The 72,089-nt window shown below is 39.7% G+C and overlaps 2 long non-coding RNA genes and 1 other non-coding gene across 3 annotated transcripts; 2 read left to right on the top strand and 1 right to left on the bottom strand.

The window, feature by feature from the left end:
• The first annotated feature begins 31,202 nt into the window (after positions 1-31,202).
• Positions 31,203-31,270, top strand: LOC120409992. The gene has a single exon (XR_005601889.1). It is a non-coding gene; the product is annotated as a U5 spliceosomal RNA (small nuclear RNA).
• Positions 31,271-42,993: 11,723 nt separating this feature from the next.
• LOC109144890 lies at positions 42,994-49,291 on the top strand. The gene is made up of 2 exons (XR_002045934.1): positions 42,994-43,074; positions 49,250-49,291. It is a non-coding gene; the product is annotated as an uncharacterized LOC109144890 (long non-coding RNA).
• A 6,186-nt stretch (positions 49,292-55,477) lies between these two features.
• Positions 55,478-70,992, bottom strand: LOC109144887. The gene is made up of 3 exons (XR_002045930.3): positions 70,869-70,992; positions 70,000-70,124; positions 55,478-55,542 (listed from the first exon to the last, which is right to left on the bottom strand). It is a non-coding gene; the product is annotated as an uncharacterized LOC109144887 (long non-coding RNA).
• Positions 70,993-72,089: the final 1,097 nt, after the last annotated feature.

Below are 72,089 nucleotides of genomic sequence, written 5' to 3'. Positions count from 1 at the left end.
TATATACTCTCTTCAATATCATGCATTACATGGATTTGATTAATAACAAATGCTACAATTTATGTCAGCAATGAGCTACAGCACAGGTAACAGTGCCTCTTGCTGAACACCTACTTAATACCATAGACAAGTCATCTAGTTCCAAGAGAAACCTAGTCCAGGATCTCCAACAGAATTTGGATAAGACCCTGCATTGATGTTACCACAATAACCACTTCAATTTGATGACCGCTAGCAGGTCTCAGAATCGTAATTACATTTAATACATTCAAAGGAAGAATGTTAAACACAAGATTACTAGGTTTTTGACGAGTGTGCATGCACACAGCCAAGAAACTGTCAGCAGTCCTCTTTGCATTCTTCAAGAGACATACTTGCTCTGAGAGTGCACCCCTCAATTAGGTCTGGGGGATACTAGAGTGTGAGACTTTATTTCTTTCCTTTGTGTCAAATCACCATCAAATGACCTCAAAACTTGCACATTTTCTTTGTTCTGAATTTCTTTGGGACAGTTGCTTGTGTTGACAGAACTGCTGCCTCCTAAATAGAGATGGTAAGGGAATGGTGGGATCAGTAGGACAGGGACCCCTCAGTGTGTCCCATGATAGAGTCACAAAATGGGGTCCTGCTGATCCCAAAACAGCAGCTTTCTCAGTTGAGCTGAGAGAAAAGTATACAGGTAACTTTATTAGCATATTTAAAGGCTCTTTAAAAGAAAGCATTTCAATAACAAGTACAGTTTGTTTTAGAGACAAGCTAAAGTTATCTTCATCAATCAAATCAACATATGCAGTATGCAGTCAATACTTGTACAAAGTGCTACCTGCCTGCAAACAAACAAATCATACTGCTACCCTGCCACACAGGAATGCACTTAAATCTAATGAATGAAGAAACCAAGGAAAAGATAGGAAGTAAGAGAAGGACTTCTGTAAGAGAGAAGTGAAAATTATGTTAGCCAAGGATTCTGTCACATCAGTACAAAAGCATACATTTGAAAGTAGTTATATATTAGTTGTACAATGTTGGAGAAACAACCATTAGAATTAAAACTTCAAGACTTTAGACAGCTATTTTCTAAACCATGCAAGTCTAGTGCTCCAAACAGAGACACTGAGATAATGAGAATTGAGTTGTAGTGACCCTGTAGGGTCTGACATTTTGCTTCCTAAATTTTACAAAAATATTAGGATTTTAAGGTTCTAAAAATTTACCCCAGCTCCCTGGATAATGTAGCCCATAAGATTTTCCTGAATTAACTCCTCATTCAGATCCACTAGCTACAGATAAAACGAGGGATTTCTCTTGGAAAAAATAGTTCAGTTACTCTGACACCACCACACCACACACTCCCACTGAACTACCAGACATTATATCTGGTAAATTGTTCCAATCACCGGTTCAGCTTAAACTTTGAATCATTTTTCTAGTCTGAATATGTCTATCCGACAGCTATGGATCTTTTTGATTATTTGTCTGATACATTGATTGGCACTCTATTTTCAGAGTTTTCTCTCTTTCAGAGGTTCTTGCAGGCTACAAAGAAATCAAGCTGAGCCAGCTCATATTTCCCATATAGCAAATTGGTCCATTAAGATAGCAAATACACAGTTTTGTTCTGTTTACACAGGACACAGGCAACAAAGTCAGTCACTTGGCACTCAATATGCCTCAGCTTTCAAATCTATAATTACTGCATTTCTATCTTTCTTTTTGTATTACAGAATGTTCATGTTTAAAATTAAAAAATTTCCAAGGACCAACAGTGTCAAAGTTGACAATTTATCACACCTGACTGAAATTGACCCCCCCACCATAGTGTGCATTTTTGTCACACACCCATTATCATAGAAAGAATCTTAAAGATCTTCCTGTGTTTTTCTTGTGATCTAGTGATCTATGTCAGACACTCCACTTACTGGTTATTGAAATTTGTTCCATAGGATCACTTACTCTATCATGAGTAACTCTGTTACTGTTCATGTTACTCTGAACCTTCCGCCTTTTGGAAGTTTTCTGTTTTTGTAATCCAACCTTTTCCTCAGAAGAAAGCTTCTTCCTAATGCAATGGACGCTAAGCGTTTTTCTTGTTTCCTTCACTATGGGCATTATTTCTTTATATCAGACATCATCATGCAGCTATTCAACTTGAGAGTTTTCAGGGACAGAAGATCACAGTGAATTGCCTCACTACCAGGCCCCTTCAAACTCTTCACCTGTTATCATGTAGAGAAGTGTCATTTGTGCTAATGTTCAATTTCAGTAGTGAAAATTTTCCTGCCGACCTCAAAATGCCTTCCCAGAATGATGTCATGAGACTTGGCTTCAAGAAGACAGCACAGTTTGTTATTGTCCAGTCTCCTTTAAAAGCTGTTCTTTCCATTCCTTTTAGCATAGTAATCTTGGACTGAAGGGTCCTTCTTGGACCCAGCTTTAGCATCTTGCAAGTGGCCCTGAAAGACAAGGTAGTTTTTCTGTTGTGCAGTTCATTTGATCAGATGCATCTGCAAAGAAATCCTCTGCAGTTTCCACTTGAAACTTGTTGTACTTGGATATTTCTAAATGTATATAATTCCTCTTAGCCATCTCCTTCTTGGAGTCTGCAAGCATTCTACTTCCCTGCATTTCCACCATATTCAGTGTCACCCATTTCACCTCCAGTATTTAGGAACTCCTCCTTTTCTGTTTTGGCATCCTCTCTTCAAATTCTTTGTTCACCTTGATTCTGGCTGGCCACATACTATCTGGCCTTTCTTTGATTTCCTGATGTTTCCTGGTATCTCAGAGGTTTCATGGCCGAGTCAGCAACTTTTATTACATATGGGAGGAGCAACTTCTAGTCTCACCAGGCAGGGAAAGCACAGCACCAAGACCACCTATTTTCAGCATGGTAATAAATATTAACTGTGTGTAGGGCAAAATCTGCTCAAATATTTTCTAAACCTCTTTCTAAATACTCCTGTCTTCTGCCCTTGTCCCTCCAATCACAAAGCCAGTTGAGGCTTCACAAAGCAGTTGAAAATAGATCAAAGTTCACAGCTTAGCTCAACCTGCTATTTGCTTCCAGTGATTAAGAATTTAAAAGTTTAAACCCCAGGATTGATATTAAGCCTGTAGGATGCAGCAACATAGTCCTTAGAGAGAAACAGGTATGCTCTTTTCCATCCTATTTAGGATCTATGTAACCTTCAAAGATGCCAAACAACTCTTGTAATTTCACTTGAGGGGTGAGAGTATTTCACTAGAGGGTAGATTAATTATTTCCCATAAAAAGGACACTTAAACCCGCTATTTTTCCCTCAAGATGTATGTGCATATTCTCACATACATCATTATATGCCATAAACACTATGCATATATACATAGGCATAGCTATGGGAACCATGAATATATAAAAGAAAAGCACATAACTGCAGTATTTTTGCAGGTACAAGAACTTAGCTGCTCTTTGAAGGTCTGTCTCATAAGTCATAGTGTTTAAGGCAGATTTTTTTCCCCCCAGACTGAAAAATAGGTATAATTATCATAAAAGGCACCACTATTTCCAGTGTACCTCTGTGAATAAATATCAATTAATTCATGCATCATGGAATGATAATGAAATATTATAACTTCATCTGTGATAACAGTGTAACTTTTCATGCCCGTTCACTTGCAATCATCCTCTCTAGATTGCTAATTATATGCCTGAAGCTGTATTTAGTGGAAAAGATTGAACCATTTGTTCTTTTGTATATTTTGTCAGAATAAGAATAAGCTTGTATGAAATATCTTTGGACCTTTTTCACACAGAAAAAACCCCAGCACGCAAACCTACTGCATTGTTTACTTAGCATAACCATAAAATGCCTCAATTCTGTGTGCAAAAACACTCCTTGGAGAACATGGGTCCTCTAACCACACACCACACTCTTCTTGTAAGTCATTGGGCGACTGTGTTGTTATTATGCCAACACACTATGGCAGCACTACTAAAGAAACAGCAGCATGCACAGATCTTACAGTTTTTCCTGGATCAGCATCATTGGCTCTATGGTGTCCTCGCCTCACAGCATAGATTTGTAAGAATACTTTTTACTTAAAAAGAAATCACGGGAGCAAAATCCTCCTGCCCCTTTACTTGTGCACAGGATAGAGCTTCCTTGTGCTAGCTCTTTAACATTGAGTAAAACCTTGTACCTCGGTAATCTTATTTCTTCTTAGCTCCAGGCTAGTTTTGTCAATCCCCTCATTGTAGAAGTTAAAGCTTCCAGATTCAGTGTTCAGGCTTGATGTATCAAGGTTTGACTGCAGGGATGAGGCTCTGGATTTAGTGGTGGATCTGTCTCTATGGTGACTCATAGAAATTGTGGTTTTTGTGTTACCTGCAGTGATGGAAGAAAATTGAGGCTGGACACCGAAGGTCAGTCTGCCAGGGGAAATGGAAGGAGCACTGACAAAATGCTAGGTCCTAGTTACACAAAGGGCAGAAGAGATCAGGTGACTGTAATTCTCCCCACTGACCTTAAATGCTGTGAAATCACTCTATCATTAGTGATGATTTAGCTGAGACCAGTTGCAGGGATATGCACATTATTTGACTGTCTCTCTGTATTCTGAGGGATGGACTTGGTTGCAGAGGGAAGTATTTAAAGACTACTTTATGAGGTATCTACATTTTTGAGATATAAACAAAAATGTGAAATCTTTAACAGAACAGATATCTTTCAGGTATTTTCATTTAATAAATTAGTCTTGCAAACTCAGGTGTTTCTTAAATCTCCAAAAATATCTGCTGTTTTAATCTCAGTGGATATGTGTAAGGACGGCGAGGTTGCTGCACAAGTAACAATTTAAAGGAGGTTGAGTTTTCAAATCAGTCTTCTTACAGCAGAATTTCATGCTTTTATGTCTCATAACATAATTTTCTCTACACCTGAGGTGCTCTCAGCATGTATAAATGCATATTCAATATCTCCTGTTGATCGATATAAAATGACCTCTGCAATATGACAATGGTGCATGTATAATTCCTAAACAAAGCGCAGGGGGCTGGATGACTTATGTGCAGAGTTTACAAGATTTGGTCTTCACTTCTCAGAAATGCATTTTGAAGCCAATCGTATCAGGAACAAATGAAAAGAGTTGTCATCTGTCATGAATCTGGAAGCCTGTAGGGAAGAAATCTGTGATCTTTGCCCAGTTTCTAATGATTTCACATCACAACTGGCACTAAGCAGAGCATCTGGTGATGTTGCTGCCCCTCACCCTATGGATGGAGAAGCACAGTAGGGATCTACACTGTAGATAGCTGCCCCTTCATGCTGCGCTCACAGCGACAGGGTGAGAGTGTGTAAAAAGTTTACAGTCTCCCTTTCCTGATGCCTTAGCATTGCAGACAGTATCATTCTGCAGCCTAATGTTCTACACGAGCCCTCCTAGCTTTGCAAAAAGGGGTAACAATATTAAACATAATCACCAAGGTATGTGCAAAGGGAAACTGTGCAACCATGTAGTTTGCAGCTCTAAAGGAGAAGGAAAGAAAACCCAATCTTTTCACAAGAGCAGACCTCTTTCAAAGACCTTTTTTTACTTTTACCTGCTGATTTTTAGCAAAATAATTTTATTCTGGGCAGCCTGTTCCTGGAATTGGCCTCATAATTGCTAACTTTATCTTCTGCTGCCAGTGTCTATTTAATCAGCTCCTTGTTGCATTCACAGCCCACACACTGACGCAAAATCTCCTCCTGTTCTGATTCTTCACCTATTAGAGCCTTGGCCCAAATACCTCTCTAATGCTGAATGAGCAAACACCAAGTCAATTTGAAAGTCAACCAGGCATAACTCGCTGCAGAGAGTATTTCTCTGCACATTCCCCCTTTGCATTTCAAATATAATATAGCCTAACAATATGGCCTGAAAGATGGTGGAATTCAATAGGTACATTTAGGTACCCTTAAAAGCAAATACTTTTCTTGTGTATTAAAATACCCTGTTTAACTTCTTGCATTGATTTATTGACAATGTAAATGAGACTATAAATTTAGTGACTCAGAAAAAGGAACCAGAACCCAGTGTCACCCTCAGAACCCACCTTCTCCCTAGGGGTGCTGGCCATCAGCATTTTGGTGCTGCAAGCCACCAACACCATTGAAAATTGAACTGTTCTACTCAAGTGTAAATTTGCAACGTTAGGGTTTCTAAAATTGGAGTTAGGTACTTGTTGGGGTCCCTTCCCCCTGCCATGGAGCCCTGGGAGAGGGGCCCTGGGGGGGAGGCACGGGGTTTCCCTGCCCCTGCTCAGATTCATTCCCCATTGGTTGGTTTGGGTTCCCTGATAACACCAAGGACCCTCGGGTCCCGTGACTGAGGAGTCCCTGAGCAGAGCCCCGGCCATGTGGCTGGAGAAATAAACATCTCTGAAACATCTACCACGAATCTGTCCATATATACTTCTCTTTCCACGGGACTCCTGGTTTGAAATATACTTGTTGCAGTAATCCCCGCTGCGACAGGTACTGCCATATCCACTTATGCCAGCTCTGGAACAACTACATCGGCACCACAAACCCAGCTTTAGGTGCTCAGAGACTTTGAGAAAGTAAAGCATCTCGGTGCCTTGGGCTCATCTAGGCTTGGAAAATAGATGAAGAGCAGCACTCCACAACTGTGTTGTGACCATTTTGTACTCAGGTGCCTGAATTCCTTCTAAGGTCCAGCTAAGTCCTTGTTTAGACATGGCCTTGAAGCTTAATTTTAGGTCTCCAGGAATTTGGCATAATGCCAGTATTTTGAAGCAGAGGAGGAATTTCTGTACCTAATCCAGGAGATAAGGCTGTGATATGTCATCCAGGAATTTACAGAGACATGCCCAGAGCTGGTGCTGGGCATCCAAGGCGGCTCCCTGAGAAGACACATATCTTCCATGTACTGCAGGCTTGAGCACAGGGCCAGACACCTTTCTCAGACTCAGAAGCTGTGTCAGAGGTAGCAGAACAGGAGTTAGATTTTGTGGCTGCCAAAAAGCCAGATGAGTAGGAATCATTTTGGTACGCATCTGTGAGAAACTGAAGCAATGCAGAGAGAAATCAGGCTGTTGTGTTTACCACGTGTGTACTTCAACTGTGCATGAACAAGCTGCCTTCTATTGTCTTGCTGCAAAATATATTATTTCCCCAGGAAAAGGGTAAATACTATATTTCCAGGTGGGGAAGCAATAGTGTGCTGGATTGGAAGGGACAGCTGGCATGTGTCCGTTGTGGCACTTTTCCTCTGCACAGTTGTCAGGATGCAGCACAATGCTGGCTGCTGGAGTAAAACAGAATTTTAATGAACAGGCTGCAGGGAGAGAAATAAAACAGATTTGTCTCTATCCAAGTAATCAGCCACCAAACATGCACATAAAATTAATATATGGCAGAATAATGAGTGTCTGTTGTCTGTTCGAATTTTTCTTTTCACTGATAGTCTCGTATAAAATCTAACCTATGCATCTATGTGAATGCAAATTTACCTTGAAACCAAAATCCCAGTCTGTTAGTAACTATCTTGTTGTTGCTGTTAGTACTCTCTGTTGCTGTTTCACACCTTACATTTTTTTTTGTTACTTAAAAAAAGCTCATTTTATGTAAACAATCAATTTATGTGGCATTTTTGCCTCAAATCCAGGCTGCATTTTCAGAGAGTTTATTACTTTGTGGTTTCTACTGCTTACATGAAAAATCAGCTCACAGCGTTTGCTTGGAGAACATGACAGAGCCCAAGATTTCTTTTCTTTTCTACATAGTCCAGCTGTGCCAAGGAACAACCCTGTAAGTGGGACCTCAGGGAATCTGCACAGGATGGCACATTGGTGGGAGGTGGGGTCTTCAGGCCCAGCATTGGGGCACAACCTTGCTGCCAAACAGATAATTTCCACTTTTAAATCCTATGATAGTAAATAGAATTATGACATTTTAAAATAAATCAAGCATTAGGTACATTATTTTTTATTATTACCATTTTTTGCAATATGCAAAAGGGAGGGTCAGAGTGAGGAGCAGGGTGCTGTGCTGTCAGCTCTGTTTTATACCTGCTACAATGGTAGGGCTGTAGGGACCGGAGACCAACGTCTTTGGTAGAGCTTATAGAGACACTGATGAGAGAACGAGGTTGGATAGAGAAACCCAAACAGTAACTTTTAATGCTTCCTTCTGCTCTTTTGATGTTACAAATTCAAAATGCCCAATGCCACAGACAAAATGGGAACAAAGCTGAGTCAGAGTAGGAGCACAGGGGTGAAACCCAGACCCACTGAAATACTGGAAAATGTTTCATGGACTAAGAGCAACCATTATTTCGTTGCATATGTGTCTCTTTCCCTAGACTAAAGCACTGCTATTCAACAAACATGGGAAGCAGCTGAGAAGCCAAAATAAAGGATGGTGAAGGGGAAAATGTACTGCATTCTTCAGAGTTGATGCTGGGATTTCTTAGTTACTTTTCCTGGCTTCAACAAATTTTATTACACTGCTAAGGGGCAGGACAGGTCTCAGACTTCTGTTCCTGCCTTTCAAAACTGCAACTGCAGCCATACAAAAAAACCCCAAAAAACAAAAAACAAAACACCAGTTATTTACCCTTCTTCTCAGGTTCCTGCCTCTAGCTTGGGCCTTTTCCTAGGAACACCTATCTCAGCCCTTTGGGTCTCATGACTTTCATTTCCTGCAGTCTGTATGTACTTTCTTAGGAACACTCAAAGGCAACGAGAAAGTATTGACATTTTGATAAGGAAAGTGCAGAGATATAACATGCCCCACAGAGCAATGTGCTGTCAGCCAACTGTCTGGCAAAGGGGCCAAGCAGCCTCCTACAACAGTGAGTCATTTTTCTTTCCACCACTTCTTGCTCATTGCAGTGAGAAAAGGGGAAATGAAGGGCCTGATCCAGAGCTTATTGATGGAACACAGAATCTCCCTCCTGGATTTGGCTTCATCATGGGTTTTGGCAGCAGTTCAGTCTTTAACATTTTCCACTCTTGAAGACATGCTAGCTGCTATTAGCCCTGCTGACAGGTTCTTCCCGTTCTTTTTTAACCTGCAATTCCTTTTCAGTTGGAGTTGTCTGTAGGGTAACTAAGTTAGCATTTTGCTCTGGGGTAACATTTTCATTTCCAGTGTAAAATCTCATAATGAAAGTAGCTTACAGCCACTTTCTCCTTCCTTATGCTTCTGACTCTTGTGGAGGCTTCATAACTACTCCATGAAGTGCAGTGCACCAGGACTCTATCCCATGACCTCTTGTACTCTTTTGTCGTATTCCAGTGTCATCTTAACTCTTCTTTGTTTTATTTAGTGTGTGAGGGATTGGTAGACAGGAGCACTTCAAAGCCTCAGTCAGGAATGAACACCCCTGCCCCAGCAGATAGTCTCTGCTCTGACAGACATGCCTCACAAAACAGCAGCAGCTGCATTTTGTGATGCAGCAGGACATGTTGCACCAGCTGCTGTTGGCACAGGGGAGATTGAGGCGTTTTAACATGCCTCTATTTCTTCTTGTCAACCCTATGTGGGAACCAGAGTCCCATCTGGGGCAAGTTCTAACAGGAGATGATAACAAACTACAGAATGAAAAAGAAGAAGTGTTCTTTTCAGGTTATGTAGGCTAAGAAAGAGACCTGGTCAAATGCCCAATAGGAATTTCACTTCCAATGTTAACAGTCTTTATACCAGGATCTAAATGTACTCCTTCTTCTTTTTGTTGAGCAATGATTTGCATATTATAAGATGCCAGTTCTGCCTTGGGATAGGACATTGCTGGAAGCCAAGGGGTCATTCCTATTCTTTGTGCAGCACAAGGAAGGAGGTGAGCAGTTGCAGGTTTGATGAATAAGAGGTCATGATTTGTTTTCAAGAGGTGGCATTTATTCTGGGATGTGCAAAGAAAACATCTTGCATCATCCATGTCCCTCAGGACTTCCTATGTATTGGCCTAAACTTAGCAGCTAAGCATGTTTTGCCCAGTGTTTGGAGAATGCAAAAGTTGCCCACACACCAGGACTCCCAAGAGAACAAGAAGAAAGCAAATGAGGAGAAAAGAACAGGGAAAAGAAAAGCCTATTGCTTTGTACCTCTATGAAAGGCACTGAATTCTAGTATTTCCTCTCTGTTGTTCATGTCTTGCTGTGCTGTCTCTAATGTAGTTTATAAACTCTTCAGTGCAGACACCTCCTCGTTTTGTTTGCAATCATAAGATGTTCTTTGAATAAATTGCTAACAACTACAACTATAATAATATTGGGCAACACTGGTGTTTAACACAGCTAAAGCAGACAATGGGGAGTTCCCTAACCCAGAGCAAAGAGGTTAGAAGGAGCTTACAAGTGCAGCACAATTAAAAGGTGCTAATATTGTTAATTATTATTAACACTTGTATTTCTGCAGCAGAAGGAGATACAAGCAGATTCAGATCCCAGTGCTGCACAGTGTTGTTCAAAAGCATAATAAGATCATTCCTGCCCTGTAAAAGAATACATTCAAAGATTTTCTCTGGCAGAGCATTCACAGATGAGGGAATATTACAAGTCTGAAGAGCAGCTTGCAGGACTCCTAGGCAATGCAGACAGAGGAATAATAATGTTCCTATTACACAGATGGGGAACATGGATATTTGCATCAGCTTACAAAAAAAGACCTGAAGCAGCACAGTGAATCCAAATCTCATGATGTTTAGTTCTGCACCTTAACTACAAGGTTGTCCTTAAGTTACTGATTATCAGTGTTGAGCATTTCTAAAGATTTCTTCAGTGTTCAATCTTTTAGCCAGTCAAAACCAAGCAATCTAAATTTAATTCTCTTGAACTGATACTGGATTCAATTTCCTAAAAGTTTGAGATATGAAGCATAATGCTATGTATGTAGGGAGAATAAAAGAACAACCTTAAAGATAAAGTTAATAAGACACAGATAGAAAATTATAGTAAAATTTTGAACTGCCATCTTAGTAAAGGATAATGTTACACTGCACTGAAATCTGGATCAGAAAAATTTTATTACATCAAATATTATATGACTGCAGGGCATACCTGACTCTTCAGGTGACATTAGTTATTAGTTTTTGGGAACTCTTTTCCAGAACTATTTTGTTTAACATACACATTTTTATTTCAAATATGTTTACAACTCTTCAAATGCACATTTTTTTTTCAATTTAATTTTTATTTTTCTAGATGCTAACATTTACTCTTGATATTATTTGATAATATTATCTAGAAAAAAAATGAAGTGCAATATTTTAACAGTATAAGATACACACATGTGAGAGACTTCATGTTTTGTACAAGCCTGGAGGAAAATAATTAGCTCCACAATAATTTCCCCCATTTTAAACTCCTGTTGGGACAGCATTAAAATGAAAATCTAAAGAGGCCATATCTTTTTCTACACTTTGATATTGCTAAACCCACCAAAATTGTAATATGGCCCTTGCACGCCAGACCTCCTCTTCTGTCTGATCTCTGAGGATATAAATTTATTTCTTGGATGATTTCTTATTGCTGACTCTGCCTGTACCAGCTCAGGCTTTAATGGCAGAAGATTCCTGGTTTAATCTCTGGTGGGTTAATCAAGATGGTGGCCAACATATTAATACCTGTTGTTAACATGAAAAATTTTATCAAAATACTGTTTTCTTTATACTGTAAAGCAAGCACTGCAGAGGTATTAAAGGCTAGTATTAATATATATTTTGGAACCAGTAGTACTACCCACAAGACCTTCCAGAATAGGTATTTTTAATTATTTGATCATCACTTATTTACCTACAACAGCAGGACTCAATGCTCTTAGGTCTTTTCCAACCTAAATAATTCCACAATTCTATGTGCCTCAACATCCTCCATAGTTGTCTTTTTCCTGCTTTTTGTGGTTAGGCCAATGGCAATGGAGAATCTGGTTATCTTTGTGGTCTCCAGACTTCCTTGTGTCTTCCTAGGACCAGCAGCTGACTGTGCCTTTAAAGGTGCAGAGTCTCTGATCTCTAGGACATGTGAAGAAACAGCCCCTGCCTAATAGCAGGGTTCAGTGCAAAGAGGTTCAGCCATGCAATCAGGAGTGCCTTCTGGGATCTCTCAGCTGTGTCATCTGGGTCTTGATTCTCTTAATGTTGACCTAATTTTTGAATTCACAGGAAGCACCTTCAGGAGGGATGTTCTGTGCTCACCTGCACATTTGGTATGCACCTTCAGTCTACTGTGGATTTGTGTTTGAACACAGTGGGAAAGGTATGCTCCTGCATAATGTATTTGCAGCTTCTTGGTGACAAATCTTCTTAAGTGTCCTACAGACCATACATGCCCCCAGAAATAATGCAATTCCATACTGTCAACAAGACAAAATATAAAGGGTGTTCCAGTCTTTTTCCAAAGTTGGGCTACAATTTTAAAAAATTCTCCTTTCTGGGGAAGAGCCTTTTCCTACTTCCCACTTTCTCTCCAAATTCAGACCCCAAAGCAGTTTTATTTTACTAGCTCTTGTACATTTATCCATCTCATGGTGGACACTCTGCTCCCAGTACTGTTGCTTGACACTGTAGTCATCCTACACTTGGTAGGGGTGAATTTCTTTTTACAGCACTAGGTCTTTGCAACCTAGTGAATTCTGGAGTGAAAACACTCTTTTTGTGGTATTCTCATTGGCATTCACTCACTTTCCAGAAAGGTCTGTGTACAGCACAAAAGCAGACCATGGGTTTCATGCAACTAATGCATTTGTCTGGTATGCAGAGACTTACTCTATGTGGGAGGTAGTCCCTTTAAGGTTGTCTTATTGGAAAGAAACAGGACCTCTTACATCACAGTACAATTCCTCTTAGACAGGTAAGATAGGTCAGATGAATCACTACTTAAAAGTGCCTATTTCTGACCACAGAATATAAATTGAGTCCTGGGTGACTTGCCTAGCTTCTGGTATCTGCATCGTAGGTGCATTTAAATGAGATGAAACCCTCTCCTTGAGCCTATTGACTCTCCTGATCACTTGTTCAGCTCTTACTGCACATTAGATATGGTGACACCTACTAGCATGCTTTGAATGCAGCATGCAGTGCTTTTCTCATGAGGATTTCCAGTGATTCATCATCATCCTGTACATTGTTCTGACCCCCAAGTTAAACTGATGAATATATTTTTCTTTAAAAAACACACCAAATAACTCTTTTTGTAAAGTAGAAATTCTTCCACATCTAAGAAATCCACCAGTAAGTTGTTTAGTGTTCTGATTACTGGACATCTTCATTTGGGACCAGTCTTGCTTCTGAAGTTGGGGACCCTTTGTAGAAGAAATGCGAGTATGCTCTGGCCAGATTGATAATAAGTGGCAAGACATAAGTTCTGTCTGCAGTAATGTTCCACAAGAGCAAGCTGCTGTTGCAGATGCAAGAGCATGTCTCTGTTCTTCCCTAGATGAGCTTTGTGACCCCCCTTTGGGTGCTGCCTGCCAAGTCAAATTTCAGCTTGAACAGTTGAAGCTTGGCAGAGAGTAAGCAACAGAAAGTGGGATCTCTTCAGGGCAGTGGCTAGATAACATTAATAATAGACATTGCTACCAGCTCTTTCCTAGTTGATTCTGACAATACTTTATTTGTGGTCATTCCTGTGCTTAGTTTAAAATGAGAGATTCCTCATAATCCTTGGTGATTTTCTTGGATCAGTTAGATTGATGTGGTTACACTGAAATACCTTCTTTATAGGGAATAATTTCCTTCCTTAACTTGCAGAGTCATGGTCTGCAATGGAGAGACATAGGCTGGCTCCATTCTTGTAATCATAAAGGTGAAATTCCCAAGTTCTGCCTCTCCTGTTAAGGCCCTGAGGCAAATCATCCTGAAGCAGTGCAGCAGGACCTAAATGGTGCAGAAAGCTTGGGACATATCTTCAAAGTACCCAGGTCCTTTTCTCCTTACAGACCTGGGATTGCTAGGTTTTTTCTTGGAGGATGGAAAAAAACCAGTTTAGTTTCGAGTTCTTCTTCTTACTTTCAGCAATACAATACCTACAGCCTGCAAAAGTCTTTGAAAAATCCTTTGCTAATCCTGACTTTTTTTTTCAGTTTGTAACTATCTGACTGATTTATAACAGTTTCAAAGGGAATTGAGCACCCCATCTATTATCAATCAAACCTTGTCTCTTGCTAAACTGAAGAAAGACTATTCCAGCTCTATGGCTGTTACTCACCAGGCACTGTATACCAGCAAAGATATTAGAGGTCTTGAACTTTGCAGAGAGCATTCTCATAGCACTCACTGAGTTATGTACTGTTCCCACAAACTCCCCATGCATCATGATGAGAGTATGCTACACTCATGCAGGACAGCATTATTTTCAATTAAATTTTAGGCAGGCAGGGATAGGATAATATATTTTTATCCAGTCTATTACTTGTAACATCAGGTGCATCAAGGAGATGGAAGAAGCTTCAGAAACCCAGGACTCCCAAACTAGCCAGTTTTCTCAAGTGACTGAGCGTGGAATTCAGTTCATCAGACTTTAATCTAAAAACCACTTAAATTAATTCCTAGAATTCAGATAGCTGAAATCAGGTGAGATGAATTCCTTCCTAATTCTCTCTTGGGACTCCTAAGTTCCTAACTTATGGAAGTAAAGAATGGCAGTGCTAGAGCAAATGAGCAGTTTAGTAATCCCATGTTTCCATCTCTGATAGTTACTAATATCATACCAATGTGAAATGTTTGAAAAAATGAATCATCATATCTTGGTTATTTATCCAGGTCGATTTTTTTCCCCAGTTTAGTTTTTTCTTTAGTTGTGCTCAACAAATCTATAAAGGACAACTTTCTTTCTGGGAACAAGGCAAGTGATGAACATGGCTTAAAAACCAGGATGGCTATACCTCCAATAGATTGTACTCAACTTTGTCCTCACAGCAGTTGGTGTGCTACAGGCACCACAATTCAGCTGAATTGATATCACAGCTGCAGCAGAGTCCTGCACCTCCTGGAAGTGAGCCAAAGTCAGAGACCTTACTGACATAAAGGATTTACACTGGAAAAAAAGTGATTAAGTAATTTTGATACTTGTAAATTCAGAGGTTTTTTCCATATAAAGTTTTAATTCATCAGAAAAGTGATAATTTAACTTTGAATTTCACTTTGGAATAAATAATTCTTTATTGAAATGCTAGATTTTTTTTTTTGAGAAGTAAAATTTCTAACTTCAAGCACCCCAGATCCTGATATTTTATCCTAAAATGTTGCAGGATGGAAACACTAATTGCTCATGATTAACTTCTCACCATTTTATTCATATGCTTGACCCTATGCAAACTCAAGTTCTGCAGCACTGTGTAAGGAGGGAGTCTCACAGGCCAGTTTCTGAGAAATGGCTGCAGAGAGGCTGGGCTCTGACCTAGCTTTCTTCCCATTGTCTGTACATAGCACATGGAATGTGGATAGCAAAGCTTACACTAAACTTGTACATTACATTCAAATGCAACATGGAATCTTATTTTTGCTATAGGAAAAAATCCTGTTCACTCATTCCAGTGGTGAAATCTGCTGCCTTCAATGTGATTTGTCACCTGGAAAAAACACTGGAGAAAGACAGCACTGGCTCTAGAGCAAACTGTTGCCCTTCTTACCCCTAAAAGATGCACTTTTGAATGCAATCAAAGTAGGTTTCAATGACATTTGACTCTGTGTTTGTGTATGGCAAAACAAACCTATAAAACTCTACTTACCCCCTCTACTTCCCTCTTGATTTACAAAGGTGGAAACTTTCAGGATGTCTTAACTATAGACAATAAAACACTTTTCAAAAACACATTAAGAGTGTCAAAAACCACCTTTGAGATGAGTAACATCTTTTAAAGTAATGGGCTAAATCAAACCAAAACCTTTGCTGACATTTTGATTGCGTTTGTGTTAGTTGGTATAATGAAAAATTAACTTTACACATAAAAAATTTATTGTGGCCTCTTTTATTGCCTAGGAAGAAAAGTTTAGTGTAGCCAACTGAACAATGCTTCTTCATGGGTTGTCACTTTATACACTTTATTATTGTAACTTATGGGGATATTTGTAAGCAAAGGAGTGTTATTTATTCTGCAGTACTCCCATTTGCTCACTCATTATGGTCATCATGGCTCTAAGTAATAAACTTCATAATATCACACATTAATGGGGTTATTTAAACTATAACCACTATAAGTTAATGTGCAAATGCCTTGCAGTTTTCCCATGTTTACTCACAATTTTTCAATAATGTTCAAGACGTGCTCTGAGTCTGGGAAGAATCACACACTTTAGTGCAATAATGTATGGCAAAATGTATAGTTATTTAATAAATCTAGAAGAATTGACATTAATGTCTGTGTATCATTGGGTGTGCCCATTCATTAAAATGATTACTTGATACTTATTTGTGGGAGATAAAAGATATTTAGTGTCATTTAATGCAAATTGCAAATACTTGCCCACAACAGAACAAACTTTGAAGAGAGAATATTGTTCAAGTCTCCCTTATTTTTCTAAGAGTTAGCAAAAATGAGAAGCAGCTAAACTGCAGTTACCCAAAGGCAAGAACTCTGGTGATTAACTTTGTTATTGCTTGTTATGTATTTTGTTTTGCATGCTGCCCAGATCTATAGATCCATAATTGTCCTGCATGCTTTCTGCTTGAAGGCTCTTTTGAAAGAAAAGCTTAAGAATTTAAGAATTACTAATAATTTTTGTAAGAAACTGTTATTTTCTGGCTGCCTTAAATGTACACTGAATAATTTTTTCTTTATTCTCAAAACCAGAATGTACATGTGTGATCAATAATGTAGCAAGTATCTGAATATTGAAAACACAGATTTTTCTCTTACCTAGTAGAAGTAATCAAACTTCCCACAATGCCATGCTTTTGTGCTGAAATTCATAAACTTCAACCTGACTTTTCAGATGATAATTATTTTGCTTTATGAGTTTCAGATACCATCACTGTTCTTTAAATCAATTTTTAGCCATCTAACAGAGTACAAAACAGCATGTATCAAAAAGTTGATCTGATGAAATTACATCACTTTCAAAAGCAGATGTTCCCATTATTAAGAAGAAGCCATTGATTTTTCAGAGTACTTCCTGATCCTCCTGATAATGACAGCTAGAGATGAGGAAACCTCTTGGTAAAAGTCAGTGATGTAAATTTGAAACACCATTTTACATGACAGATGATAGCTATTAATTTGTGAAGAGATGTGTGTGCTGTAGGGCATATGCTTATAAGTGAAAAGTCCAGCACCATCACAGCTCAAGCTTAAGTAAAGAAATAACTGGTTTGAGGGGATACCTAGTGCAGCTTGAAGGTCAGTTCCTCTCAAGTTTACATGGCTTGCTTGCTATGGCCCAGTTTGAGATTTGGATTCTACCTCCTCCTGCCACCACCTTTCCTTATAACAGATAATAGGACAGGATCTTCTGTTTTGAAATGACCCTGAAAAGTTCAGACCAAAGCCCTTTTAAATTCCATTATCTGAAATGCAGAAATCCTCTATGAAATGCTGCCAAGCATTGCCATGGCAACATGATGTCACCTGATGACAGAACAAGCATTGTAGCATTTAGCTGAGACCATGTTGCTTCCTCCATGAGCAAAAAGGTGATTTTGAAAGCAGGGACTCATCTGAGCAAAGGAACATCTGCAATCTAAACATTTCCACTCATCTTCAGGGAGAGAAACCACTTTCATTCCTCATCTCTGAACAGGGGGCAGGGTATAAATCACAGTCAGGAGACTTGATAACTTGCATTATCAAGAAGGGGAATGAATGGAGGATAAACTTTTATCAGTCAGTATGTGGCTTAGAGGCAAGTGAGCAAGGGAGCTGGGAGCCTGACTCTGCAGTCTGGCTGGTCCTCAGGAGAAGCAGATAGGGCACTCAGCTGCTGCTCAGGGACTCAGCTTGGGCTCCACGAGCATGGCTCACTTGTCACATTGCACACATTGATAATATTTCACTGTATTTAGCTATTTGCATGCAGTTCTGACATGCATTAAATTATGTGCTTTTCCTTTGAGTCCCTGGCAGATTTTAGACTGAGCTTTAAACTTGTGAGGGTGGATCCTGATTACGTGGGTGCACTACTTCACTACTATGGGCCTCAGCCAAGAAAAACCTCCCAGTCAATATGCTTTTCCTCCAAGCTTTTAATAGCCTCCAGAGCAAGGCAAGTACAGAAATTACCCATGAAATCTGCTACAGCATGAGAAAAATAAGATATTTTGGCATGGATTAGAGGTGAAGAAAGCAGGAAAGGGGCTGCTGGAAATCTTGGCCATTAGAAGTCCCACATATGAGCAATTGCAGCATCCTCTGGAGAAGTGTAATGCACATACATTTTCCTTTTTTTCTCAATGTGTTTTTGGCTTCTTTACTGTTTCCAATTCTGGAATCCATGAGGGTCCTCAGAGGTGCGAGGCAGAGCCAAAACTGCTTTACAATGCTCTGAGGATTTTTTGTAAATGTGTGTGTCAAAGTTCTCGCTAATTTTAATCAGAGTTCACAGTCTTTGTGGCATCAGTGAAACTAACACCTCATAATGACACCCAGGCAAAACTGCAAGGCAAATGTAATTTCAATATTTACAGCAAATTTCAAGCACATTTCAAAGCTGTGAGCCAGTCCTCCTTTGTTGGGTTTTATTTGGATTTACACCGAGAACACTTAGAAAAGTTATAACTGGGATATTAATCTCTCCCATTTTCTTCCAAAGAGGTCATATCGCTCCCCATCAGTTGTAGTATAAATAAGAATATATTTGAGTGGAGAGGATCTCTAAAAATCACATTTAGGAACTCTTGAAATCATACAAGATTCTAAAGCATTCTTTCTTGTGCTAATATTCTTTAAGTTTTGCTTTTCTAGAGAGAACTAAAAATATGAAATTTAAATACATTTTTTCTGGCCTTTCAGAATCCTTGCTATTGTGACTTTCCCATTGCTCTTCCCTTGTTGATTTAAACCCAACTAAATTTAATTGTACATTTTCTCCTCATACTGGGTGAAAACCAGTCTCTGAGTTCTCTGGGCCCAGCACCTCACCATGTCTTTCCACACCGTATCATTCACTTTGTAAACCTACTCAGCTTTATTTTAGACTCTGCTACAGTGATTTGACAACCTTTCCAGAACCCAATTTTTCTAATAATTAACAATTGTGTCCTAGACTCCAGTTTGTGTATATTCACACTTTTCTGCTAAGTCCCATTGAGTTTTCTCATCAAAGCAGATGGAAGTCAAAACCTGCTCTATTCCTACTTTTCATCATCTGTCTTGCCTGAATATAACTATTTTTCAATACATAATTTTGCTTCTGTACATGTTAACAAGGCAATACCCTTACCTCTCTAAGAAGTGTAGATGATTCTATCCTATACTTCAGTGGCAATTTTTTGCAGTAAAACTGAGCTCTTTTCCAGGGTAGACTATAATTCCCTACCACAATCTTCTGGGATGAAGTCAGTGAAGAATAACCTGGGTTAACTCAGTTTTACACGTTGGAGGGCACTAATTTTCTTTGAAATCAATTATGATTATGCCTTACTTCTTAAGGATTTATCTGAGATCAGTTGCTGTTCAGCATCTCTCAAGTGCAGGTTTTGTATAAAGGTGCAGAACCTTGGATTCAGGCACCCACTGCTAAGGACTCTTATTTGGAAACACTTGAAATGGGGATTTAGCCCAGAAGGAGTACCTCAGATGGTATATATACTTCTATGTTCAGTGACAGTGACAAATGTGAGGGCATTGGGCAGCCAAAATCAAGGGGTTTACCCTGTCTAGGGTGGTAGCCTGTCATGCTAATGGTCTGTTGCAGGTCCTGTTTCACTGGGCAGGAGTTAACTGTTTAGCTGCAATCATATTTCACAAGATTGTTGAGTTAACATTACATGAATTATACACGGTTTATAAAATGATTATTTAATCAGTGGAAAATTAAGTTCATAGATGTTTTCAAGATCTGAACTAGGACATTCATCAGCAGAACTGCTAAATTTTTAATCAAGTCTGCTGTGCTTGATGTAGCTATCATTCTAAATTGCCCTCTCTCTGCTGGTCCTCTTACTGCAATATATATCTTAGCATTATCCTTTCTCATTGTTAATTGATTTTTTTCAGCTCAGATTTAAGGAATGCCATTCAGCATTTTCATCAAAGGACAGTCTTACTTACTTTTAACAGATGAAATTCTTTAAATATTAGGAAGAGTGAACTGCAAACTTCTTTGGTTCCTTCTTACAGGCAACTTTTAAAAGGAAACATGGTAGAGGTATAAAGAGTAAGGAGTTTTGCTTGTCTTGAAGATGAGGAACAATTTGCAATTCCCTGGTCTGGATTTGTTTTGGAATTTGATTCCTTCAGTCATTTCTGGAAAAGTTCTAGATGAGAAGCAATGAGCAATACAGTTTCTCCAGGTATTTAAGCATCTCCCATCCCAACAATTCAGTTGCAAACAAAATGTTTCCTGTTCTGTAAACAGGAACTCTCTTTCATTATAAGCATGAGAAAAATATGTTCAAAGAGAAAAAAAGCTCCAGAGAGTTTACTCTGTGTATAGCCTTAAAGTCTAGATACCACCCCAGGAAAGAGAGAGGGAGTAATGTCTTCTCAGCTGTAGTTTCTCACATGCCACTGAGCAAACTTTTTAGGAGGGTCAATACCTGAAGATGGGAAGCTTTTTCAGGTAGAGACACCTTCACTTCATCCTCTCACTGTACCTTAACCCAGTCTGTTTCTAAGGGAATTGGGATGCATGTAGAAAGCCAAGAAATCTCATCTTTACTCACCTGAACAAACATTTAGCTAAATCTTCTTGTAAGCATTAGGTATCTGCACAAGCATATTATGAAGCTCACCGTGCATTTTTAAGCATCCTAAATTTGCTCGTTGTCAGAATAGGCTTCATTCTTGATTGGGACTTCCACCTATTAATTACTACTTCTGAATAGCATGACTTGTCATACTAGTCCTGTAGTCTAAAGCCCAGGGTCGTTTCTTAGGACAGCCAGGACTTGAATCTGTCAGTCAATTCAATGCAAGTAAGAGATTTTTACATATGGGTATAAAATTATGGAGAATTATAAGACAGAAGTGGGTTGTGAGCTGTAAAACCTGCCTGCAGAGGCACATGGCAGAACAAAGGAGCACATGGCAGCACAGAGGCTTGTCCCCACCAGACCCTGGGGGCAGGAGGTGTCACACAGCAGACTCCTACAGAGAGGAGCCTGCTGGGACCTGACAGAAGAGTGAACAGCAAGTGATCACCCATAGAAGGAAGTGTGTGTTGCTGATGTGGCAACATGGGATAGGTCACACCACATAAGGAAATGCTGTGCCTTAGAAAAGTGTATAAAACCAACTCACTCCTTTGAATAAATGATTCAGATTCCCTGCTGGTCTGGGTCTGAGATTCAATCACTGACAAATGGTGCCCCGTGTGAGGAATTTATTATACGCCTATCTGTGCGTCCATCGGTGAGCCCCATGGGACTTGAAGTGCTGCTGCAAGAAGCAGGAACACTGGCCAGTGATAATCCCTACAAGTTGTAGGTGAGCCATGGGGGACATAGGGGATGCAGTATCCCAGAAACAGAAAGTCCCAGAGACGTTAAAACGGATTTTAAAGAAACGTGGCAAGAAAGTTGAGTCTACAGATTTGAACAGACTCTTGTTCTGGGCAAAGAACTGTGATTCAATTTTAGATAGGGCCAATATTTTTGATCCTCAGACATGGGACACTTTAAAAGACGCATTGTGGAACTGAGCTACACATGGCAATGCAGCGCTGGCGGAGGTTTTGTGTCTGTGGAGGACTGCGTGTAAGGCGCTCACAGCACGTGACACCCAGAGACCAGACCAAGAGAGACGCTTGTGCCACCACAGCAGCCGTGCCAAGCCCTTCTGCGCTGCCAGCGAGCGACCAGTAAGTCTGTCGGGGCTGTGGGAGGAGAACCAGAGGATGGCTTCTCCTCCCCTGACACATTTGACCCTGGTGGAAAGCCAGACGGTACTGTAGAAAAGAACGCGCTGCCCTGCGCCACGCGGCATCAGCTGGAGCCGGGTTGTGGTGAATGGCTGGAGCCTGGGGGAGCATGTTCCCTCTCTGTTTGCCTTCTGCAAGAGTGCAGCGGTGGCAGCAGATGCGGTGAGGGGAGAGCATGCGGTGCTGGCGAGAAGCTGCACATGGCAGAGCCGCACCGCGGTGGTGAACGCATGGCAGTGAGCCTATGGCAGCGAGCCTATGGCAGCGAGCACGTGGCAAAACCACGCTGCAGCCGCACCTGGCAGCTGTCCCCATGCTGCAGACGGGTGGGATCAGCGGCACTGGAGGCTGGCAGGGCTGTGGCTCCGCTTGGCGCATGGTGGGGACTGCAGGCAGCTCTCTGCATGTGAGAGGTGAAGAGACAGGCCAGTGGGACCTCTGCAGTCGCGGGAGCCGCGCAGCCAATGGGACCCACGTGGACGGCCAGACTCGAGCCGCTACAGCCGGGCTCCCGTCTCCTGCCGCTTCCTCGGGGGTGGGGGAGCTGCAGCATTCAGCATTTGCACCAGGTTGTGTGGGAATGGCTGCAAATTAAGTATGATGTTCCTGCAGCTGGTCCGTAGAACTCTTCTGTTTTCGTTATTCAAAGTGTTGACCCTATCTCAAAGATTGCTTTTTTTACCACACCACCTTGTAATACCCTGCATTGTTCTAATTGCTTTTTGTGATAAATAATAATTACAATTTTTAAGCTATTTTTTTAAGCAAGAATTAAGCTTGTTACCTTTTGAAACCTTTTAAAACCACTTAGAGAGTTAATGTTATTATAATTGTAATTTTCCAAAGCCTAGATTTATATATGTATTCTGTGAAACAGTAAAGTATTTAAGCAGTTGATAATATTACCTTGCTTATTTTTACTTGATGCACACTTGTTGTTGTATTAGATGTATTATTTTACTGTTCATAGTAAGAAAACTGTATGTTATGTTACACATTTTCCTGAATTTAACAAGTTGAAAAATGTTCGTGGTACATACTGTTAGAACAGAAAAGGGGGAATGCAGAGATGGGGTGTGCCCCCTGCGAAAGACTGTAAAGAAGTTTACATGTTCCTTATTTTTCAATTGCATTCAAAATGATCACAAGATACTAATAAAGTTTTTAAGCAGTTTTATAAGTATTTTAGGGAAACCTTCTCAGTCACGGCTTGAGGCTCTGGCCAAGCCCTAGCCCTGGCTGACTAGGGAATTAAACCATCAGACCCAGGTGTTTCTGCCCTAAAAGTGTAATCGAGTAATTTTGACTTGCTAATTTGATCTTACAAAAGCTGGACCCTCTTTCAAAGTAAACTTGAAAGTCTTGGCTTGGAAAGACTCTCTTAAGTCCTTACTGTGGAACAGGACCTTCCAGCAGTTGCAGACTCTGAGTGATGGTAAAAGTTTTAGACAACTTTTTGTTTCTCAAAGTTCTGTATTCAGTGCCATAATTCTTATTTGTAAAAAACAGAAAAGGGGGAATTATGGGGAATTATAAGACAGAAGTGGGTTGTGAGCTGTAAAACCTGCCTGCACAGGCACATGGCAGAACAAAGGAGCACATGGCAGCACAGAGAGGCTTGTCTCCACCAGACCCTGGGGGCAGGAGGTGTCACAAGGCAGACTCCTACAGAGAGGAGCCTGCTGGGACCTGACAGAAGAGTGAACAGCAAGTGATCACCCATAGAAGGAAGTGTGTGTTGCTGATGTGGCAACATGGGATAGGTCATGCCGTATAAGGAAATGCTGTGCCTTAGAAAAGTGTATAAAACCAACTCACTCCTTTGAATAAATGATTCAGATTCCTTGCTGGTCTGGGTCTGAGATTCAATCGCCAACATAACATAAACAAAAAACCCCCACCCAGTTGTCCATGTGGTAAAATTTTTTCATGTTGTGTTTCAAAATATACCAAGGCACAGTTACAAGTCTGTGTTCCTCCCTAAATGATGGTGGAAATTGAACCTAAAAGGTGGTACAAGATGAATATACACTTCATACATCAAAAGATGGAGAGACAACTATAAATACATGCATATATGTATTATAATGCTATTTATACCAAAGAGTTTAATGATTTTTTGATGTTCATCATGATAAAGGTGATTAAATCATTGACATGAGCTAATAACACAATGTCGGCACTATAGTTTCTTTAAAAGAAAGAGGGATTACCAAAAGAGAAAGGAAAAATATTATTTAAAGTTCTAAACTACTGGTCATTCGTGAAATGAGGCCACTCCTTCACGTGTTTATCTTGAGTTTGACTGTGCACTCTGAAAATGCCTGTGTGAAACTTGCCTAGGATTGTCTATTATTTCCAGAGCAATTTGAGAGCTAGATGCTTGGGACAGCATTCTGCAAAGTCACATGAAACCATCAATGACCATGCTAACTACTGCATTTAAATGCTTTCTTGGCCCACTCCAGCAAACCTTACCATCCAAGTACCTGCAACTCTCTCTGATACCAATGTATTCAGCGTGAGGGTCCTCCCCAGTGCGTGCTGAAGTCCCAAACACGTGTCTACTGGAGGGAAGGTGTCCCAGTTGCCATCAAGATGCTCTTGGAACATGTTTTGGCCCACACACAGTTTCCTCCAGTGTAAAACCCGGACCCCAGGAGGATGGTGAGTGACAAGAACAGAGCTGGGCACGGCCAGCATATGGGGAGCAGCAAGTCAAATGGAGCAGACTGACTTAATCTAGACTCAGCTGGTAGCATTTGGTATCAAACCAGAATTGTATGTGGGGGGCTCAGATAGAAATTAATGTGCAATTTCATAAATTCCTTCAGGAATTCTAGAAATGCTCCTAAAAGCCCATCAAAATTTTGAAGGTTTATCTCAGGCATTTTCATCTCCCACTGCCCTTCCTGACATACTGAGAATCTCCCCTGTCTTGAGAGAGGCAAGTAGAGGTGCCACAGACTGCGAATAAGTATAGGTGAGATGCCAGAAGCCTCTGAATCCCCTGTAGGTTGTTAGGCAGGGTTTGGATGGGGTTCAGTATGCTGCCTCTTTTGCATACATCTCTCCTTATGCTGAGTTTTACCTGAGAAGCAAGGCTTCAGAGTAACAGGTCTGTTACTCTGAGGTGCCTGAGTTGCTAAGGAGTTGCCTCTTGCTCCTAGAAATTTGGGCTGCATGATGCCTGCATTTCATCTTAATATTGTCAGTGCAAACTCGTTATATGTTTCACCCCTGAGGCTGTGGTTCTGGTGATGCGGTGTGTGTATCTGTGTGTACATGCAGAGAGCCTGGGTGAACATACACTGCAGTTTAGGCCTCCCAGAGGGAGCTGCTGCTGGCACTGCCATGTCAGAAAAGCACTAACTGCTTAGAAAGACAGGTACGTTCACCTCCACTTGGTTCTGCATTTCAGATGTCCTCACCCTGTGCGAAGGAACATTATAGAGTGAAGTTATTTTTTTAGCCAAAGGTTTTGCAGCCCATCTATAGTTTGTTTTACAAGTTGCTGGACAACAGCATCTCAGTGTGAACCAGCAGTGGCCATGGCAGCACCAAGGACAAACCCTGTCCTGGGGTGCACCAAACACAGTTGGTCAAAACAGGCGACTGTCCTGCTGTGCTCAGTGCTGGGGTGGCCTCACCTGGAGTGCTGCGTGCTGTGCTGGGCACCACTGTTCAAGAGGGGTGTTCGGGTCTCTGAATGCATCCAGAGGAGGGTAACAAAGCTGGTGAAAGGGCTGGAAGGAATGTCCTGGGAGGAGTGGCTGAGGACTCTGGGCTTGTCTAGTTTGGAGAAAATGAAGCTGAGGGGTGACCTCATTGCTTTCTGCAGCTTCCTGAAGAGTGGAAGTGGAGAGGCAGGTGCTGATCTCTTCTCCCTTGTATGCAGTGACAGGACACATGGCACTGGTTCAAAACTGAACCAGGAGAGGTTCAGGCGGGACCTTTAGAAACATTTCTTTGCTGAGGGGGTGGTCAAACACTGGAACAGGCTTCCCAGAGAAGTGGTTGATGACTCAAGCATGTCAGTGTTTGAGAGGCATTTGGACAATGCCCTTAATAAACATGCTTTTACTTTTGCATAGCCCTGAAGTGGTCAGGCAGTTGGACACGATGGTTGTTGTAGGTCCCTTCCAGCTGTAATATTCTATTCTTTTCTATTCTATTCTAGTCTAGTCTAGTCTAGTCTAGTCTATTCTAGGTGCAACAGAAAGTGCTGTATTAGTTAAGAGTTTCTGAGCCACACAACATATTTTTGTAGAAACCAGTGTTATTCTGGAGGTTAGAGATGTTGAGATGCATGTGAATTTTGCTCTCAGTTGCCTTCCAGATGCTCTGTACTCCTCAAGTTTTTCTATTTGTCCCCATTCTCTTAAACTTTGTATGTCTAATGTAACGAGATAGAGAAAATATTCAATAGGACAATCCAGCATCTGTTTTGAAGCAATTCTTCTCCAGCAATATATTTTGAATACCATGTTTATTTAATGAACATATTTCTTCACAGTTTTGTTATTAATTTGGCTAATATAAAACCAGTGAAAATAAGGACCAGATGCTCAGCTGGAATAGAATTTGCACCAGCTAAAAATCTAACCAGGGCTACCAAAACCTCCTACAGTGAAACACAGCTCAAAGTGTCAAGCCACAAACTGTTATTTCACATGGCTCTGAAACCATGAAGAAAAATAAAGATATGCATGGGTTCAATGGAGATTTATAAATAAACCTTCACTTACTCAAGATATTTCATAAACCATTTTTCATATTCTGGCAAATCTGAGATGATTTTTAAGTTGCTAAAATAACAATCATGGCTTGAGGGTTATAACAAAACTTTTGCCTTGTTTTTTTACAGATAATGGACTAAGATTAATTTTACTGATTCTTATCCACTTCCCTCCACTTTGAGTTTATTCTGCATGGAGTCCAAGAATATATATATAAAATCTCATATATATACATATATATATGACAAATGCTGCTTATTCCTACTGCACACCTAAGATCAGATTCACCCAATGTATGAAGAAGTTTTCGAATGAAATAGCTCAATCACTTCTGTATTCTGCAGGTCTATTTTTGGCAGTACTACTAGCCTCTGCTTTGCACATGTATTCATTTAATGATGTCTCTGTTCTTTAAATTGCCATTTGTATTGCTGATTTTGTTTCCATGACAATAACACATTTCTTTTGGACTCTTTGTATTAGTTTGTTGTTGGGGTTGTTATTTTCTGTGTTAGTGATGGAGTGTCTTCTGTTTTTCCAGGAGGCTGCATTCATCAAGATGGAGAGCAGCCAATTATTATAGATATTTTAAATTTTAACAATTAGGTCCCACTTCTGCAAAGACTTAACCATGTTCCTTACTTTAAACATGTGATCTGTCCCACTGAGCCCAGAGGATTAGCATTAAGCACGTGTATATCTTAGCACTTTTAGAACCCAAATAACATTTGGTTTTTTTAATATTTCTGAACCTAAAGGAATTGATCTGGTGATAATTAGACTCTAAGCAGTTAGTTTCAAAGTGAATTGCTGATTACAAGAGGATTCATCCTGGGGCAAAGTTCTGAATAGGGACTTAGAAAGTCTGAGTCAAGACCTGGCTCTTTCACAGCCTCATGAAATAGGTTTGAATAAATCACTGCATTTCAGATAGACCCAAAGTCGTTCATCTTCCTAATTCCCTTGTTTGAAATGTTTGAAAGATTTAGGTGCCTTGATGTTCTTGCACATACATAGATAAAAAACCTTGCAGGTGATTGCAGTAAGGCAGGGTGCTACTCCTGCAAACAATGAACTTGCAACATCTATCATGGTGTTAGTGTGCAGGTACCCATGCCTCAGTATCTTGTGTCTCACAGAATAGGGCTCACTGGTTTTACATGTAAAGGTTCTTGCAGACATGGTCTTTTTACTGATGGCATTGATTACAGTTTAGGCTGGCTACTAGGTTCTGTGGTCACGCAAATTCATAATAAAAATATAGAAGAATAATGGTAAAATCAGTATTTAGCTACTCTTTTAACATATTCTTGTAAGTATGTGGAAGCTATGCTTTACAGCTGCCCACATTCATATGTATTCAGCAGTACTGGGGTAATTATATCATTTGTATTCCAGAGAATTATGGGAGTCTACAGCAAAGTTTCCTGCGTTCTCCTCACATATCTCTTCAGCCGAACATGAGTCAGACCTGCACTGCTTATTAGAATATTATTAGCATAAGTTGTTTTACTAAAGTAGTAAATAATTCATAAGGAAATCTGCAAAAGCAAATACGTTTGCCACTTCCCCCATTTTCATTGGGCTTGAAGAGAATTGTTCACTTTCTTCAAATATTTGGTTTAAAAATGTGGTAACAGTACATTGTTTTCCATTCCAGATGGCCTGTGCATTTTTTTTCTTTTCCCAGTAAAACATGTGAAACTTGATGCCATGGTGAAAGCAAGGAAACATATAGAATACTAAGGTTCTTAATCTGCTCTTAAAAGATAGCAGGACATATGAGATAGCATGGATCTCAGCTTGCCAGTACCAGAGGCCAGGTGCAAGGTGTTTAAACAGCTACTTTCCACTGAAGGTTCGTTATATGCCTGCACACAGGTTTAAATAGAAACAACACAGTGACACAAAACAATGAAAGTCAGGAGCAAATCCCCACTGTAATGGGCTCTGTAGAAAATAAAGGGATACAGTGTTCACCAGAGCATTTACAGTTTTATCCTGCCTTTTTAGTTTAATTTCTCGTGGTACTTAACATTCCAGGCAGGCACACAGCTATGGAATAAACACTGTAATGACAATATAGAAGAGGTTTGGATGCTCTAATGGTATCATAGCCCTTTTTACAGAGTTTCTAAAGGTTATAGTATTTCCAAAGAATAGGGATGTCTCCAGACCACTGAGTTTGACAACCTAGCATATGCCCAGACCACTTGCAAGCCCCACACAGCATGTCATCTTTCTGGAAAGAAAGAGGCAAGCAGCACAAGCAAACCTTAAACAGGCACAGTGTGAGCAGATGGTGTTAATTCCAAAGTCAACTCATGCACCTAAATTTGGTTCCTCTCAGGAGGCACAAACACACAAGACGGTAGTGTGAGTTTGACCTGTCATTTCCTAGAGCTGGTTTGCCCAAACAGGGATGAAGCTTTCAGCTGTTGTTTGAAATGTCAAGTTTGACTACACCAGGGTTAAAGCCTGCCATAACTGAATTCAGGTCAAAGCTAGAAGACTAATTTGTTCTACCAATGAAACACCCACTTTTGGATTGACTTTTATGTACCAAATCCTCAAAGACAACAGAAACATCAAGTTTTTGGGGGGAGAAAGAAAGATAAAGTCAGCATTTTGAAAGACTTATGTTCACATTGCACCTGAGAGTAAACATTATTATATTATATATTATATTCTAAACATTATTAAAGAAAAAATAGCTAATTGGAAAACACGTATTAACTAAAGAGAGTATTTCTGTAATCTGAGCATTTTAAAAGTAGCCAAGGACTTCAGTAGTCAAGGGGTGACTCATTTGTGTTTTAGCAGGTGAGATGGTAAGTCCATCTTAGGCCAGGTGTCCAAGTTCCCATGATAATGGACAGAGGAAAGAAGTGTCTCCAGAGGCAATCCACTTCACTTGAGACATGAGTTTGGACCCACTCCTCCTGATAAAGTTTATGTCTCCTTCTGTTGACTCTGAAGGGGAACCAAATTACTGTCTTGTTTGAGAACTTAGCTTTTACATGGCTAACAATAAGTCATTTTACCCTCTGTAAAAAAATTATATACTAATTAATAAACTAGGATTTTTAAAATACAATTCTTTTCAGTTATGTTCTCAACTGAAGCCTGATGTGTGTCTGATCCAAACTTCATGACATGAAATCTTTACAGCTTCTCTTCCGCTCTAAGTTTGTACAGCACACTTCAAGACACCAAGCACACTGCTATCAGACAAATAAAAAGAATAATAAAACTCAATCATGCTTGTATATATAGAAGGCCAATCAATGTAAACACAGGGTCTCTCTAAACAGAAGAAAAGCGGAAGCCAGATGGCATGAAATCATTGATAGCTGTTTCATAAACTTTTCCTGCAATCAAATCTAATTGAAATAACACTAGATTGTAGGCTTGAGCAGGTGGGCAGCATACACAGCTGTTTCTGCTAGATGATTTCCAAAGAATACATACATAAAACATTTCACAGGGACTGACATACGGCAAAAAAGGGTTACCCCAGATGGAATGCTCTCTTTCAGACTTTATTTCACTGACAGATTTCTGAAGCCTGCCTCTTTAAAAATATGGGCAGAAGTGGGTTTTGGGAATAGTTGAACCAATTACAGCCATATACAATGCCATTGGGAGCTATGGCCTGGTGATGAAGTGTCTTCCATGCCAATTTGTATTTGAAGGCAAGGAAGAGCAGAGGGGGACCTCCTAGTGTCCAGTTTATTGCTTTGCAGTGAGGTAAATATAACTAAATCACCTCTGACAGGTATTTCTGTTTCATAGAAATTTGCCAAGAAAATATTTCATCAGTTTCTTTGGTAGTTTATTCCAGTTTTCCCTGCACTTATAGCTACATCTTTTCCTAACGTCTAATCTACTTTTTAACACAATTAAGCTAATGGCCATACATGGTCAAGGAGAGGAAACAGTTAATATCTTTTTCTGTTTTAATCTTTTATATATTGACATATTTCCAATATCCTCTCTCCTCTTTCTGTCCTTTTCTGTAGACAAATACCCCATGGCAGAATTCCTGAAGACTAACAAATGAGCCAGAAAAACCAGGCAAGTCTTCCCAAAGAGGTCCAGCACCTGAAACAGGCCTGACATTTTGGACTGAATTTTACTTTGAACTTTTGTTTGCATTGGAAACTGAGACTCAAAACAAAATACTGAGAAAGGAAGGAAAGTGGGAAAGAGCACCTTATGTGGATCAAATGAGAGCCTGAAATAAGTCAACTGTGTAGGTCTACTACCTAGTGCATTCTGGCTAGATGATATAGTGAAGCTTCTACTCTTCATTATCTTTATATAAATATACTACAAAAAGATTTCCATGGTCTTTTCTATTACTATTTATACCAGAATCTGTGTATTTAACACTTCATTCAAAAGGATTCAAATCTGCCACAGTATCACTAAGAGCAATCCAGAAATGATGGCATAAGTGAACTCTGGTTTCTCTTCAGGTTCTATAAATCTCTTGCCTTTTACTAAAGATTTCCATGAAGAGGAACGTTTTTTTTATAGCAGCCTTCCAGTACTTAAAGGGGGCCTCCAGAAAAGATATGGAGGCATTCTATCAGGAACCGTAGTGATAGGATGAGGGGTAATGGTTTTAAAATGAAGTGTAGTAGATTTAGATTAGATATTAGGAATAAATTCTTAACTGTGATGTTACAGCGGGGATACTGCAACACACATATCAGACAATGAGGCCCATGGAAAGAAATATATATGGACTGATTCTTGGTAGATGTTTCAGAGATGTTTATTTCTCCAGCTGCATGGCCGGGATCTGCCGAGGAGCTGCTCAATCACGGGACCCGAGGGTCCTTCTGCCCGCGTAGGGAACACAAACCAACCAATGGGAACGAGGCTGACCAGGGGCAGGGAAACCGTCTCCCCCCAGGGCCCCTCTCCCAGGACCACATGGCAAGGGGAGGGCCCCAACACTGTGAGGGTGGTGAGATACTGTGGATGCTCCATTCCTGGAAGCATCCAAGGACAGGCTGAATGGGGCTTTGAGCCAACTGGTCTAGTGAACAGTGTCCCTGCCCACGGCAGGGGATTTGGAACTAAATGGTCTTTAAGGTCCCTTCCAATTCTATGATTCTAAGAATAGATTTACATGCAAACTATGATATTTAATAATTTGATCTCTTGGAACTGCAGGAGTCTTTCTGGATAGTTCTTCTAAAGTGTTAGTTCTGAGGTTAATGGCAAACAGTGTTCCTTCCCCATCCCCAGTGTATTAGAAATGTAACATATATTGGTAATATATTAGTGAATCCATGAGTAGAGGAGGAAGAGAAAACATCATTATATCACTACAAAAAATCCTAGTCAGAAAGTCCTGACCTGCAAGGGTGTCCTAGGGAAGTGGCACCTTGCGGTCATCTTCCTTAAGGGTTTGGCTGTGCCTGTCAGAAACTGAGCAACACAGCCCCTTGCTCCTTCTCATGCAGTTGCAGTTACAACCTTTAGTTTCTTCAGAAATCAGGTACAGTTCTCAAGGGAAAACCCACACTCCTCAGAGAGAGAGAGAGCAGGAAGAAATCATCAGTAGCCCCAAGTAGTGGGAGCAACTGTTTGCAAAAGGCAGTGAGAATCAAGCCCTGGGGTGATATGACTCTGCAAGAAATAGATGAGTGTGAAGCAAATGCTTTCAAAAGAAGCCATCTCAGCTCTGCGGCAGAGAAAACTGCAACACACAGAAAGAATCAGTGACAAAAGATTCAAAAGAGGCAGTTGATTTGCTGCAGGGGAGAAAACAAAGTGTTTACAAAGATGCAGAACAGTAAATCATCAAAGTGTTCTGAAAATGTTTCAAATGTAATGTTCATTCCTACATTTGTATGTAAAGCACAGTAAAGAGAAAAAGATGCAGCCCTTGCCTTTAAGGCCATTTGGACTCGAGCAGGTGTAGCACGTCAAGCAATAATAATAGCAAAACAACAAAGAGGGAAAAAGGAAGGACTGCAGGAGGAATGGGAGCACAAGGATCATATGTAAGTTTATACAATTGCTTTGGCTTACTGGGGAAAATCATCAGCTTGTTTATTTGTTTACAGACTTGTTCTCCATCTCTTTACTTGCCTTGAACTGAAGTAGTTATTTCAGGCTGCTGAAGGGGTCTATTTTGAGTGCATTCTCATGAAGGTTGATTTATGCGAAGAGGTTTGTGGGAGGCAAAGGAGTGAAGACAAAAGGAGGGATGAAGATAAGGAACAATAGATGCAGAAACAGAGGGGACCTGGTGCAGATCCTAGCACTGCTTTCAATAATAGCTGGTACTCATATAGAGCTTTTCAAGCATAGATTTTGAAGTGTTTTAAATTGAAGTCTGAATCATCTTATTCATAATATAACAGGGCAAATTATGTGTTCATGGTCACTCAGCGGAAAAAAAATGCACTGTGGCCAGGCAGAGGATTCACAGCCCCTGAATGCTAGTGCCATGCTGCCCACAAGCCACACTGCCTCTCCATCAGCTTGGACTTTCTCCTGTAATGCATAGCTGATGTATTAGAAATCAATTTATCAGCTGCTTTCTCTCTAAATTACATGCTGAAATACCACATCAACCCATTTGTGGGGAGAACTGACTTTGGTGGTAACAAGTAAATAATGCAGGGATTTACTGGGGGATTAAAGAGGGTTTAAGCTCTCTACTCCTCCTTATTATGAGTACCCAGTGTAAAATGGTACCCAGATATGTAACACAGTCACAGCTAGACCAGAGACATATCAAGACAAACACGTGTTCAGGGCCACAGACAGGCCCCTCTCAAGGCCAGATACAATCTGTTTAAATAATGGTTTGCAATACACCTTAAGCAGACAGGTGATGTCTGAAGTCCAGACATTTACCAGCCTGCTTGAATGTAAGAGAGGTCAGAAAATGCCACGCTTGTGGATCCTCTGAAAAGTGCTCTCTCAGTGTTATGGATATGCCAGCATGTCGATACACATATGACCTTTTTTTGGCATTTGAAACACGTAAATTCTGCTGACTCCCAAACCGCACAGAAAGTCTTTTGACCTAGACATGTTCATAGGATCACAGAATCACAGAATGATAGACTGTCTCAAGTTGGAAGGGACCTGTAGCTGTTGTTTGAATTATTCCAAGTTTTAATGTTCTAATCGCATGTTAGTTTATACAATGAGCAGATGTGGTGGTGCATTCCCCCCACTCCCTCAGGCCGCACTGGGATCTGAGAAATGCTCATTAGGCCTCAGCCTTGACAAACAGCACCTGGGCTAAGCTCCTCTTGAGCTTATCAGAAACACTGTCTGCTTCCATGAACTTATGCTAACAAGCTCCTGTTTTTAATGAACAGCCTGGGAAACTTGTATTTCTTGCCTGAATAACAACCCAAGTGGAGTAACATTTTTGTTACCGAACGTTCAAAGAAAGTTAACAACCTGAATTGTGGCCAGGATGAAAAATTATCATGACTAGAGCCAACCCTCTTGCGACCCTACAAACAGTGGTCCTACATGAGACCTTTGAGCTTTCCTGGACCACAGTGGGAGGTGAACAGCAATCTGCCTCTGAGCAGGACATCTCTCAGAGCCAGCGAACTCTCAGGTTTGGTATACTTGGAAAATCACTGCCAAACAAGGATGGTGGATCCTGGGCTGATATCCCTCACTCTTCGAGGCTTGACCCTATGGCCATTTAGAAGATGTAAAGGCATCTGGCATGAGTGCTTCACTGAATTCAAGGGGAATTATTCACAGGTATACCTTGTACATACTCTTTAGGTCTGTGTGCATGCAAGTGTGAATATGCCCTAGTAAATGGAATGCTGCTCTCCTGGATTCTTAAGTACTTTACATTTGTAAGTTAGGCCTGTAAGTGAGTTATTGTTGTGCTATAGTAAAATCTACATGAAGTTTTTATTAAATTGTTTAACTTGAGCTATCAGTTAAGTGCTGTTAAGTTCAAGTGATTTTAAACCTTTAGGCTTAAACTGTTGGTCAAGTCTGGGGCTCAGTTTAGCCTTGTGACTCAACAGGAGGGTCTTCCTTATTCCTTTCTATCCTTACACTTTCCTATCCTTATCCTTTTCTCCCCATGCCTCCAGCCTCCACGTAGGTAATTTTTGGGTTGATTTTGGTTTTAAATACGTTGATTTTAGATATTAGCTGGCTTTTTCTCTGTGTGCTTTAACCATCCAGTGAGTACTAGAGTGAACCTTGCCAATGAACTTTGTCGTGCTTTTGCTTTTTTATTAAACCTGCTTTTGCTGATGACTCTTTAAGCGACCTTAAAACACTCATTTGCAACAGCAGAGAAATAGTTTAATTGCACAGAGTACACAGTAGTGTTCTTTTCTAAAAAAAAATTATCACATGTCTAGTTCAAGAAATCTTTTCAAATGACAAAAAATCTTTGATGACAACACTTGTTATCACAAGCAGATGTTATCTATTTAACCAACCATTTAATATTGCTCGTCTTTTATTTGCCCTCCCTTCCAAGTAATACAGTCATATTATATTTTAAAATGTTACATTTTCAAAGATTAAATTATGTCTTTTTGTGACTGGACCATGCACATTTATGGTAACAGTATTACTGTAACTCTTTGCCATACTACAATGGAATTTCTGCTTGCCTGGTTCATTGCAGACCCCACTCAACAGCTGTGCCGCAGATGTAGTCACACATTCATGTGCAGTTGCTTTGTCTCAGCACTGTCTGGATTTCCATACCTTAGAAGATGTTCCCATTTGTTTTTAGAATGAAATCTTGCCTATATCACATCTAACAACTCAAAATTGGCCCAGCATCATTCACATGAATAGATCTACAACTAGTAGCACGGTACTCCAGTACACTTGTTAATCAAGGTACACTGCTTATTAAAAAACCAAATAATTAACAGTGTAAAGGTCACAGTAACAATTTTAATGTTTATATCTTTTTTACTGTTGATGCTAGTCTTATCATGGAGCAGTCTAGAGGACATCTTTTTATAAATGTGAAATTTCAGTGGCTTGAAAGATTTTGGTTTACATTTGCTTTGACCTCCTAAAGTAGTGGTAGGAATTTTCTCTGCTGAGCTAATTATCACTTGAAATTGTTTTGAGCAACTATAGATCATCATCATCATCATGTTTCACTGCTAATCAGAAAGCTTCTACAGCACCATATAGCAGACATGAAATGCACAAACTGTAATACATCTATTTAATGGAGCAACAATTATTTTACTCTTTGTGCTTATCAAAAGGTAACTCTAATGAATTCCACCCCAGCTTTGTGTGATCTTATAATTACATAGTTCAGGCTCCACATTAGCTAATCAAATGGTTTCTTCAGAAATTTTACAATGATTCAGACCCTAACTCACTGAAGTATTTGCCTAAAATCAGGTTTACTCAGTGGCCACTGGAACCAACTTCACTGGCTTAAATGTATGGCTGAACACATACAGGTTCTCCACATACTTTTAGGCAGGCTCTGGTGCTAGTTTGGTGAATAAAGATCATACTGTGGGGCCAGCTGCTGTATTTGGAATTAACATATTAATTGCAGCTAGAAATTATTATTTAACATATAGTGTCAATAGCATAAGATTCTGTTTCAACACATCCATTATATAATCCAAAAGCAAAGAAATCCAATGAATAAACTCCCTAGAGCTAGTAGTCAGTAAAATATGTCTTATATACATATTTCCAATCAATAACCATTTTTTCTCTAAAATCTGTGGATTATCATATTCTTCTAGTATCTTGTTTTAATGTTTTGTTTCCAGCAAAAGATCTCTCTCTGCAAGAAAACACAGGAATAATGTGTATTCATGCATCAGCCATTTAGCTGTTAGCAAACAGAGATAATGGCCGTTGGGAATGTGAAAGCTAGACTACTTGGCTGCTCTGACAAATGAAATCCAGGAGTAATGAGTCACACTAGATGTGATCCTTTAAAAAGAAACATTGGCAAACTCTCAGATTTTAAAATAACTTTGCTGAGATCAAGTGGAGCTGTCTTCAGCCATGATGAAAAAGCTAAAAATGAGTATCTGACTGTGCAGATAATTCCAGCAGCCTGGAAGCATTCATTTGTGCAGCAGCCCAGCCTGATAAGATGCTCCCACTGATGCTAATGCGAACTGGACGGTGCAGATGCGTATTGCATAACCACTGCATACATGGCATGTTCATTCATACACCGTGGTTATCAGCCTGGAGGGATGATAATGTACATGCCTGTGAGCCAGCCTCTGCTCTGGGGGATTTTGTTTTACTCTGCATTGATAGGCAGACTGCAGAGTGCTCGCTTTCCTGAGCAAGGAAGGCTGAGCACATCTTCCCCAGCAATTTTAGCAAATTTAGTCAAAGGGAGAGTGCAAGTATGTCACCCGCCAGTAATGGTTGAAAGTGGATCCTCTTCAGAATACATAAAATACACAAGTCTCGAGCTGGATTTGCAAGATGGATATTAACTCAAAAATTGCCTATGTGCTTTGGCTTTTTGTGGTAATGTGCCATTTGCATGCCTTAGTCAGAAGTAAAAGGCAAGATTTTCATTGAATTTTGCCCATTTGCTCCACCTGAATGTGAGCTAAACCCATCCACTGCTCTAAAATTTTTGAAAACAAGCTTTTGTCTGGTACTTCTTGCTGAAGGAAAAGTTTTTATGACTTCTCTGCAACTCATGATGGCCAGTTTGTGATTCAGGTACACCTACAAAAAATATTAGAATAATATAATATCTGTCATCTATCTGAAAAAATAGTACATGCAGAAGTTCAATGCCTGCTTAGCTTTCTAGTTCAGCAAGAAAACCTCAAACAAAGTTCAGGGCTATGGGGAAAAAAAGTCTACCTGTCAGCATATACCTTTTAGGCTTTGAGGAACCACACATTAATCAGTAGAAGCAAGGCAACGAGCAGAAACAAACAAGGTGAAAAATCCCAGACACACTCCAGTTTTGTCAAAGTGGATTTCTTACAGCGATCTCTTCAGGCAGACTTCTTTTGACTCCTAATTAAATGATCCTTGCTAGATGAAATCAAAGCTTGCACCTCACTGCTCTGCTTTGGCAGTGTACAATGCAAACTACTAACACTGCTGACTGAAATAATTTTATTAGGCAGCAGAGAATTTTTTAAATGCTTAAATTAGAATCACAGATATTCATACTTTTTCAGCATTATATGATTTTTTGTCTGTGTGTGGGTATCAGGAAAGAAATTGTAGGCATACAGTAGCACAGGGCCGTATTCTGTAGAATATAGGTATTTTACACATACGTCAGATTACAGAAATGGATTTGGGAAATACAGAAACAAACGATGTATAAAATGCAAAGCAGAAATGTCACTGATCACTGATATAACTATTATATCCAGAAGGCGGCAAAAATTCAGTTTGACTCTCAGGCAAGTTTGCAATACTTCCATTTTATCTAGGCTACTTGTGCTTTCCCAGCAGAAAATTCACATTAAATAACATTCAGCAGAGAAGAAGAGACTATGCAATAGTGGAGTCTCTGTAGAGGTTTTATCACCGGGAAATTGGGTTGCCTGAGTTATTCATGACTTGGTATATGGCTGATATTTCAAAGAGAAGTAAAAGAAGGCATAAGCAGTATTCTTAAAATGTCCTTGCATTGTTTCTTTGTATATATTTCTTTAGATTCTTTTTTTAATATGAGGCCAAATGAACCAATTACAAGGGAAGAAAACTTCACAACCAGTACATTAACCTCCGCATGTTTTCTGTAAGGGATCGGATTCAACCCTGCTAAAATCAATAGGAGCGTCTCCTTTGATTGCACAAATATCTATATTTTTAGTTTTCATCCTAATTTATTGAAAGTGTTTTTCAAATGCAATCGTTTAGGACGTTACACAACTAGAAAGAATTCTCTGCATGCTTTTGCAAAGCCAAGGATGACCCCTGGCATGAGCAGAGAGGTAACAGCATGATCACCAGCTTTTGGAGTGAACATTTTAATAGCAGATTGGGAATGAATGAGTATTGTGTATCCCTCTACTTGAGATACCTGTTTCTACCTGTTGTCCACAGGAGAGAAGAAGGGACAGAGGATATATTTCCATAATGAGAGTTGTCTTCTTTGTAGGGTCCTTGACAGATGCAGATATGATCTGGTAACTGTTTGAACTTGTTGGCATGAGAGAAATGTCCCTGGGGGAGCAGGAAATTGATGGCAGAGTAGAGGTGAAATGGCCAAAAGGGAAAATATATCAAAAGTAAATGCAATTTTTCATATGGTTTTATAATTTATCAGGAAAAAAATTGGATAACATGATCCTGTGATATGTCAGGCACATGTCAAGCGAGATAGTTCTTTTGTTTTGGTTGACAACTTGTCAGAAATAGTGATTAATGATTGTTTCTTAAGGACAGAAAAACTAAAATTCAAGCGTAGGACTATCTCAGCCAAACGAATACACACATTGTCAAAAATGAAGACAAATTTGGAATTATATGAAATAAAACCAGAAAACAACTGAAAGAGTCATCCAGTCATTTCTCCACTCTGAGACTGGATAAATCATTCTTATGCCATTTCTGATAGACATTTGTCCAAAAATCTTTTAGGGATTTCTCAGATCGGATTTCCAGTGCTCTCCCAGACTCTGATCCAGAACTTCATTTTTCTTCTTCCTGGAAAAATCTTCCTTATGTTCAACTAGCATATGCCTTGCCATAATTTAAGATAATTTCTTCTTATTCAACAGACAAAGGGAAGAGTTCATTCCCCTCCTCATCTAAGCTTTCTGTTTTTTAAACTTCCAGTCTTTGGACCACAAATATCCAACACCTTCATTTTTCCCCAAATGTTCCCTCTTAATCTTCATCATTCTCCATGCTCTCCTTTTGTCTCTCTCCAGCTAATCTACATCTTTCTTGTTCTCCATCAACCAATGTGTTCTGTCTACAGAACACATACTGAAGACATAACCTCACTCAGAAATCTTACTGTTACACCACAAGAGACACTTAATGAGTAAACACACATGTATCTGTCTCTCTTTTGCACCCAAACGTATTTCTATCGGTGACTCATTTTAAACCTGAGTTCCTTTCTGCAGATTTGCTGCATTACCCTCCAGCTTATGTGTGGTTTACTATCTGTGCAAAAAGGCAGAGCACTGCATTTTTTTAGCTGATTGAATTACATTCTATTTTTCCAGGCTATTTGTCCAATTTATCAACACTGTTGTAGTTCTAATCCTGTTTTGTCATACATATATTGCCCAGCTGGTGCTCTCTGTGAACTTAATAAATGTGTTCTCTGTCCTGTCTTGAAAATCACAAATGGAAGTGCTGCATACTGTTCAGGATAATTCTTGTAAACACCTAGTCAAACTATCCCTCTCATTTGATCAGGAATTAGTGACACCTACTCTTTTAATACACATCTCTCCAATGAGCAATGCACTCACCTAACTATTTTTTTAATCTAGTCCATGTTTCCCAAGCTTGCACATAAGTGTTCAGAGGTATACAGAAGTCAAGATATATGGCATCTACCAATTTTCTTCCTCTTCAGAAGGCCTGTTTTGCTGACATTGTACAATCATTCATTTAATTATCAAAGTTCATGTTTCATAGCAGAAAATCTATGTGACTAAAATTAAGTTCTGGCATAACCTGTAGAATGGAAATCCAGAAGAATGAGGTAGCATAGCAAGGCTCTCTCTTATCTAAGTCCCCTATGCACTCCACTGTAAATATACTTTTAGAAAATTTGCAGGCACTAGAATACATTGTCTCATCAATAAACACACTTTTTCTTCTCAAACTAGAGGATGTACCTTTTTAGCACCCTTCAGGATGAAAAGCACTTAAATGATCACACATTGGTCTGGAAGACTCCTAGAAGACCTAAATGAAGTGATGAATCAATTGCTAGTTTAAAAAAATACACCCCTGATACAGTTAGTTTTATAAAAGGAGCACTAGGTGCCCAAAATATGGGTATGAAAAATTCCTTGGAAAAATACTCTCTTTATGGTGCTAGCCTCAATAGAGTTCAGTGTCCATAACGATTAAAGTTTCTCTGAATGTAAGATACAGGACCGTAACGGAAGTGAAATATTCTTGCTCCCCAGCAACATGTTGAAACTTCACATAAAGAGGCAAGCTAAGGGAGTATAGATATTGTTGAACTGCATCAGTTTCCAACTGAATAAGCAAAACTCAACAGCTGGGTGCAAGCTCACAAAAGGAAGCTCTAGTGGCAAGAAAAGAATGGTGTTTTACAATTTACATTCATATGGCTGAAACGCTATGTCAGTTTAGCAGTTCTGTTCAAAGCTTCTCTTGACCTCTTGAAATATGGACAGAAATTCCAGTGAGTAGATGTCTTGATGAGTTTATTTTTACATGCATTTTTCCAGCTTGGTAAAGACAACAGGAAGAACAGCAATACTTCTGATACCCATCTTAATTGCTGCTAGTGATGAAATAAAAATATTATTTAAACCATTTTAGAACCTTAAGAAGTTTGACTTCAGTGTGAGGTCCAAGACTGAGAAGGTTAAACAGGAGGGTGTTCACAAGTCTAATTTCATTGTAATAGCATGAAATGTCACTATCCCACTCAGTGATGCAAAACTGGAACACTCCAGTGAATGGTATTTCTTCCCCTAAAAGCAAGGGATTCACACAGGTAAACCAAACAAATCTCTTGGGGGAGGACTGAGAGGGCAAACAGACAATGAGTTGGGGAAAGGTAAATCAACACTCACTGATGGAAAAAGTTCAGTAGGAGAACATCTTGTCAGTAGGTGTTTTCCTCCCATGGCTAGCTCTGGCTGCAGTGGATAACTGAGTTTTCTCCACTTTGCCTGTCACTTGTTGGAATAGTTATGCTTGAAGTACTTTTTAGAAAATCCTAGTCAAAACCCCCCATTTGTGACAGCAGCCCTTATATTTTCCTTTGAAGCTGGATCCTTGAGGATCTTAAAAATGTCTTGGAGTCTTTCAGGATACCTGCATATGCCATAACATTTGCAATAACAATCTGACATGAAGGTGAGATGAATCTGCATTTTTAGATGTTCTAAAAGGAGTGGGTACTCTACCTTGACAAAGTGTTTACAGCTCTGGTGGTAGGTCAAGAGGTTTTTACTGGCCTGCCTACACAGTCTCTTGGCCACTTCAGCTTGATTTATCAATAAATCCCCAAAGCTGCCTCTCTGCCACTGCATCTCTGCAGGGACTCTGACCTACTCCTAATCTCAGAAAGATCTAGCCAGTGTTTCCCACCTTTAACAGAGCCACAGAACCAAAGCCTGTTCAGAGGGTTATCCACACAGCTGGAGGAAACCCCTTTTCCCACCCATGTCTTCTCACAAACAGGTCACTGTGTTCCCTCTGATGAACGTAACCTCTTCAGCTGAGGTCAGCACAACACTTTTTTCTTCATTTTTTATCAATACAATGCAATTCAGTCAATTTGGGGGGGGGTCACAAAGCATAAGGAAAAGAAAAAAGTCGCTCTGGACACCTTGACATGTAACAGCTCCAAGTGAATAGTGAGAAATAGAAATATTTTAAAGATGTATGCAGTTGTCTGTAACACTGAATCCATACAGAACATAAAAATCAGCCCAGGTGTCAGATGAGCTTACTGTTTCCTTTTATGTCTGATGCTTATCTCCTTTCACTTGTTCAATATTTGTGATTAAAACCTTTTCCTTAGTTCTTCTCCAAATTATTTTCCACTTTCCTGAACTGAAACTACTGCCACAAGTCATAATATTTAGAATTTGTCCATAATATTTCATCAACATGTTTTTGGATGTAATCTCTATTAAACTGCCTAGCCCCTCCCATCCCTCCTTCATGGGAAATGCCCCTCGGCCAGAGAAAGTATTGATATTTCACAGAAGAAGAGAAAGCCTGGAACTGAAGGTACTTTGATTTGGGGGAACTACTGGGTAGTCACAGACTTTCCTCATACACCCCCTTCTCCTTTAGAAGCCAAGTATTTTAGCTATACACAAAGTGGCCTTTACAGCAGTTGCTGGCTTTGAAGGTACCACCCACAGCTCCCCAGCTGAGGGGTCACCCACCACACCCTTTGGGACATAGAAGGATGATTTCACATGACAGCCCCATCAGGAACCAGAAGGGGTGAGTAAAACAAGTGAGTTACAGTGCAAAACCAATACCCCACTTCAATGTCACAGTCAACCATTCAGCGTTTATTTATTTATTTATTTATTTATTTTTGTTTGACAGGCAAAGATCTTGCTTTTCCAAAGAAAATGTCAGCAATGCTAACGATGCAGAAAAGACCCACCACTTTCTGATGAGACTAATGGTAATTATTTGCCCACAAAGCACATACCCTGTAGTGATGCCATGAAAATTTTTGCTTTTTCTTTTATACCCCTGTTATACCTTTTTACAACTTCTGTATTCTCAGTGCTTTTTGCCTACATTCTTGTCTTGTTTGTCAAGCTGAGAGACTAAACATTTTAGAAGCTTCGTAGCTAGGGATCAGTGTGCCCCAGACCCCAAGGTCCTCTCCAGAACACATTCTGTAAACCAAGATAGAACCATCCAGGGGAAGGCTCCTTGGGGAGAGGGGCTCACTTGAGCCTCTCATTGGAGAATCTTTGATAGATATGCTAATTAGTAAAACCTATAATGTTATACCCAATGTTGAAAGACACACACACACACACTCTCTCACGCACATACTCAGCAGGGTGCATCTCGATGCATATGACCTGGACGTGTGCACCTAAGGATCCTTAAAAATAAATACCAAGGTAAAATCCCTTTTCACCTTCTAACTGTGTATGACTCTTGATTTTAAGACCAGGAAAAGGCATCAGTAGAAAGGAAATGGGGCCCCTCCTTCTCATCTGAGTTATTTCAGATAAGTCACCACACACCTCTACAAATAATGATGGTGGAGCAGCAGAGTAAACACTGTAAAAGAGTAAAGGGGGTTCATGTGCCACCGTCAGAGTTGTTCTACCTTTTGTTGTTAGTAAAGACACCCTTGGTTTTTCTTGATGTTACTTAATGGGAGAGAATACATGAAAGTCATCAATTGGTCTGTCATTGCTGGTTATTGTCCCGCCAGCATGGCATCTCAGAATAGACATATTAAGTATCCTCTCTTTTTTTTTCACCCAGGGTAGTTGTGCTATAGCTGTAAACAACTTTTCATATATCAGTGGTTGACTCCTGTGGGAATACTGAGATTTTAGCATTCAGTGTGCCAAGCTAAGGAGTGAATTTATGCTTGTGGATTTATACTGTGAAGACTCAAGGAAGTGAGACATGATTCACTCTTGGTTTGGACCAGTAACTTCAGACTACTGTTCAAAAAGGCAAAAACATATGTCTAAGCTGGTGTATCATGAAAAATTAAAGGCAAGGAATATATTTGGGAGTGCATGTTATTTTCACTTCTAGACAATTTCAGAGCCTTTGTACTTTATTCTAAGAATCACAATCAAACTTTACTCTTGATTCTTTCCAAAATGATTCCTCTCTGCAGAAATACAAGATACATTTTTCAGTTTTGTTTTGGGCTGCCAATTTCCTTTCACTCTTAACAGCAGCAAATCTCTAAAAAAATTCTCCCACACTCACTGTTTTGCTGACCAGCCCTTGAGGAATACAGAAGAAGAATCAAGAATACAAAGTGGTTTGGCAACACAGCAGCAACTGTGGATCCATTTGCTTCTGAGCATGTTTAACAGTGTGCTCCCTGTGGGGGTTACAACAGGCCCTGCAACACCAGGACAGTCTCTCTAGACCTAATATTCAATTTACACAGAGCGTCCAGTCTTAATGAACCTTGAAAAACAGATATCACAGAAATGAAGACTATGGCTGTGGTATCCCTGTGGAAGAACAAAAGGAACATGAATTCCAGCTATGATCTGGACAATCCTATTAGAGGAAAAAGTGAAAAATAATTAAGTCCTCTTGGGCCTGGAGTTCCTGTTCATTCACACTTGAAGTGTTATTTATGGCTCCATCCTCTCAAATTCTTTATTTGTCTGCACTGGGTCTTTCAGCTTGCACTGTTTGCAGTCTTGCTTAAGGTTGTATTGAGAGAAATGCACAATGGTAAGTGTCAGCACCCCTTCTTGGCAACACATTCAGGTTTCCTTAGGATTAAGTTATCCCAGAAACTTTAGTTGGCATTACTTTGGGCAAAGTTTAAAGATGAATTAGAAAATACTCTAACACAGAACTAAATGACATTGCCAGAAATGTTGTTGAAAGCAGAAAATCAAAGATTATGCTCTGGGATATCTTACTTGTTAAAGATGGAGAACATCTGAAGTGACAATTTTTATTTTGAGGGAAAAGGACCATGAGCTTTTTGGTTAAACATTTAGCAGGACTCACCATCTCAGCCTGCAGCCTGCTAAGAGTTCAAGAGCCAGTGCCTGGACTTACTTTAGATCTTCTCACAGACATGACTGGAAATACAATTTGCTGACAAAAAACTTGCATGGAGAGTGTGAAAAAGAAGGTGCATCCCAGCACCTGGACTAGCAGCTGTTGGGTATTGCAGAAAACTCTGCTAACTTGTACAAGCAAAAGTAGTACAAGATCCCACATAAAAGTCAACAGTTATAAAAATCTGTTTAAGTTCCTTTTTGTTGGGTAACCAAGGATGCAAACAAGGATTCACAATGGATATCTCTTTTAAAAAATCACCAATATAGATAAAGATTAATAAGTGAAACTGCAAAGACTAGCAGAGTTAAGAGAAACATATTTTCCTGACATCTGTTGATTCCCACATTAAAGACATTTTTAAAGATCTGAAAGGTTTTCATAGTGCCTTTTACAAGAAACAAGACAAACATTATTATAAAACCTCAGTTTAAATCCTCTGCTTCTCAGGTAACTTCAGATTGCTCATGAATGTAAATCACAAAGATCTGCAACAAAGATACCATTACGCACCTTTGTAAGTTTTGTTTCATGATGCGTCAGTGGTCTCAGAATTTTTTAAGTGTCAAAGAAATAGTTTAAAGAATAGTGGCTCTTGTCATTTTATATTAAATATCTGCAACAGGTTTAGCAGCTGAAAGTCATGGGATTATCCAGCTTTACCAACCCTGCTGAGTAAGCTGAATTACAAGAAAGCTTTGTTTCTGATGGAAAAGGTGTCACCATGGCCCAGCAAATCAAACATATCAGGATTTATGTTCCTTCCTCTGAGTTATAATGGTCACTTGCAGCACTACATAAACAGCAAGGAAAATACTCTTTTGGCGGATGCCCTAACCTGCATGAGTGGAAGCCTACATAAAAGCTTCAGAGAAAGGCCTGATTAAAGCTGAGCACATAGAAATTTTCCCCTGGAGACTGTTGGTGTCAGCAGTTTTGGATAATCTCTGTCATATTGGTGGTATTTGTATTGCATTAGTGATTTACATAGTTCAGTACAACATCAAAAATGCTAGCACAATGTGAGTGGTTAATGTTTTACATCTGGTAACTCTATCCCAAAACAGACTTTTAAGAACCACTAATAAAAATGGTTAATATTTAAAAAATTATTCAGAAAAATAAAGAAGGGTTAAAAATATTGGAAGTTGTAAAAAACCACCAAAACCTGAAGTCTCAGATATGTTTAGAAAAAACAAAGTAAACTTTTTTATAGTTGAGTGGTACACAGGAACACAGTCTTTGCCGAATTGTCTGCTGATTTCTTTCAGTCTTCCAAAAGATTATGAAAGTGTATAAAATGTGACCTGAGTTATGGAATGGAATGGAATATACACTTTTTAAATTTGCAGCTGACACGAAGCTAGGAAGGACTGTGAATAAATTGGGGGTTAGGATTCGAATTCAAAAATCATCTTGAGAGGTTGGAAGAACGAGCTGAAAAAACAAAATGAAATTCAATAGAGACAAATGTAATAAATGCAACAAATGACCCCATCAGGAGCACTGCATCCAGCTCTGGGGCCCCCAGCATAAGAAGGACACAGACTAGAGCACATGAATGTGGTCCAGAGGAGGGCCATGGAGCTGATCAGAGGGATGGAGCACCTCTGGAGAACAGAAGGCTCTGGGGAAACCTAACAGCAGCCCTCCAGTACATGAAGGGAGCCTACAAGAAAACCAGAAAGGAATTTTTGGAGTCACGTAGTGATAGGACGAGGGAGAATGACTTTAAACTGAAAGAGATTTAGAGTAGATGTTGGGAAGAGATTCTTTACTCAGAAGGTGGTGACGCACCAAAACACATTACCCAGAGAAGCTGCGGATGCCCCATCCCTGGAAGTGTTCAAGGCCAGGTTTGACAGGGCCTTGAGCAACCTGGTATAAGGGAAGATGTTCTTGCCCATGGTGGGGAGGTTGGAACTATATGATCTTTAAGATCCCTTTCAACCCAAACCATTCGTAATTCTACAAATTTGTGAACTCTCAGGCAGACTTTCAGATAGAAAGCACTGGCCGCAGGAATCAAAGATAAGGAACAACTAAGTAGGCAGCAGTCCTGTAGCCAAACAGATGCTTTTATTGTGATCAGGTCTCCCTCAGGCATGCCTCAGGTTTGGTTTCAGGCAATAACTTTCTAGAAAGCTGGAAGCCAAAGAAGTGTTGCAGAGGCTCAGTAACAATTAGAAGTCAAGGAAAGGTGACCCTGAGATCAAAGGGGGTGTAAAGAAGAGTAGGCAGAGGAGAATGATAACAGTTTTTAAGAGTGTGAAAGGTTGTTATGAAAGGATGAGGAGGAATGTCTGGTGCTCATGGACACAAAGCATAGAAAGAGAACCAACAGTTTTAAATTACAAAAAGTGAGTCAGACTTTATGAAAAGTACTGAAAAATTTCAGAATAGAAGATCACTGAAAAGGTTTTACAGGTGGAGGCGAGGGGATCTCTAATATTAGAGGTCTTTAAGGACATCATACTGCTGAAAAACAGCCTGTCCTAACAGATATCTCTCAGGAATGACTAATCTGGAGAAACGGACCTGGATGTCCTTCACAGTCATCTCTTTGCATGGGCCTTAGAATTAAAAGAGACAATACAACTATTGAGTGGGTAATGTGGCATTACTTTAAGGAAAGGGCAGTGTGTCTCGACGTTCAGGAAGGTAAATATTTATCAGTGTCTTCTGAATGATGCACAGTGATTTAGAAGTACATAATGCCAGAATTTCTGGCATCTTTTCATTGCTGGCTATGCAGTCATTCCCTCTGTGAAAATAACCCAGTTGCTTAACCTCTTGGTATCAATCTGTCGGTTAAACAGCTATAACTCATTGCTATCATGAGGCCATGAGTTAGTGAATGCTTATGCTGCATCCAGAAGATTTGGGATGAAAGGGATATAAAACTGCAAGTAATGATCCACTATTTATTATTGCCACGGTTCAATAAATACTAATTGGTTCCAATTTTCTTAGGAAGCACTGGTTCCTTTACAGTAAGAATCTGAGTTTTGGAGGAGGTTCCAAACCAAATTGAGCTCTTTTTGAGCTTTAGATAACAAAATGTCAGCACCATTATAATTTCCAGGCTACTGCATGAGACTGCATGAGACTATTTGCAAGGATTAGCAGCATGAAGACCAGAGAGCTGGAGATCCCTGACCTCTGCAGCAATAGAGCCATAACTCCTTGCTTGTCTGCTGCCTCCTCTCCCGTAACAACCTCCCACCTACACCAAACACAAGCTACAGTGCTGTGTTGATCAGCTGTGAGCTGTGGACAAGGTCAGCTGCATTCCCAGGAGCTCCCAACTCATGAGAACTAAAAGGCAGTGTGATCTCATCTTTTCCACCCCAAAGAGTGGTCTTGTGAGCCCCAACAGCACCCCATCATTCTGCTATCTAGCAGATATCTGCATTGCACACCTATTATTGACACTAATGTCTCAGCACCCGAAAGGGCTGTATCCACTCCACAGATTCAAGTAGTCATGACAATGATAAAGATAAAACTGTTTATTTTCCTTGGCTGTCACTCTTCAGGCTGTAAAGGACTTGCAATTTGTATTCTATATGGTGCACAGGTTTTAGTTATTTTTTAGATATTTTTGACTAAAAGCCTTGATCTTTAAAATAAACAAAACCAGATAGAAATCTGAAATAGGATCCACATTGACACCCATGTGCTTTGGGAAAAAGAGATGCTTTGGCCTTCCTGAGGCTGAAATCCAGAGCACTGAGGCAAGTTCCTCTTCTTCTTACACAGTTTTTAAGAAAAATAAGGTACATCACAGAAATCTTCAAAATAATCTGCACTTTCTCCAAGGGTAATTCCCAAGGCTGAAAAGGAAATTTCCTGTAACTCTTTACCAGGAAATCTCCAGGAAAAGAGTCATCTCCTAAATAGAGCCCATTTCAGGTGCCTACAACCTATACGGAATTCATAAAAGCAAAGAGCCTGTGACCTTTCCTAAAAGACACTGAATGGAAGTGGCTTCCTTTTTATTATTTTTTTTTCCTTTTTAAGAGCATGAATAGTGACAATATTCTTCTTTTTGTTTTCCACAGGGCAGTCCAGTGCTGATGCACAAGTAAGGCAGTGATACCAAGGTAACACAGAGTGAACTCGTCTCTCATCACGCCGGACAGAATGTAGCTATTCCCAATCCCTCTTTCCCTGAAGTTATGCCTATGTGTTACTGTAGCATCCTGAACTAATCCCCTGAGCAGGGAACCTGTGCAATGCTGGCCTGGCTCCACCTTCCAGGTTGCTAATGGAAACAATATGCAATATGGTCAGCTGGTTAGAAGCATGATGGTTGTTTTCTAAGGGAGGGTGGCGGGGCTGAGGCCACTGTTTTCCTAGCCAAAATATAGCTCTTGAACCTATTGAGAGCAGTCAGAGGGTACATAGCCTAGATTTTTTCTCCATGTCCTCTGCCTCCCTAAGTATCAGGTTAAAACATTCTCTAAGAGGGAAATGCCACTGCATTTTTTGCACAAGCAAGAAGAGAAATATTCAAAGCTTGGTTGAAATATTTGGTGTATTTTCAGTGTAATCCAATTTGATATGCCTATATCCAGGCCTAAGTGGAGAAATCGATAAATCTGGTTTCTGAAGTATGATGAATTTGAATGTGATCAATATACCTTCTCTCAAACCTGAGGTGCATGTGGGCATGGGTTCAAGAGAGTTATGGATGCCCAGAAGAAGGCGAGTGGGTGCCCATGACTTCCAATCTCCTTCAGGAATTTGTAGCAACTGAAGGGAGGACTCAAGGTCACGGTTTTGTAACACAGACACTGGTGTTAGGCCTACACCTGATTTTATGCAGCCCAGCCTTTGCTGAGTCTGCTCTTAGTTGCTTATTTTTAATTATCTTTATTTGTCAGATGGCAGAAACAAGGCAAATGTGGGTAAGTGGCTTTCCCAAGCCAAACTGTTCAGACTGTCTGCTCCACAAGTCAGCTGAAGACAAGCAAGAGCCGTTGGATTTAAGTTTTTTATTTAAGGATTTAGGTCTAAGGAACTCGATGAACAAATCTCAGAATTGTCAAGAAGCTCCCAATCCCTGGCCCAGCATCCTGCTATCCTGCCAGTGTCACTGTTCCCATGGGTATGAGAGAGAAAGATGATCATTCCAGTGAACCATTTGTGGGAATTTGAGCTATTAGAGCAGTTTTACTACTTAATTTCCAGGACCAGCCACTGAAATTAAAGCAGAAACAAAACAAAAAACAACCCTATCCTTTCTCATGCGATTCCCATAAGAAAGCAATTGTTCCCCCATGGTCATCCTTACATGGATTGCACATGACAATACTAACACACACAAATTAAGTAGACGTTTGGTATTTCCTCTTTCAGGAAATGAATTTTTCATAAGTTATTATAAAGTATTTTATTGAATGAAATCTTAAATGTCTTCCTTGTAGTGCCCCAGTCCTTGCCACTTTCTTTCTCCTGAGCGTTTTGCTCTTAGCCCATGAATAATGAAACTGAGCAATTATGTTCAAGCAATGCCTCCTGCTGCAAAGCCCAGACACTAATCCGATGGGGGTTTTCTCTTTCACTTTTGAAAGTCTGGGCACCCCTGAGGGGAAGAAGGTGTTATTTGCCCTTAGTAATCTGGGTAAAAGGCACACTGGACATTTCATATTGCTCTAGTTGCTCACTTTGCTTAACCTTGTAAAAATTTTATAGTAGTCTAACCCCCTGAATTTCAATTTTTTTTACCCACTGCTATTGTAGTTACTAGTGAGGAAATGTCAGCATTTATTTATGGTACCACAACACTATATGGTTCCTTCATGAGCTGTATAATTCCAGTACTTTTCACCTCATTTAAAAACTTGTTTCAAAGAGACCTTGGATAAATTTTGCAGCGCTGCTGTTGTGAACACAGAGGTGAATCTACTGACACAGCTTCAGCAGATGCTTTTACTACTGTTCATTAACTTTAGCTCTGCTGCCATCAGAATTATATAAGGAACATAAAGGAAATTTTAAAAAAAAATGACTCATGCAATTTGATTTCTGCTGTGTCATTTCCCTCTGTTTTGCTCTTGGTACTTCAACAGGCTGGCAATCAAACAGACTATTGAGGTCACAGCACAGAAATGAATGGCAAAGGTTCAAAGTTCAAAATGCAATTATCTCTTCCATTTCCAAACAGAATTACAGAAGTAGTGTCACTGAGGCTGTAACAGAAAGCTCATTTCAGCTTTTGTTTTGCTTTAACTAGGCAAAGATGTTCTGCCCTCCCCGTTCCTTGTTCCTTCCCCTTTCCCACCCCTCTTCCTCTTCATTTTCGCCTACTCTGCAACTTTGTGGTGAGGATTAGAAGCATTTATTTTAGAAAAGGAGTATATTTCATGTGTTCAGTTTGAAAACAATTAATGCCTCATTTGATATTTCATAGAGTACTTGATTTTTCAAATTTTCCTTTGGTTTTCTACATACTTGCTTAATCTAAAGCCACAGTCAAACTTTCTGTTCTTCTACAGATATGCCATAAAACATGGGAAAATCAGCAATTAAAACACTTTTTTTTCCCCCCTTACTGCTGCAATTTATGAGCTTGGGATTTCCCACATGCATTTCCCATACACCTATTGGGTTGCAAACTGAAGCTTGCAGTTGGTCTTCCAAGTGAGCTTTTAGTGGAGGAAGCTTAAAGTTGTTCAGGATGATCCAAATAAGGAAATAATACAAGACATAAAGGAAGGGCTTTTTTTGGATACTCACAGAAAATACAATTCAGAAAAAAAAAAGGTTTTGACTTCTAAATACGTTTCTTCATTGTTGTCTTCACACTGATATTTTTTTTTATTTTTTTCCTCCCCTAATTTATGTTTTCCCATTTGTTTTTGAGGGAATCTGTTTCTAGTGCATTTACATTCCTACAGCATATCTCTCCAATAATTCATTAGTATCAAATTGCTTTTCCCAGAGCAAGCAGGTGCTAATTGCACTTGTTATGCAATTGTGATGAAAAACTTAATCCAACACTATCAAAACACTATTGAGCCACCGTGACTCCATTGAACTTAGTAAAATACTTTCTTATTTACTCCAGTGAAATTGCAAGAACAAAAAGCCATATGGCCTCTTTTGGACCAGGTTCATTAAGGAATGTGAGTGCTACAGGTCAGATGTTACAAAACATAAATCTTAGGCAAAACGTTCAGTTTGGAATCCGTATGCTAGGACATAAACTCTCTACATGAGCCCACTGCTTGAGAAGAGTGATTGAAAAAAGAAAAGGTTCCTGGATTGGAAGCTGTTTTAATAGGAAACACTACGCACAGAAGTATTTGAAACATCAGCTTTTCTTAGAAGCTCAAACTCCTCAATTAATTTAGAATGCAGAACCTCATGTCCTCTCTTGGAAAAAAATCACTTTGAAATAATCTCAATAGTCTTTAAATGTGGGTATTAGAGGAGAATTCTTTACATAATAGACCTTTTTGCAACAGTTAGGGTATGAGTCTCATGAAGACCTTGTTCCTTTCTCCATTAGAAAATTAAAATCAAAATTCACATACCAGAAAAATAGTTTATTTTTCAATAAAGAATATTCAGCACAGATATTGTAAATGCATATGTCAACATATAGTGTAAAATGTTCACATTTAGAACAATTATCTTTAGCAATCTTATTGGCAACAGGAAAATTTCTTGCAAATTTTGAACATCAAATGATGTGCCTCACCTCTCAGGATATAATTAACACAGTTCTATAAGATTAATATTACTTACAGAATCACAGAATCTTCTGACTTGGAAGGGACCCACAAGGATCATTGACTCATAGTGCTCATGTAAAAATTTGTGCCTTTCCCAGTATTTTTATCTCCTGCAAACTCAGTGCCGCTGAATTTCAAAATTTTATGTTCGTTTAAACCATCAGCCATCACCTTGGTTTTAACTGTATTGCTGGCTGTGTGGCAGAATAGAGATGTATCAAATAAATCACCTATCTTTCCTTTCAATCATTGCTCTCAGGTTCTTAGGGGACACATAGATGGAAAATGAACAAGTAAAAGGAAAGGAGGAGAAATAAAAAATTCAGGTCTGTTAACACTCATAAATCCTCAGGCTTTTCTACAGATTAAAGGCTCAAGCTAAGGGGATAAACTTAATCTTAAATTTAAGACAAGTCACTTTTCTTTTTCACATCACAGTATTTTTTGTAGCAAAAAATAAACATTCTCTCATTTGTTCTTCTAAAAATTTTCTATGTTGAGTGATTTTTGCAGAGCATTTATCTAAAAACTTTTAAAACTATACTTCTTGTCAAACTCCTAGTGGAAATTTTAGAATAGGTAGAAGATAGATACACAGATAAATAAATGATTTAAATGAAACAAGCATTTACTAGTGTTGCTCAAACTTCAGCAAAGCCAGATGTGAGGTACCTGCAATGTAGATTGCATGGTCCATCAAGATTCTGATAGCTGAGGAAAACTTAATAAACAGTGAAAGCTAGTTATAACCTGGAAAGCATTTGGTATAAAAATCTTAAATGAATCAAAATAAGAATAACTGAGTTAATTTGTGGACATGGAAGATGCCTAGGAGAACATTGAATTTCTTGACACAAGTTTCCTTTTTTCATTTGTGTGGCTTTTAAAGTTATCTTACCCATAATGCAATGCATTTTACTCATTATATTTAAATTTACCTCATCTAAAACGGTTTTAAATTGGATCTTAGTTTAGATTGAAAAACGCATATCTAAGTTTTGAACCACCAGATAGATCTAATTTTACGTTTAAATTGCATTTCCCAAAAGCCTGAGAGTGTTAAATTCTGAGATATCAGTGTTAGCGTGTCGGTCTGCAGCCTTTTCACACTAGGGAATTTAAGGAAAAAATTCCCAGCTGTGGTAACATTGGTTCAGCTGTGTCAGCAGGAGCTTGATGATTTGATCATCTTTCCACTATTAATACAGAAGTAAACTATGTGAATCCACTTTCATTATTTTTTTTCCAGTTCAAAAACTAAATGCCTTGATTAAAAAATATTCACATGCCCTCTTAGAAATTACCTGAAACTCCCAAATATGTTCTCAGATAACTCAGACATTTTCATAAGGAAATATTGTCATTTTCTTCACAATACTTGAGTGAAGTAATTTTCATGACTTCACATTTTGTCAATATGTTCCATCTTCCCCTATGATGCCTCATGATTTCTTTTTCAAATAAGTGTTCCATCATAGAAGCTCTTGGCAAAAGAGAATTTTCATAGGTAATGAAATTGCAGAAATATGTACAATTTCCCAAGAATTTTAGACTTTATTCAAGGTTAGAACTAGATGATCTTTATGGTCCCTTTCAACCCAAACAATTTTATGATTCTGTGATATTTGAAGTGCAAGTATTCAGAAGAGATTTATGACTTTCTGAAATCCTTTCCTCCATAAATGTATAAAAATATGGAAATAACCTTACTGTAAACAGTTTTGATGGGTAATTTTTAGCCTCTCTGAAAGTCCCTATTCTATATCCTAGGTAAGGTTAAATGGTCATATTATGGAGTGGATTTTTTTATATAATTTCCTCATATGTCCAAGGCCAGTGATATAAACTGTATCTGAAAACACTTTACAGTATTAAATAATACAGGCTCACAGCTGCTATAACTTTATAGAAAGAAAACAAGAAAGAACAGCTATGCTCTGAAATAATACTTCCCAAACGAACTGAATGGACCACGTGGAGGAGTCAAGAAAGGTGATCAAGGAGTTCAGGCACTGGAAGTGGAAAGACACTGTTCTGCGGTTGCTTTGCAGCCTCTCGAAGCCAAGAGGTCTTGATGTGGATCTGTTTTATTCACTGATGGAAATATCTTCATCCAGTATTGCATGATGTGAATCTCAGCAAAACAACAGCTGGTGGGAGCCTTATAAAGATACTGGTCTGTGCAATGGTAAGACAGACAGGAGACTGAGACTTCTGCTGGACAGCCAGCTGTGCACCCCATTTCACTCTCAGTCTGATGCTCATCCCCTGGCTGTGAATGCACACAGGGACCTTGACTCACAGCAGAGAACAAATCTAAATTGAAGACCAAGTGAGCAAGTTGTGTCACAGTTCAAGCAACTTTTCAGAAGAGGTCTTTAATTCCCAGACCATGCTCATTGTCATTGACTGCGATGGAACACTGCAGTAAGGACAGACAATCCTAAATGGCGTGGAGGAAGTTTCATCAAATTACGACAACTTCATGCTGAGAGTCCCTGGCTATTTTCTTACACTGAGGATCTTTGTAAAAGATGTCTGAGGATTAATCCTTTTCTCTTTTTTCCTCCATGTTTCTTTTAATATAGGGCATCATGTATCCAGACCAAGACCTGTCAGTCAGGGGAGACAACTGGATGAAAGGACAGTATGTTAACAAGAGATGCAAGGCAAAACTGGTGCCTGTTGCTTTTGCTGGTAGCATTCTCTGCAGCTTCAAGTAAATTGCTAGTCAAGCAATTAATTCCTTTGTCCTGTTTCCACACGTTTGCCCAAATAAATGTTTTCTCTAAGTCTGAGTAGTTTCCTGAAAGGCAACTTAACCACCTGAAGTTAAACCTGTGTTTCCTGGAATGGGGTGGGTCTTGGACTTCCACCTGATTGTGAAATGCATACATTACTGTTTATTTCTATTTATTTATTTTTATATGCAGTCAGTAGAATTTGATGTAATCTGAACAAAGAAAAATTAATAAGCCAATAAAGAAAACCACGTCTAAAATTCAACAAAGTTGCAAATTTTTATGACCATCCCATTCCATGCCAGCAGAGTGACTTTGGTAGAGGTTTTTTTAACTCTAATGGGCATATCCAGGCTCCTGCCAAAGATGCTACATGCCAGATGAGTTGCTGCCAGGTTATAAACTTCGAAGGACTTGTTATTCAGAGGAGTAAAAGAGTTTACTCCCACACTACGTTTTGTGATTTTCTTAACAGATTCATTGCAACCTTACAGAGTAGCTTCATCAGCCAAAGAGCACCTTTAGTGCTGTCCAAGCATCAGAGATGGATCCAAATGTCCCTGATTATGTAAAGTTCCCATTTTGACCTCAGATGGCTCAGAACAACCTCAGCATTCTCTTTGGGTTCCAACAAAACTCCAGGGTTTCACTTGGAATATGCCACAGTTGGGAGCACAAGGAACGAGCCACAATATAGAGAAAACAAGAGGGGAGAAATGCAATTTTCTGTGACTGTGTGAAATAGAATTTAATCAGAGATGCTAAATATAATGCAAAAAGACAATACATTGCTTGGACTCAGATCAGTTCAGGAAAGCTTTTCAAAACATGCACCTACTTGATACACATGCTTATATTCTTTCCTTACTGGAGATATCTTTATGAACTAAGACAGTAAAGTACTCAGACAACCATAAACATTCATTGAATGTGAGACACAGACAATCTGCTTCAAAATGTGAAGAGTAATTCTGCAAAGAATATCCTACAGAGTACAAGGAGGTCGAAATGCAGTACATTTTGTGTTGGGGTCTCCCCCCCTGCCATGGAGCCCTGGGAGAGGGGCCCTGGGGGGGAGACACGGGGCTTCCCTGTCCCTGGTCAGTCTCATTTCCCATTGGTTGGTTTGTGTTCCCTGCGCGGGCAGAAGGACCCTTGGTCCCGTGACTGCGGAGTTCCTGAGCAGAGCCCCGGCCATGCAGCTGGAGAAATAAACATCTCTGAAACATCTACCAAGAATCTGTCCACATATACTTCCTTTCCACAGGACTCCTGGTTTGATATATGCTTGTTACAGTAATCCCCGCTGTAACAATTTTGAGTCAGCAACAAATTATTTTCAGGAAAGCAAAAATTTGAAAAAAAAGTCAATTCTTTTTTAGCTCTGCATTTCAGTTAACTGAAAGAAAAAAAAAGTGACCATTTTAAATTTATATAAATCATTCTTAAGAACAGTTTTGAAAGGAAAATTGAGAAGTCTAATTTGCAAATTGACCTGGTCAAGTATGTTGTTTTCTAATGCATTTTCTGGCACGTGCCTTTGTCAAAACACACATAAATTTATAAAACTGTTTGGTTTCATAGTATCTTCAATTCTCAGTGAAAAGAATTTTAACCCTATTTCATTCAGAAATACCAGTATATATAACCAATAAAAAAACTACTTCATCAGTTTCACCTCAAATCAGGTTTTCATGAAGTAATCTTTAAAAGAATATATTTAGAGGTTATTAATAGAAGTCTCATTAATGTACCTGCTTTAAGTGATGTTTTTACCTAGATATCCTTTGGACAACTTTTCTCTAACCCTTCTTCTCTGGGCTACAATAAATATTCACTCATAAAGTAAACACTATTCTTTGGCATATTCTATTATTTGTATATGTAAAGGTTCCATCAACAGTGTTATTTTAGCAGTCAAAAGTATAGATGGGAGATACTGTTTTGATAATACTCCCCTGTGGGATCTGGAGCAAATCACTCTGCAATGCTGCTTTTCTGCTTACAACGTTAAGTCTTTGAAAAGAAATTGTCTTTCACATTGTATTTGTATACTGCCTCTCAGCTGAGACCTCCAGATGCTACTATAATACAAAGATTAAATAGCAGCACTATCTGCTAAATAATGAATACCATAAGCATGCCGATGAGACATCCATTTGGGATGGGATATTAAATATCTTTCCCCGGGCCATGTGATTCCTTATTGCCAGAGAAAGTATGGAGAGAGCAAGAGCCTTGTGTCTAGCAAAGGAGTGCATGAGGACTCTTGCAGGGTCTCTGCTGGGGTATTAGATTCTTGCTGTGTTTGACCAGGTATTAAGAAAAGAGGCCCCAAAGATCATGGCACTGCTCAGCCAAGGGGCAAAGTGTAGGATCTAACAGCTATCTGAGAAGGAGACAAGAGGACTTGGCCCTCCTTGGATCCAGTGTTAACAAATTAGTCTCAGGGAGCATTCCTGGGCACTGGAGAGTAGTCGCGTGTACCAACGGAAGAGCCCTGGCTGTGCACCTGTCCAGGGCCAACCAGCAGTGTCACAAAAGATCCCCAACCACGATTCGTTAGACCAGGAACCATTCATGGATCAGGAGCCACTTGCAGTTAACCGTTTGCTTCCTGGCAAACACCCAGTTTCAGAGGAGAAGGGAGGTACATGTACAGACATATGGCATCTCCCGCCAGCCACGCTCAAAGGCAGCGATTTGCCCTAGGCATGTTAAATCTCCTCATACCTCCACTAGAACTTGCAGAGCCTCTGAGCTCAGTCCTGCATTTAGAACACTTTGAAGGTCAAACCATGTTTGACTGCAAGGAGATTTCCTTTTTATGTTCATTGTGCTGGTCAGAGGATTGCTACTCCATTTCTCTCCGGTTTACCTTCACTGGCTGTCGAGAGACATATCATGACCAGAAGGGAGCTATGTGCATCTCCAGGACAGAACCAGCCACCCTGTTAATCACATACCGTGGCACACAATGGTGAATGGAGCCAACCTTTGCTGCACAGTGCTCCTCTAACAGAGTCCTTGTGTGTGCTCTGACCGCTGTCATCCTCAGGCAGTTGCTTGGCAACACCAGCATCTTTGATATTCACTTTCCAGGCGTTAGGTAATAAACTCACCAATGAGGATACAGCTGCCTAATTTCCTCTGCTGAAAGCAGCAGAGGGTAAAGTGAATCTGTGGTATCTTAGTGATACGTCTAAACAACTGCCTGAAGACATTTTCTTTTGTTACAAATTTAATTCATCTGTTTCAGCTGACAGGTCCTTTACCCCTTGTTGGCTGCCTCATGTTTGGGAATAAAGAGAGACAGAGCACCTGAGGAGCTGCTGTTTCTCTCTGTGCATCAGCATACCAAACAGCGCACTATCTGGGAATCAGTGCCTGCATGCCTGGCAGTCCCGCAGGAGGAAAACTACTGTCACTGGTTGGACACAGGCAAGCAGTACAAACTGAACTGTGTGGGACGATAAGTAACCATCACATCTCCTGACTGGGATGATGATACTGGAGGAAAAGGTGAAATGCTGAGATTTGACAGGTATCTCCATCTAACGAGCAAAATGAGGGTCCAGGTTAGAATACACTTCCTTCCTCCTTTCTCATGAAAAACACAGTGTTTTTGCAGGGAAAAGAGAGTGGAGGAAATTAATATAACCTATTATTTTGAGGGGTTTTCAGCCACTGGGAGCTGGCAGAAGGGGGTTTTACCCCTCACGTGCTGACACAAAGAAGCCCGGAGGTCAACACTGAAACCCCTCTGGAAGGCAGCACTCAGTGCCCAACACACAATGAAAACAGGGTAGGGCTCCTCACCCAAAAGGGGCTGTATCTTCCTGTCGCTGTTAAGCAGGCACACAGGCAAAGGTGAAGAAGAAAGAGAGGGGACTCTCCATATGTGCTCCACACACGTTTACTCCCGTGAAAAGACAGGGACAAAGAGCCCAATTGGAGCGAGGGTCCAGGGATCTTGTACTGGGTACAGAATAGGTGGGGAAAGGGATCTCAGCCAATGGGATAGAGACAAGCAGATGGGATTGACAGGAAGGGAACCAATGGGAACAACACATAGGAGGGACTCAGGGAAGGATCCAATGGGGCATCAAGGAACAAGGAACTTTCTAGCACTAATACATATTAAAGAAGGAAAATGAATATACATAATTTCATATGTAACACAGGAAGACAAAGTATTAACCAATCAGGGGAAAACATGCAAAAGGCAAAACAAGGGTGTCATGGGTCCTCACCATGACTGAAAGTTACATGTTAAACTTGGGTTGCTAACCACCACAGCTCGTTGTCTGAGTTCTCTTCCGGACAAAGAGTAGCTGCAGCCACCTGCACTGCTACAATTATTAGCTCATCAGAAATAAGTCATCTAGCCTGAGTTACACTCTGGACTACTTAATGAGTCGGTGGAGAAGATGGATGGTGTCCCGTAGAGGGGACGAGTCTGTCTATCCTTCCTGACCACGAAGAGAGTCTAAATGAGGATGCGAAACTGGACACCTAACCTTAAATAATTAATGTTAGTTGAGTGGAATTCCACTCGAATTTCTATAGATAACATACCATTCTTTGGCTGGGCAAGCAAACTTTTCCTGAGAAAATTCAGAGGAGAAAAAGACTAGTTATAGAGCAATCTGTTACCTGCTTCTGATCTTATAACTCCACTATAAGCAGACATCTGGAATTTTGGGGGAGAACACCAATGGGTAGAACAGATCAGTGCTAACTCCAGAGAGGAACTGTTCTACTGGATCAAATGAAACATTTATCCCTGTTTTCCCCTTCAGCAGGGGCCAAATACTGATGCCTAGGAAGAAGATGTAGCAGTAGGATACAGTTTTAACACTTGGCAGCCAGAAATTCAAGGACCTGTTTGGTCAGAGGCTGTATCAATATGTTTTTGCTTAGGAATCCCATAGGGCCTTTTCTTCCAAAGTAAATTTCCTTCATAAGAAGACCAAGAAGGCTTTGTCAAAAAAGCCATTTGGGATTTCCCCATTTTGAATGCTACACAGAGGAATGAGAGAATGAGTAGCCATGGATTCTGATAGAAAAGGTGGTGAACTCCAACCAGGCATTGTGTCCAAACTGAAGGATGGAGCCAAGGTGAGTACCACTCTGCTGGGTCTCTGTGTCTTGGTGTAGCAGGGTTTTGTTTCATAGTCTTGAGTTCATAAGAGAAACCTATTCCTCCCTGTTATATAATTCTAAGAAAATATTTAAGGTTGCAGGTTGCTGTGTAAATGTCACATATTACTTTTGCTAACATCAACATATCATTGAGACAGCTGTTTGATATTCAAACTAATCACAAGGATAACACACTGCCTGGGATTTCACTAAGTGTGCTTAGCAGGGATTCCCCATTGCATAAATGAGACTATGAATGCAGGCATGAAAAGCTGAGGTGATGAAAAGAAAGATATCACCTTCAAATACTGATGCTGAGGCACGTGTTGCTAGCACAGCATTTCTCTCCTGACATTTAAGGAGCACATTTCAAGTTCTGAGAGGTGCTAAGCATGAAAGTTGCAGCTATTTCTGACTGAAGAGTACTTCAGAGCTCTGAGATTGTTGATGCTCTCTCCTCGCAACCCAGAGCAGAAAAAAAATCTGCCCCTCCCAATGCAGTGTATATCTGGAGAGACTTGTAAAAGAAACAAGTTTCATAGATAGCCCCAGCAGTGAATGACTGAGCATCCTACCTTGTACCAGATGAAGGGAAATGTCAAGCCCTGTCAGTGCTCTGCTTATGAGGATGGACAGCAACCTCTGTCTGTGCAGCCCAGCAGAAATTGTAATTTAAATCTCTTTTACAGAAATGAGCAATGCTGTCAGAAGCTACATCCTACCTTTCAAGTATTCTACCACTTTTGGAAACCAAGAACCAGATTTGACAATGGATTTAACACCATAGTTTACAATTGCTTGCCAAGCACCCACAGTTGCACTCAAATTTGTCACCCACAAAACCTACCCTGGTGAGACTATGGACTCATATGGGTGCAATGAGACTCACTGAGATGGCAAGATATGATTTTTAATTTATTAAACTCAAATTCTGACAGCAAAAAAAAATCTTGCTTTACAAGGCTTGAATCTAGAAGAGCAGAAATGAAAATTATTCTTTACAGAGCAATAAAAAGGCAAAAGGATGAGGAAAAGCAGACATTTAGGATGTTCTTGTTGGTGGAACAACATGACCATGAGGGGCACAAGATTTGAGGCCAGGCTGGAAGTGAAGAGAAGAACAGAGTCATTCAAGATCTCAGAGGCAGGGACAGAAATACCGAACTAGATGAAAGGCAGTGACAGTAGAGAAATTTTTTGCCTTCATTGATGATGAAGAAGAGACATCATTGTACTATTTGCAGTTGAATGGAGGGGAGTGGCTAAATTTACTCACAGCAGAGTTGTTTTCTATTGCTGTTTCTACAGCTGCCATGCTTTCCTTTCACTTCAAATTGACCCTGCACTTTTCTGTAATAACACCAAGAATGAAATTTTTTCCCACGGTGAGATCAATAATAGACAATACTAAGTGACACAAGTCATAACCATCCTTAGAAAGCCACAAACAAGTGAAAATCTAGTTTAATTTACATTATACTCTTTGATAACTTATGTACTGTGTCCTTTTATTGATAATAGGACAAAACAGAACATAACATAGCATGTGACAGAAGAATAAGAAGCCCATACAGTAAAGTCAGTTTTTGAAGGCAACACAGTCTCCATTCTAGGTGCAATACTGTGACTCTTAATCTTGGGTTTGAGAGGTGACCAGAGCTGAAGGATAATCATATGGTCCCCCTTTTACTGGTGCCTGAACACGGCACAAATACGAGTTGCTCTCCAATTTATACCACAATAAGAAAAATGGACAAGTTCTCCATCTCTGCCACCTTCTCTCATGGGAAGGTGAGTCACTTTAAGGGATGGAAAAGATGTTTGACTTTTAGAAGTTGCTGGGCCTGTCTCCTTGAAGTCACACTCTCCTGACATTCTCCCCTTGGCCAACCAAAACCATGCTGTCTAAGCCCCCTATTTACACCTGTTGCAGTACTTTCAACTTTTGATTTCATACAAGGAGCCAAGAGTCACAGCTGCTCTGTAGTAACTCTGTAGTCCCTCCATCACCCTCAGATCTTCCTGAGTTAATAAACAGTGCGTTGCCTAACACTGCAGTAGGGCTGTTGGGTCAGATCATGGGCATTTACTATGCTGCTCTTTCGGGGTCTTGTCATTTTGTTTTCCTATACCAGGAAGTGCCATCTTCCACTCCCACAGACTCGTGCCTCGCTGTTTGATATTGTAAGATGAAATTATGATTTGAGGCTGGATACCACCAAGGATTTTATAATCACACTGTCCTGGGATTTCTATAGCCATCAGAATGTGCCACAGACTTTATATGCTATCTCAAATATATCTAAAAAATGCACTTATCATGTGGAAAATCATTAATACATGAGTTCAAGCAGAGTGTGAAACATGGAACGATGATGATTAGATAATGACTCCATTATCTGTACAAATGCAATGCTACTGCAGTAGTTCATCATAAAATAACAAATCTGACATCTGCAGCTGAGATTTTCAAAACTGTCTAGGGGACTGAGGTACATAGTCACCATTAATGTGTCTATGTCCCCTCCACCACTTAAAAAATTTCAATCTATTTTTTGAGAGAAAATAATACGTGAATTACAAGATAATTTCAAGTCTGAAGGTCACAGAAATCACAAGGGATTCGTGGTGGCCTTTACCACAGTAAAATATCAAGCACAGAAGCTTTCACGGGAAACTTATTCCGCCTCAAATTAAAAATTAAATCAGAGTCTTCAAAATTCCTTATGTTATGAACAGTGGACAATATAGTTTATTAACAGTTTCATTGCAGAATGTTCATTTATTTTTCTAAGGTTTTTTTACAGAGAAGCCTCTTTTTACATTATTTTTTACCATAGCAATGTCAGACTGGAATAGTACAATTATTGATGTGGGATAAGAAGATGTAAGAGCTGAAATATTTTCTTCTGGAAAATTTTTACATTAATTAGCTACCTTTGATAGAAAGGCCATCTTTTCTGAATTAAGATATCACCTACTTAAGATGTCACTTGTACTTCCAGTGTAATCAAATAATAGACTTTTGAGATAAAAATTAATCTAAACATGTAACAAAAATGAATAAATGTTACTTTTTAAAAACAAAATTAAAAAAAATAAGACAGAAACAAACAAATCTTTCCTCAAGAGATTTTTTTTCCCCAAATGAAATAATTTAATTTAAAAAAAGAGGCTTGGAACAACTATTTCTTTGCAGACAAAACATTTCCTGAGGTGGACTTGGAACTGGTGATATCACTTAATATTGAAATAAAATATAAAATTAAAATAGGCATAAATGCATATTAAATACAACTTAAAATTAAAATATTGCATAAATGAAAGTGAACCATTAACTTATTTTATACATTTACATATCATATACATTCACACATGTACTGTTTAAAAAGAAGTTAAATATAGTCTATCATTCAGAAATCAACGGGGAGGTGGTTTAGATATAGTGTGATAACCTATTGGAATGGCTGCTGTGTATTCAGCTTTCCTGTCCTCTATCAAACACTTGCAAATAGAGGTGCAATTTTTTGTCAGTCACTACCAAAGAAATCTCTCCATATTCTTATGATGGGAAATTCTTTTACTGCAGACTTACTACAGGTTAGCATATCCATTGAGTAATGGGAAACACAAAATCTACAGGAAAGAAAACAGATGGGTTTTCCTGATATGGTGAGGAAGTATTTATGAATGTCAAATTTTGCAAAGTCACTGCATGTCTAGAAAGCCACACATAACTTCATAGCTCCTGCTTCTATTCTTTAGCTTGTTAATTGAATGACTTGGTAAATTCAAGTAAATTAAATATCTGATGAAGGATGGGTACCTCTGCCTTCAGAAAAATATATTGATGAACTGCAGATGAAGATTAAGTTCACAGGTGCCAAAGTAAAAAAAAAACCTAAAATAAAAAATAGTTTGTCAGCTTTGTAAGTTACTTTGGAGACGTAGAACACACTTGTAGGCATGAACAGTAAAATGTTCCTTGATTATAGTCTGCCTCACAGTTCATTTGCCTGAAAATCTCTTGGCAGCCATCTGGATCAGGTTTAAATAAAATGTAATACTAAGCCACTAATCTGACAGTGATAAGCTTCTGACAATGATTATTCATTAGTTTATAGGGAGAGTACACCTTGAGAGGCAGATGTGAGTCCTTTCTTTCAGACCCAATTTCATTGCTTTGAATATATTGGAACCACTTCAGAACATAAGGTTTGCTTTATATAAAGAAAAAAAAGCTACTTTAATTAGCTTGACATCTAATTGTTTCCTAATTGTCAGAAGTTGCCCCAAAGAAAAAGAAACAAATTCATTTCACAAGGCTTGCTGCATATGCACTGTCACAAAAAAAAAAAAAAAAAATTGTTGTTTTTAACTTGATGATCCAAAGTTAATGAAATGGTTTGACCTTGTTTCAGAGAGAAACTGTTCTGAAGTAGGGGGATACCATTTTACTGTTTAATAGAAAACTTTGGGGGGGAGTGTTTCAAAACCCTTAAGTTTGACTCAACTTTGCTCTCATAAATTAATCTTACAGGATCAGCCAGTGTAGAAAGCCCTTTAATCATCTGGGCCTAATTCAACGTCTTTTTAAGTCAAGAGAGTTTTCCATTGACTTCCCTGCTCTTTGGATCAACCTTTAAATTTACTCAAGTTAAGATGGGAATTTAGGGAATGGGTTTTACAGGAACCTTTCTGCTTCAGTTTCAGGAAAGCTAAGACAGCTTCTCAAGTAAAGTCTTGTATTGTTAGTCTATGCCTTTCCTGCTGTGTGCGAAGCTTAATAAGGAAATGAGTTATAAGAAGGCATATATCCAGATGAAGGATTCAATTGTACCTTCAGCATGTTTTCAGATAACACCAAGTTGGGTGGGAATGTTGATCTACTGAAGGGTAGGAAGGTTCTACAGAACCGTGCCACATGCTGGGAGCAGAGTGGCTAGAAAGCTGCCCAGTGGAAAAGGAGCTGGGGGTGCTGGTTGAGAGCAGCTGAACATGAGCCAATGTGTGTGCCCAGGTGGCCAAGAAGGCCAAAGGCATTCTGGCCTGTATTAGCAATAGTGTGGCCAGCTGGACCAGGGCAGTGATTATCCCCCTGTAGTGGGCACTGGTGAGGCCACACCTCAAACCCCATGTCCAGTTCTGGGCCCCTCACTACAAGGAAGACATTGAGATGCTGAAGCGTGTCCAGAGAAGGGCAACAGAACTGGAGAAGGGTCTGGAGCACAGGTTCTGTGAGGAGCAACTGAGGGAGCTGGGGGTGTTTAGTCTGGAGAAAAGGAGGCTCATGGGGAACCTTATTGCTCTCTACAACTCCTGAAAAGTTTGTAGGCAGGTGTGTTGGTCTCTTCTCCCAAGGAACAAACAGCAGGACAAGAGGAAAAGGCCTCAGGTTTTGCCAGAGAAAGTTTAGATTGGATATTATGAAAAATGTCTTCACCGAAAGGGTGGTCAAGCACTGGAACAGGCTGCCCAGGGAAGTGGTGGATTCACCACCCCTGGAGGTATTTAAATGATGCATAGATGTGGCACATAAGGACTAGGTTTAGAGGTGGACATAGAATGGTGGGTTAACAGTCGGACTTCACAATCTTAAAGGTCTTTTCCAACATAAATGCTTCTATGATTCTTTTAGAAGCTCATGCTTGAAGTAGTAACGCACTTGCTTTTCTGCCTGCGCCCAACGGAGAACTTAATCTGCTGCTGAAAGCTGAGAGGCTTGGAAAGCTCCAGCCCAAGAGTAGTTGCTGCATTTGCAGACTCCCCTGCTTAACCCCACTGCATTCTAATGCATGAACTTTATTCCCCATGGCACAACCTACATGACAGTTAGGTCCTTCATGGATAATTCAAGTGCCAGCAGTTCGTGGAAGCAATTTGGAATAAACTAGGAGAAGGGATATTCATACTGGTTAGTGAAATCCTCATAGGCAAAACCATCTTCTCAGAATAGAGGCCATGCACACCATTATCTAAGTGTTGTCCCTGGTAAAAATTATTTATTTATTTGTAGTACAGTGGCACGTAGGTGGTCCAGCTAAGAGTGGGAGCCTGCAGAAAGAAACTCATTGTCCCAAGATCTGGACCAAGAAACTCCAAGCTTAAACTGATGTATGGTAAGGCAATCAGCTTGCTGTCGTCTGGTTAGACTGGGACAGCCTCCGAGAGAAATAAAATGACTCATTTCCATCAGCTGCCCCACCCGCAGTCCTACACTGCTTTTCATTTATGCTGACCTTTTCTTCACTCTCTTAAGCTTCCTTTCTCCCTTCCTTCTGCTTTTCTTTGCACACAGGGGTAACAGGCAAGAACTAAGCTAAAAGTTTAGAGTCATTGAACATACATCCAAAGTTATTCTCTCAACTGTTTGCAGATGTGAGGAGAAGAGTCACAGGAACTATATGATCTCCTGGGATCCAGGAAAATACAGGAACATGGCTGGATCCAGGCTGGATATTTTCCTCAGTCAGAGGAAATAATTGTCACACCATGGGGCTAGAATTACCCATTGGAACTAACAAGAGACAACAACCCTTTTGGCTTCCCTACCAAGTACACACATAATGGGGAACTGCTCCTTCCTCTCCATCACCACAGGATGTTGCTTGAGACATTCAGTTTTAATCTTACTCTGATGCATGCGGTTGGTACAAATTCTGCCCTCAGCCCTCTCAAGTATTAACAACACTAATGAAATTACTCTGGGGCTGTCATTTTTCATCTTGATATTCTTATGTTGCTGATCTGCATTGCAGCACTTTTCTTTGCTCCCAAGGACTCAAACTATGCTTTGTAGTTATAAGAATATGCAGGAATGACCTGCATAACCAGAATCAGCAGGGGACTGACCTTTAGCACCCTGGGAAAAGGAGAAGCCAAAATTAATCTTCAAACCAAGTTTCTTTCTTTAACACAGAGAACCAGTGGGGAAATTATTTGTGGTTGCTAAGGGAGCTTAGTTAAGTCTAACCAGAGCTCTCTTCTGAACACATCCTCAGCACAGCTAGCCATGAACTTGGAAGTCAGTTTGAGAGAACTTCAGCTGGAACCAGTGCTCACCGAAAGCTGGTTTCAAGACTATTGACAGACACACAAGACCACAGTAATCAATTCAACTAGTATAAAACAAGACTGATAAAAATTTCTCAAGGGTGTGAAACAGTTATCCTAGATGGGTCATGGAGACTTTCCTACTCCTACATGACATCTTCCAGTTTCATAAGTCTCCTATTTCCAAGACTGAGAGTGATGATGGAGTTGTGCTGTTCTCATTATCTGGACAAGGCAGCAGTAGTTGCTCTACCTGGGAAAAGAATGTAACTTTGAAGTCAGTGTAACTTCAGTCATGTACCCTCATTCTCAGATCTACTCCTTCTGATTTTGCAAGATCTATGATACAGGCAGACCTAGGAAAGCCAGTAGCTGAGGCAGAATTTGCCCATTAGACCTCAGAACTGTTGTAGTACTCTTTTTTATATGCAGCATATAAATTGCAGAATAAAAAAATAAAGAACAGGCTCCAGAATGGGATGACAATGAGAATAGGCTACAGTGGGGTGTAAAAAGGAAAAAGAATAAAATTATCAGCGACTAAGGAAAAAATTACAAGTAAATCCATGACAGGAGGTTATATTCCTGAACATTGCAGCTTTCCCAGAATTTTTACGCAAATAATTAGAAAAACTCCCCAAAGCAGAGAAACTTCTCAGTAAAGAAGTGATTGTTTCTGCAGTACATGCCAGAGTGCACACAGTCCTGCCACTGTTTAGCCCTAAGCACATTATGTGCCCTGCTGTGCTTTATGCCAGAGCAAATCTACCTGCCTTAATGCTGTGAAGAAAATATTTCTCTCTTTTCCAGAAATCTCATCCACTGTTTGGCACTAATATACTCTGCCTTGATTTTATCACAAGTCCTCTACACAGGAGTTTTTGGTTCTGCCCAGACGCCTGCTATCAGCCCCACCCACCATCTCATAAACACATCTCTGAAGCCTGAAATAGCTGTGGTAGTAGTAGCTCTGCAGACATCCTGGAGTACTCATGGTCAAAAGACAGCAGAAATCATGGGATGGCCAAGTAGATCTTTCTGCAGGTAATTAAACAACTCTAAGATCTTCTTTTCAGATGGATCCACAGTTAGAAACAAATGCTTTGTAACTGGTTTTATAGGATGGAAATCTGTAGGCCAATTTTGGCTCTGTTTTCAACAAAGTACAAGGAATGTGGTGGCAAAAGGAAGCTGCCATTGCACGAACAGCCAGCTCAGGTAGTTACTGAGAAAGGGATAACAGAACTCGAAAGGCTGGTGCAGTCAGAAGCAATTGTTTCATTGGGCTTTCCTTAAAACAACAGATACCTACTAATCCTTGTTCTATAAAAATATATACACAGAATGGATTTGGTTGCAGGCTTTTGATTCTTTTGAACCAACTCCTAATGGCTGTGGTGATGGGCCTGCATCCTTCAAGAAGGGTCCTGATTTGTACAAAAACTTCGTGGGAAAGAAAAAAAAGAATGTCTAATTTTTCTGTCCTCTCTCTACTTCTACATTGGCACACTTCCAAGGATCACTTGGAACCAATAGAGCTGGCTATGATTCAAGAGCCCATTCACCCACACACAGAGACAAAAAACAGATTACACAGCAGAGCAACAAGACCAAAGACCATTTGAAATGGATTGCTCACTCAAAAGGAGCTGCTTCTTGGAAGGGACATAGCTGTGCTAGTTAATCAGTACTGTCGAAATAGATGTCTTTATCACACCCTGTTATTTATTTTGCAACAAGAAAGCAACAGTACCTGGTGAAGTTTGGGAAGAAAGCACAACATTGCAAATTGCTTTTCTAGAACTGAAGAGAGCAGATTTATGAAGGAGATTGCTCCAAAAATGTACTGCAATATAACATTGGGAGTGAAGGAAAAACAAAATGTATGTGTAATATTGCTGACTACACTGCTGACAGGGCAGTTGTTCTGGAGGAAATAATTTTTACAGCGCAACTGAATAAAAAGCCACCAACCATCTCCCGAGATCACATAGGTTAGAATACAAGATCTTTGACATATAAATACAAAAGAAACTTTCCTCTGGTGGCAAAGAAAAAAATGGAGAAAAACCTCATATTAAAAATTAAATAATGCACCTCCAGTATTGAGCCTCAGGTCATCTACATTACCGTGTATCACTGATGAAGAGTGCTAGGCTCCTTGCAGCTACAGGTCTTCCAAAAGAGCTGTCTGGGGACCAGAGGTCCATTTCTGTGGCAGAAATAGGTGTTCAGACTTGCTTGTCCTTACTGGGCTATGAAACACAAAGGAGTAGATCAGACCTGAGCTGGAAGTGGTAGTTGGCTATGCTTAAACTCCATCACATGTGCTACAAGCATGATGAGGGAGTAATTTGTGGGTTTGGATACCAAGACCTATCTGGTCCTGGAAAAGCTACATAAAATACTTGTCTATACAAATGCATATAAACAGAAGTATAATCTCTATCCATCTCTACAGTTTACACATTTATGGCATGAATGTCCTGGATATTTCACATCCTCTGCTAGTTGTTCCTTATGAAGTTCCAGATTCAGTAACTCAGCCACCAGATTTTTAACTAATGAAATATCTATGTTTGAGCACATGTAATTTTTTTCCAACAAAATTTGCTTATTGGTGAAAAATTGCTTTCTCAGAATGAAAGAAGTATTGCTGAATGTAATGTTAACAGATATGACAAACAGCTAGGGACTAATTTTCTGAAGTTTTTATTTTTTTTTATTTCCACTGTCTAATTTTAGTATTTATATTAAAAAAAAAAACAAACCAAAAAACCACAAAAAGGTGTTGCTTTCTCACTTAGATATGAACTTTTCTTGACAATATCTGCAGTTACCCCAGCTGAAAACTCAGCCCCACACAGACGCTCGCTTGAGGTGAGAGAATTGAAAGAGTGAAAAGGAGAAAACTTGTGGGTTGAGATAAAGACAGTTTAATAGGTAAACCAAAAGCCACACACATGCAAAACAAAATGAGGAACTCATTCACCTCTTACCATTGGCAGGCAGGTGTCCAGCCATTCTCAGGAAGGATGGGCTCCATCACACCCCATGGTGAAAAGCACCATCACTCCAAACATATCTCACTTCCTTCTTCCGCAGCTTTATATGCTCAGCACAAAGCCATATGATCCGGAATATCGCTGTGGTCAGTTGGGGTCAGCTGTCCTGCATGTGTCCCCTCCCAGCTCCTTGTGCACCCCCAGCCTCCTCACTGGTGGGGTGGGGTGATGAGTAGAAAAGGCCCTGGCTCTGAGTAAGTGCTGCTCAGCAATAGCTAAAACATCCCTGAGTTATCAGCACTGTTTTCGGTGCAGATCCAAAACATATTCCCAATACCACAAAGAAAATTAACCCTATCCCAGCCCAGACCATCACAAGTATAAATATTAATTCATCCCCATTCCTGTGCCCTTTCTCTCCCTGCCTTTTCAGTTCTGCAAACACATTAAGACAGTAAATTGCTGTACATATGTTTCAATGAGGACATCAACTAGACATGTACTATCCTCCCTGTGATTCAAAATATACATATTTCTCTTTGTTGTACTTTGAAAACTGAAAATTAGTCCTGGTAATACCAAAACAAATACTCTGTCTTCATACTATTATGAAAAGAAGCAGAAGGTCCTTATTCAGTGTAAGCTTCAGTTTCAATAAAAGCAAAAGAAGCAGAAAATTACCCAGATAATTTTTTGTGTTTCACCTTTCTCCTGCCTTTCAACAAGGACCATGACCTTGAACATGTACCACCTGCATATCAGAGAATAGCTCAAGGAATATGTGTCACCTGGAGATCTTCTAGTATTATGGAGTGAGAACAAAAACCAAGGTTAAACACTCAAATATTAACAGAATAAGCTGTGAAAAAAAAGGAGATCCAACCAAGAACTAAAAATTTGTGAAACAAAAATTGAAAACACCTCTTCTCATTTAAGAGTACACAATCAAATTCTCAATTAGTAGCATGATATAATTCCTAGCATGACTGAAATTTGGTTGGAAAGCTGTATTTCACAAATTTCCTAAATTCTTTATAGGTAGAAATAAAGCCCACAGTTTAAATGTTCTCAAACTCAGTTTAACACTTACATTGTTTTGAATAATTCATTTATTAACTCTTTCCTTTGGTTTCTAAACTCACAAAGCTGTGGTTTGCCTGGAATTCATGCACTGGATCACAAGTGCAAACTGCAGACAGGCATGGCAGAGCAAGA

Source organism: Corvus cornix, chromosome 4 (genome assembly GCF_000738735.6).
Source record: "Corvus cornix cornix isolate S_Up_H32 chromosome 4, ASM73873v5, whole genome shotgun sequence".
Lineage (NCBI taxonomy): Eukaryota > Metazoa > Chordata > Aves > Passeriformes > Corvidae > Corvus > Corvus cornix.
Note: the sequence above shows the minus strand (reverse complement) of the source record. Positions and strands in the feature narration are given on the sequence as shown.